The sequence below is a fragment of the Pinus tabuliformis genome, chromosome X (genome assembly GCF_031772625.1).
Source record: "Pinus tabuliformis cultivar Carrire ecotype Pingquan chromosome X, CPIR1, whole genome shotgun sequence".
Taxonomy (NCBI): Eukaryota; Viridiplantae; Streptophyta; class Pinopsida; order Pinales; family Pinaceae; genus Pinus; species Pinus tabuliformis.
The window spans coordinates 1579024743-1579096831 of NC_142308.1; the positions used below are offsets into that span (position 1 = coordinate 1579024743).

The 72089-nt window shown below is 38.5% G+C and overlaps 1 protein-coding gene across 1 annotated transcript; it reads left to right on the plus strand.

Annotated features, from left to right (window-relative positions):
* Nucleotides 1-9906: 9906 nt before the first annotated feature.
* Nucleotides 9907-51337, plus strand: LOC149146050 (26S proteasome regulatory subunit 4 homolog B). The gene is made up of 6 exons (XM_089449334.1): nucleotides 9907-10457; nucleotides 11602-11847; nucleotides 15518-15687; nucleotides 15776-15992; nucleotides 47644-47784; nucleotides 50905-51337. Exons 1-6 carry the CDS (start codon nucleotides 9978-9980, stop codon nucleotides 50986-50988), a joined length of 1338 nt encoding a protein of 445 aa, XP_089305460.1. The 5' UTR covers nucleotides 9907-9977; the 3' UTR covers nucleotides 50989-51337.
* Nucleotides 51338-72089: the final 20752 nt, after the last annotated feature.

Sequence of the window (72089 nt, forward strand, 5' to 3'; positions counted from 1 at the left end):
ACAATGCTTCCACATCCTCATCCTTTCTTGAGAGTGCATCTGCCACCACATTTTGCTTCCCTTTTTTGTAGATGATTTCAAAGTCATAACCCAACATCTTTGTGACCCACTTTTGTTGCTCTTCAGAGGATAATCTTTGTTCTAAAAAGTATTTAAGGCTATCATGATCCGTTTTTACCTTGAAGTGTCTTCCCATTAGGTAGGGTCGCCATTTCTTAAGTGCATGGAGTATTGCCAACATTTCCTTCTCATAAATAGCTTTGTGTAAAAACTTTCCCTTGATTGGACGACTTTCAAAAGCAATGGGTCTTTCATCTTGCATTAGAACAACACCAATTCCATTTCCTGAAGCATCACATTCCACAATAAAGGTTTTTGTGAAGTCCGGTGTAGCTAAGACCGGTGCTTGGCACATTGCCTCTTTAAGATGTTCAAAGGCCTTTGTTGCTTCCGGAGTCCATGAAAATGCATCTTTCTTCAATAATGTTGTTAGAGGTGCTGCTATTCTCCCATAATTCTTAACAAACTTGCGATAATACCCTGTCAACCCGAGAAATCCTCGCAGATGCTTTATGGATGTGGGGATTTTCCATTCCTTAATGGCTTTAATTTTGCTAGGGTCTACCTTAACTCCTTCATGAGATACAATATGACCCAAATATTCCACCTCTTGGACTCCAAAGAAACATTTGGATCTTTTTGCATATAATTGTTTCTCCTCCAATAGTTGTAGCACCCTGTCAACATGTTCAACATGATCCTTCCAAGACTTGCTGTAGATTAGTATATCATCAAAAAATACTAACACAAATTTTCTAAGGAATGGTTTGAAAATTGAATTCATCAAACCTTGAAATGTTGAAGGTGCATTGGTAAGGCCAAAAGGCATGACCAAAAATTCATAATGACCCTCATGAGTTCTAAATGCTTTTTTCGGAATGTCTTCAGTCTTCATTCTGATTTGATGATATCCTGAACGAAGATCCAACTTGGTGAAGTAAATTGATCCATGCAATTCATCCAGTAATTCATCAATGACAGGAATGGGAAACTTATCTTTAATAGTGAGCTTGTTGAGCTCCCTATAATTCGGACACATGCGCCATGATCCATCCTTCTTGTGCACCAATACTACTGGAGTAGAGAAAGAACTTTGACTCGGTTGAATTATACCAGCCTCTAGCATTTCTGCAACCATACGTTCAATTTCACTCTTTTGGGCATAGGGATATCTGTACGGCCTGATGTTTGGAGGAACACTTCCTGGAATCAGATGAATAGCATGATCATGATCACGCATAGGTGGGAGACCTTTGGGAGTCTCAAATACCTTGGAATGATTGTCCAGGACTTTTTGGAGATCTGGAGAAATAGATGATTCCGATGTGGAAACATCTAGCGAACATAATTGTGCAATTACACCTCTTTGTTCCTTTTTTAGAAGCTTTGTCATACCATTAGAGCTGATTATCTTTCCTGGTTTCCCTGCAATACCCCTTAATTCAACTTCCTTTCCTTCCGCAAAAAATTTGATGAAAAGTTCTTGAAAATTAAAAGCTATTGTACCCAAGGATTGTAGCCATTGGACTCCTAGTACAACATCAGCACCTCCCATTGGAATGGAAAGCATTGGGCTAGTCAATACATATTCTCCCATGGATAGCTTGATATTATGGCACTTTCCAGAGCAATTTATTGTTCCTCCATTTGCAATCATCACTTGACACTCTGGTGCTGGATATAGGAAGCAATTCAATTCTTTTGCTACCTTACAATGAATAAAATTGTGGGTGCTTCCTGAATCAATCAACACTATTACCTTTTTCTTCTTGATTTGTCCTTCTATCTTGATGGTTTGAGGAGTGGTAATTCCAACCAATGCATTACAAGATATGGTCGGATTCATTTCTTCTTTATCTAGGCTTTGTTCCTGGAGTATATCCTCTTCTTTTGACCTTTCTTGCTCCTTTTCTTCTTCCTCTTCACAATCTATGTAGAATAATTTCTTCTCAGCACACTTATGACCTTTAGTGTATTTGCTATCACAACTGTAACAAAGCCCTTTTGCTCTTTTTTCTTCCAATTGTTGTGGTGTCAACCTTATAGGTTGTGGAAGACTAGGGGCAACAACACTTCCATCTTTATAGTTGTGAGTGGTATGCTTCCTGGTTGCCATAATTTTGCTTTCCATTTTTCTTGCTAACCTGAATGCCTTCTCTAATGAATCAGGTTCCCAAAGGCGAACATCATGTTGGATATTATCCTTTAAAGACCCTATGAACACATCAATCCTATGCTCCTCTGGAATATCTTTTACCCTTATGTTCAATTTTTGGAACTCCTCAATGTGCTCCATTATTGAACCCTTTTGTTTGAGACTTATCAATTGGCTAAAAAAAGTGTTGCTTTTTGTATCCTCATAATGTGCTATCAATTCTTCCGTAAAAATTGCCCAAGTGATAAATTGTTTACGAGAGCAAAGCCATTGATACCATACAAACTGATTTGGTTCCAAATATAAAGTTGCAATACGTACCTTTTGTGTGTTTTGCACATTATTGAGATCGAAAAATTGCTCCATCTGTAATATCCATGTTGCAGGATCCTTGCCATCAAACTTCCTCATCAATTTTTGGAATATGGTGGGTCTTCGATCCCACATTAGAGTCTGTGATATCATGATTAACATTTCTTTTGTTCGCATCATGAGTTTCCTTTACTACCTTTTCACCATTAGTAAGTATTTCTTGTAGAAAATTTGTCAAATTTCTCTTCAAATCTGCCATGCCTGTCTTCAAATTTGTGTTCAAATCTATCTTCAAATTGTCCATCTTAGCTTCCATGCCATTCATCTTAGCTTCCACGCCATTTATCTTAGCTTCTGTTAACTTTTGTGAGCGTGACATTTGTTGCACTTGTTCTTGTAATTTTGATATATCATGTAGCATTTCTTCCTCTTCTTTATGAGTCATGCTTAGCTTTCAGGTTCCTTACTAGGTGTTTGCATTTTCTTTCCTCGGGGCATCAGTTACCGATAATAATGCTCTACTAGCCCTTTGAATTCCTTCAAAATAAATTTTCAAACCAATCTTAAGCAAAAATTTAAAAGCATCTACACACCTTTTTTTCACTTTGTAGGAGCTCGATATTGCCTCTGATGTATCTCTGTAATTTCAGAACATCCAGTTCTGAAATTGCGACCTATGGTAGCCCTCTGTGTCCTCTTTCCAATGCAACCAGTCTAATCCAAATTGGATTCTCGAAGGGATGGTTATGCGAAATCTCCCACAGTGACCTGATTATAGACTAGTTCAGTAGAGCGAACTTGTACGACGTGCCATGAGTCACTGTTTCAACCTTTAGCTCTGAAAAATATATAGAAGAAACTAAAGTCCGTCCTCTTTCTGCGCCTTCTTACGAAATTTTAATCCAATGCTCAGAGAAAAAGTTATGACGATTTTCCCCAGGTCACCTGTTTGGAATGTAATTCAGGAGTCTGCAAAAAGACCAACTTCCTCAGATCATATCTCCGCAAATATAGCGCAAAAAGCTCTGAAATTCGGACCCGAGATTTAGCGCGATGTCTTCTCAAATGGGTTTTTTTTCAACTTCTGAAACGTCGCAGAAAAAAAGTTATAGCGAAAATGCCACGATGACCTGTTTGGAGCAGCGAAACCCTAGAATCCAAAGCTCTGATACCAAATGTTATGAAACCAGCTCAAGAAAAGATAGAAAAGATAGATCAACGCCTTAGAATTCAGCCTCTTCGAGGGGGCAACCTCCTTTACATTACATAAATAAACAATTATTGGATGATTCAAATGACAAAACCTCCTTTCTATATATAGGAGTCTAAGGAGTCACAATATAACCCAGCCGACCTAACAATAATAATATAAAGCCACAAAAATAACAATAGAGGGATTCTATGGGGCACAGTAATAACAATATGGGGACAATAGGGGCACAACAATATTAATAAGGGGTATAACTACAATAGTAATGGGGTAATCACTAGTATTATAGGGACCCAACATTTTCACGTTATGGAGATCAAAATATTGCTCCATTTGTAGTATCCATGTTACGAGATCCTTGTCGTCAAACTTCCTCACATCGATCTTTGGAATATGGTGGGTCTTCAATCCAAAGTTGGAGTCTATGAAATCATGATTAACCTTTCTTTTGTTATGAGTTTCCTCTACTACCTTTTCTCCATTAGGAATCATTTTTGGTAGCAACTTTGCCAAACCTTCCATGTATTTCTTCAAATCCTCCATGTTGCTTTTCAATTTTGCTTATATACCTTAATCTTAGCATCCATGCCATTCTTAAAACCATTCATCTCAGCTTCAATTCCATTATTCAAACCATCCATATTAGCTTCAGTTACTTTTTGTGAGAGCGAAATTTGTTGCACTTGGTCTCGTAATTTTGATAAATCATGTTGCATTTCTTCTTCTTCTTCATGTGTCATAGTAGAGATTTTGGGTTGCTTATTAGGTGTTTCCATTTTCTTTCTTTGGGTCATTAATTAATTATAATTATGCTTCACAATTCCCTTTGAATCACTTCAAACTACTTTCTCAAACAAAACTTACGCAAATTTAAAAAAAGAAAAACTACACACTTTTTTTTTTCTCTTTGTAAGAGCTCAATATCGAATCTGATGTATCTCTGTAATTTCGGATCTCCAAGGTCTGAAATTGAGTCCCATGGTATCCCTCTGAGTCCTCTTTCCAACCCCATAAGTCTGATCGAGATTAGATTCTCCAAGAAAGAGTTATGCTCAATCTCACACGATGACATGATTATAGAATAGTTCAGTAGAGAAAACTTGTACAGAGTGCCATGTGTCACTGTTTCGACCTTCAGCCCTGAAAATGACACCCAATAAACTACAATTTCTCTTATTTCTGTCAATTTTTATGAAATTTGAATCCAATGATCAGAGAGAAAGTTATGGCAATTTTCCCAAGGTCACATGTTTGAGATCAAATTCTGGAGCCTGCAAGAACCATAACTTCCCTCGGATCATATCTCCAAAAATATAGTGAGACAAGATCTGAAATTCGTACACAAGGGTCACCAAGATTTTGGCTCAAATGGGTTTTAATTTCAGTTTCTGAATCTTCGTAAAAAAAATAAAATTATAACAAAATTTCCATGTGACCTGTTTGAAGCAACGAAACCCTAGAATCCAAAGCTCTAATACCAAATGTTATGCAACCAGCTCACAAAATAGAAGAAGAGATAATCAACAACTTCAAAATTAGCCTCTTCGAGGGGGAAACCTCCTTTACCTTACACAAATGAACAATTATTGGATGATACAAATGACAAGACCTCCTTTATATATATATGAGTCTTAGGGATCACAATATAATCAGAGGCTACATAACAATAATATTGTAAGGGCACAACAATAACAATAGTGAGCTTTTATGGGGCACAATAATAACAACACTACAATAAGGGGGTTGCACTAATAACAATAAGTGTCTGCACTAGTAGTATAGGGACCTAATAGTAACCCAACCCCTCTAGGTGTCCAACCTTTGTGACGACTCATCTTTTCCCTCACCTTAAGCCCTAGTCGCTCCCTTGCCAAGGCCTCCATGCCACTATGGTTCCCAGTTGCTCCCATAGGCCCGCATCAGTGCAACTGTGGCCTTTTTTTTGCTAGTGTTGTGCCAACGACTGTGAGAATTAAGGCTACTTTCCAGGGTTGGGGCTAAGCCTCTGCCCATAAATCCATGAAACTTCCAAAGCTCATAAAAGACATGAAGATAATGCTTGCAAACCAAAATTGGAACTGGGACTAACATTTTGTCAAACACTTGGTAGATATGCAACCTATATATGTCATGAATGCAAGTCTGAATATAAGGGACTAAAAACTTAACTGAGGTTTAATAAGAAGGGTCTCCACCTTCTGACATTAGCTGTCATATCATCAATTACGTCTTGCATTCATTATTTATTAAATTACGAGTAAAACCATGAATATAGTCATGACTGAGAACTGCCATATGACCTTGCTTATAACCAGGTAAATAACAATAAGGGAACAACCATTAAAGCCACGTAATAATCAATACATTTCCTTACCAAAAACAAAAGAAACTTAGCTTTATTAAGCATAGGCAATTTTTGACCGAGTTCGGGACTTCCATGTTCCACTCGACCATAGATTGCTTGAGCCAAGTCTCTCTTTAGCCAATCACCCCCGTGCCATATTCCAAGCATGAATGCAGGCTCTCATGGGATAAACGAATCCAAAGACAACCAAGGGAATCGAGAGGTTAAACCACCTCCACCCTCTCCATACTGTGATCACACCTAAACCGGTCGAGATCACAAAACTAATTGAGCTTGGATGCCTCAGAATTTCTTCACCATCCTCGAGGAATTTTCCTGCCTCCATCCTCAAGCTTTACCGTGTATCCTGCCATTATTAGTCAAGGGATTCGTAGGCCTTTGGGAATTTTCCTGAGACCACCTCACCTCGAATTCCAAAACCATCTGACAATCCAAAGCTTAAACCAAGAACAATCCCATCACACCATGGCTATCCAGAAATGGCAAGGCTAGGCTAAAATCCATTATCAATCCCGACAAAATCCATGCCAACGATAATAAAGAACCATATACCAACATGCACCTACCATGCATGTCAAAACCAACTAGGAAATCACACATGCAATCTGTTAGCTGCAATTATTCTTGTTTTCCTTTGCTTTCCTTGTCCTTCTTTGCTTTTCCTTTCCTTTCCTTTCCTTCCTTTTCTTTTCCTTTCATTGATTGCTTACTTTCTTTCTCCTCTTGGTGCTCTTCCCCTCTCTGAAGCTAATTCCAAAACTGAACTGACAAAATGTTAAAACTGATAAAAGCTACAAACTGATCCTCATAAGCCTTTTTATTGATGAGGCCTCCAATTTCTTCATTTTTTAATCATTTTCCTCCTCACTTGCAACCTGTGACCTTTCACCTTCCTTTTCTCCTAATTTCCATTATTTTTAGTAATAAAATGCCAATTAGTGCCATTTTGCCTTTCCAAAGCCTTAGCCATTGGCTTTGCCAATTTCCCTTAACCATAAAACACAACAAGTGATGCCCACTAGGATATTTTGCCCAACATTAAGCCTGGAATAAGTGTCCCTTGCTCGTGGTGTTATTTTACCTTTATTAACTTTTATTACATGAGCTTTTAACCCGGGGTTGTTACAAATTCTTGTGCCCACCGGAATGGATATTGTATCTGGAAGCTCCGCACCTAGGTTTACCCCAACCAAGGTTCTAGCCATTGCCATGCATCCAATTTTCTTGTATGATGTGTCAACTTCATAATAGAACCCTAAGATGTTCCCAATTCCTTTAAAGACTTCATTCGACCAGAATTGCAGATGGAGGCCGAGAGGCAAACCTAAATAAGGGTCATCGAAATCCGCTCTAAGTGGGCATCGAAATCGATTGACAATCACTTCAAAAACAAAGCCTGTGAGACTTAGTGCCAACAACGTTGAAGGATCTTTTCACCATCCTCCTTTGAATCCAGGAACCAACCCATCTAACCATTGGCTAGTATTAAATAATGGTGCGACTATCCCATAATAGGGCCATATCTTTTTATTATGCAGTTTCTAATAACGACTATCACCATCCGCTTGTTAGAAAAACAAGTAACTATTTCTATATCCTCTATTCTAGAAATATTGTTTAATTTAATCCCATCCCCCAAAACTAAATTGGGTTATTTAGCTTTGTGCTCTTCACACATTTTTTGTTGTGCTAAGTTAGCTCTTTCCTTGCCAACTGGAGAGATGACCCTTGGTTGGAAAATGTCCCTCCTCCATAATGCATCTCCCACGTCAGTTGATTGCTCAAGAATGCAGTAGGAGGAGAGGGGACGTAGGGGACAGTGATTGACACAAAACAAGGAAGTGTGACAAGGTCCACTAGAGTGAGAATGAAGGAGGATAAGTCGTCGACCAATTATACAATGGAAACTTCAACAATGGGGGAGCTGAGAGATGGACAAGTCTAAGTAGCAGAGAGAGAGGGGAGGAACACATAAAGAGGAGAAAATGAGGTCACTGCGGTGTCAGCTAGAGGCTCAAGGATGGGCCCTTCACGAGGGACAAGGACATGGAGGTTAGAGATGTAATCAAACTAGGAGTATGCGACAAAAATGTTAGATTCACCGAATGCTGAGCAGGAGAGAGGGGGGCTTTGAATTCCTCCACCTGAGCCCATATTTGTTTGCCTTTGTATGGGTATGCAGAGAAATATACCTGATCGATCACCATCCAGAGGCCAGACACCAACTAGGTGGAAATAAATAGAAGGGAAAGCTGAGGATCCCACTTATGCAGGCCCCCGATCTGGGACGAGAAGCACCAGGTCACATTGAATCACAGTTCTAAGATCTTCTATTTTTTTCATATATATATATATATTATATTGTTTATTTTTATTTTTATGTATAAATCATATAAAACAATTGCAAAAAATAAGTTTTTATGGTTAAAATGTTTGAAGCATTCTTACTATTTTACATTTTGGATCTTTTTTAGGTATATTGTTTTTGTCAATTTTCCATGTAATCCAACAAATATTTTTTGGACTTACAAGTTAAGTTATGTAGTTTATATAACATTCAAAGATACAATTTAAACAATGAAAAATTACACACACACATATAGAGATGCGGTTTTTTCTTTCTTTCAAAATTTGCACTCTAAAAGAGGTTTGCATCCGAAGAGATTTGAACCCTATTTATGAATGTTAGATCCATGCTTAAGATGGATCTATACTGGTATTAAATAATCTCATGACTCACACACACACATAAGTGTACCAAATCCCACCCCATGTCCTTTCAGATTTTTAATTCTAACTTTCATAGCTTGAATGGTTGGGTGAACTATTTGTTCTTCTCCCCACTTGGGTTTAGTTCCCATTAAGTGATTTATTAGCCCGTTGTGACAAAGGCTAATAGGGTAAACACCCAAGGGATAGAGACCCACTTAATGTGCTTAAAAAGATCTTAACCCTTGCTAAATTACAAGTAGATGTTATATCTAACTTGTAGTTGTTGAATTTATTTTTAACTTATAATAATAATTAATTGCGTTAATTTACTTTTGGGGTATTTTTTTCTTGTTAATTTTAACCAAAATTCAACAAAGATCTTTAAAAACTCCAGTTCTAGTCTCTTAAAAGTTTTTCAAAAAGTTGAATATATTTATGCATTAAATTTTTTTACAATCTTATTTGAAATTAAACTTGATTTTAATAAAAAATTTTATTTCATCTATAAATTAAACTATGCCATAATTAATGAATTTCAATTTTGAATGAGTAATAATTTACGATTTTCATTATTAGAAAAGCTCACACCAACCACTTTATCCTATAAAGATACTACCCTCACACCTTAAAAAAAGACCCACGAGTTTCCTTAATATGCCAGTCCAATGACCTGCTGTGGTGGCAGGTAGAGGGGTGGATTCCCCTTTCCCGTGAGCCTGAGCTTGCTAAAATCATAGGAACTTAGTATACCCGACTTGCAGGTGGTTGGTTATGCTCTTGGTGTTATAGTGGCAGCTATGAGGTTTGATCCTTGGTTTCCCATAGATTAGAATTGGCAGTTAGCGATTCACCATGTGATTGGGAAAAAATAATGCGAGTGCAATCTTGAAAAGAAAAAAAAAGAAAGAAAAAAAGAAAAAAAGGGGAAAAAAAAAAGGAAAAAAGAAAAAGGGGAAAAAAAAAGGAAAAAAGAAAAAAGGGGAAAAAAGAATAGTAACATTACAAGCAACTTTTCTACTTTCCATGTAGACGTCAAATCCTTTTAAACCGACTCCAGGAAAATAACTATAAATTTATAACATCAAATGCTCTCCTCTCATTTCATTTGTGTTTGTTCGTTTTAAGGGCCAGGCGAATCAAACGCGCACTCGAAGGGCAAAACCATGGGACAGGGTCATTCAGGAGGCTTCGGCAAGCCTGGTGGATCGCCGGGTGATCGTAAGCCGGGTGATCGGAAGGAAAAGAAATACGAGCCGGCTGCTCCGCCTGCTCGTGTAGGTAGAAAACAGCGTAAGCAGAAGGGTCCGGAGGCTGCTGCACGGCTTCCCACTGTCACTCCGCTCACAAAATGCAAGCTCAGGCTGTTGAAACTCGATCGAATCAAGGACTATTTGTTGATGGAAGAAGAATTTGTGAGCAATCAAGAACGGTTGAAACCCCAGGAGGACAAGAATGAGGAGGACAGGTCCAAGGTCGACGACCTCCGTGGTTCCCCGATGAGTGTCGGAAACCTCGAGGAATTGATAGATGAGAATCATGCCATCGTCTCGTCGTCAGTTGGGCCAGAGTATTATGTCGGCATTCTGTCCTTTGTCGACAAAGATCAGCTCGAGCCGGGGTGCGCCGTCCTTATGCACAATAAGGTTTTTACTTTTCCCTCTGTATTTATTTGTTGTTCTCAGGAACTGGATAAACAGGATCGCATGTCAAATGAAAAAATTGTACAAGTTAGATGAAATAAATTCTGGATAAATACAACAAATAAAGGGTTGAATTGAAGGAATGACAGGTTTTATGCAAAGGAAATGACATGTCAACCGAATAATTTTCCGTTTTCAAGCATTGAATGGAAAGAGCTGTTGGTTAAACGGAAACAAAATCGTAGGTTAAATAAGAATTCGGCGCCCTTAAAACTGGATCAAAGAGAATTATATGTCAAATGAAAAGGAATCCACCTAAAGTATAACAAATCATTGGGTGAATACAAAAATTCTCACAGGCTAAATGAAGAAATTGCAGTAGACATGAAACGAAATAGAGGTTAATTGAATATTAAAAAAATTGCAGGCTAAATGAAAATTCTGTGTTCTCAAGCGTCGAATCAAAAGACTGCAAGTTAAATGGAAATAGCTACAAGTTAAATGAAAATAATCACAGGTTAAATGCAACAAATCACAGTTAAAATACAAAAAATCACAGGTTAAATTTAAGAAATTATAATTTAACTGGAAATTTTGTGTTTTCTAGCACTGGATGGAAATAATTAGTGGTTAAATGGAAAAAAATGCGGGTTAATTTTTTCACCATAAGTTCAGTGTATACATGCCAGGTTTTTCCAAAACTAGCGTTTTGGTTGACCTTGAGAGCAGTGCTGCATAAAAAAATCTCTGCTTCGAGTGAGCTTTTCAGGTTACCATTTTTCCCAAATTTTTGTTTTGTTGAGTTTTCAGGTCCAAGTTTATGTGTACTAGTATTTTCCGACAATTCTGATAAGTTTCTGATATGCTTCCCGAAATGGTCTTTGCAACATTGCTATAGATCTTTAAAAACGAGCTTTAAGTCGTCAATATGTTGACTTCTTACGTTGAATTGGTGTTAGCTCAAACAACGCTAACAGTTGACACTGGGTATTTTGCAAGCTGACTTTCTTCGTGCATTTCAGTTGATCACAAAAGCAAAATTTAGTGGCCTTATATTCTCTTTCCAAAGTTTGTACAAACAAAAGGCATTTTTAAACCTTTAGCGAGGCCATTATGGTGATGCTGTGTTGGATATTTGTATGTGCAGGTTCTCTCTGTGGTTGGTCTTCTGCAAGATGAAGTGGACCCAATGGTATCAGTGATGAAGGTTGAGAAGGCACCATTGGAGTCATATGCTGACGTTGGAGGTTTAGATGCCCAAATTCAAGAGATTAAGGAAGCAGTTGAGCTTCCTTTGACCCATCCTGAATTATATGAAGATATTGGTATAAAGCCTCCCAAGGGAGTCATTCTTTATGGAGAACCTGGAACAGGAAAGACTCTTCTTGCAAAGGTATATATTGTCATTTACAGTTATATTTGAAACTTTTCTACAATGCTAGTTAAGATTTTGATTTTAGTAATGATGCCTACTATGAAATATGAACCGAAAAATATAGGGTCAGTTACTATATGCTCAATTAGTATTAGAAAGTTCTGGTGTGTAGTTTGCCCCAAAAGTTGGTGGGAATTGAAAGGAGCTTGTATTGATTCTTAAAAAATATATATTAAGGTAGTGGTTTCTCAAGGGTGGGTGGCGGTGGTCTATTTACTCTTTCGTTTTAAGGTTAAGTATGCAGGTGCATATTTTCAAATAACCATTTGCAAATATTGTGCACCTTTTTGATTTGTCTCATCATGTTAGTGGCTCGTTTTTAATAGTTTTAGGTGAAAGTACATCTTAGGTGGTATATCCACTATTTTCCTATACCTACTCGTCTTATCCCAAAAGTGCTATTATAATGGGATGCATGTATTCATTATTTTCATGAATTGAAATAGATGATTTTGCTTATGTGAAACTCTCTTCCATGAATTCTAACATGGTATATGAGAAGTTAAATCTGCTGTAGTTGTAGGATTATTGTAGGGAGATTGTAGTTTTTCCCAGCAGTTTGATGTATTGTTGCATGATGGTGCAGTCCTCGTACATGTGATTTGCACCCTCTTCTTGAGCCTGTTTGGAGCATCCAAGCTACCCTATATTGTCTAGGGCCTAATGCCCCCCTTTAAAATGCCCAACATTCCTCTAATGCCAGGGGTATTCCCCAAGTAAGCAACCCTCTCCATATGGCCAGCACATAGAATGTCACCAAGCTGTTTGAAGATCTTCGGCACCCTGCAGAAGATTGTCATTCAAACACCTAACTGAGATTAAGCAACTATTGAATAAACCATCTCCATTGTGCAAATCTATCTTGATCAAGGGGCTGATGGTACACCATGTATCCCAAATCCCATGAAGCACCCCCAATCAAGGTGTAAACAGTTTTGGAGTAAATCTTGAAAGCTGACACATTGCTATTAGTTTATGGATAGTTGCTCTACTTCCCCCAGGCACGAGATGTTTGGTGCTAACTTTTGAATGCCCTCGTGCATTGACAGTAGTACATGGTGATGGGTAAAATGTAACATTGTCATGGCTTTTTCACAAATTTGAACAAACAAAGCAAACCAATGTTGATAACCTTTCTCCACGAATGGCTGAGATTGGATCTCAATGGATGGCTGAGATCACTTTAATTTTTGACTATAGGAAAATTAAAAAATTTCATAAGTCAAAACAATGAGATAAAGTGTAAACTGCGCCATTTAGTGTACCAGTGGGCCCCCCTCTAAATTTAGTGTACCTCTCAATTTAGCTGAACCCTTTCCTCCTCTAACTCCATTTAACATGTTGTCTTTGATGGCATTTTTTGTGCATTTTCCTCTAACCAATTGGACATGTCCAAGTAGTGGATTCAAGCCACTTGTGCAAATATTTTTAGACTGTCACCTAATGATTGCATCCATGAACCCACACAACCTTTTTTTGTAGTGTCACGACACTTGCCACTTCGGAGTGTTTCTTGCTTGGGTTGTCAGCTCTTGTGTTTTCTTCATCTCAGATCTCGTGTCCTCCCTTTACCATCATACAAGCATCCATTGCCATCATTTAGATCACCCAATTCAACATTGTGGGGTGATGGTGTGCAATAGTTTCTTCGGTGATTCTTTATTTTGAGTTTAACGTTCCTACAATGTAAGCCTCATACCAAGCACTACTTCCTAGTTTGATTGGGTAGTTGTAACAGCCAACTACCCATGCACTTTGGAAAAATGGATTGGCATTCGTAGGTACAATCACAGGTCATGCATTTTGCTAACTATACATGAGTACTAGATTCGGCTAGCATGCCAAGACTCTTCTTTTGAATCATTCTCATGTTTTCCCCAAGTCAATCTTGTGGGGTGTTTCCATGAGCATTTTGTACATGTGCACCTAATACGGCCTTGTTGTTGGGACTTATGTCAGGAGTTTAGCTTTACTCTTACTCTCAATTTGCACTTAAGGTGGGTTGTTGCATACTTACGCCTTTGCATCAAGTCTATTTAGGTTATTATGCATGTGTATATTTTCAAATAACCATGTTCAATTCATATGCACTGCATGTGCACCTGCACCTTTTAGACTTATCTAATTAGATAAGTCATTAGGTTAGTGGCATGTTTTAATGCAATCAGGTGAAAGCACCCCTTAGATGGCATCTTATCTTTAGCCTATATTGATCCGTCCTATCCCAAAAATCTTATTAAAATGGGTTGTAATTATTCATTATTTTCATGAATTGAAATAGGCAATTTTGTTTATGTGAAGCTCTCTCCCAATGGCTACTTTTCCAGAAAGTAACATTATAGGTGGTAAGTTGGTAACATAAAAAAATATATTGTATTGACCAATATATGGTTGACAATGTATTCTATTGTATAGGAGGGAGGGAGTCACCTCTCTTTTTCCCTTACAAGTTACAATCCATCTTTTTATGTTATGTCCACCAGTGTTGCGAAAATTGTGATAACATAAAAAAATCGCGATTTTTTCATTTTCCCGATAATATTGCGCAATTAATTCAGTGAAAAAAAATCGGGATTAAATCCCGATTATTTCAAAAAATCCTGATTTTTTCGACAATTTTTTGGGAAAAAATCTTGATTTTTTTTTTTGGCCGATTTTTTGATGATGATGAGGAGGAGGAGCAACAGGAGAAGGAGGTGACACAACCTAACCAGGCTACCCCTGTCACCATTAGAGGACGTGGTCTACCTCCTGTAGCTCCTAGTTCTTCAACTTCTAGAGCACAACAGAGTACACTGCGAACTCCATCGACATCTACATATAGAAGGAAAGCTATTGCATTTTCTTGCAAGAGGGGCAGAGGAAATCAGTAGTATTAGTTATTTGGTTCATTTCATTGTATATGACATTATGACTTATGATATGAGATACATTATTATAATTTTTGTTGATATTTTGACGCTGAGTTGGGACTTAGGAGTCAGGACTGACTATTCAGGACATGATTCACTGTTATGTGTGATGTAGCACTAGAAATGATATTACACATCTTATATATTAGTTCTTTTATCATATTCATGTGTCAATGTATTTATTTTATGTTGTAGATGCTTTAGATATTAAAAAAATTGAAAAAAATGAATATTTTTGTATTTTACGATTTTTTCCCCTCGCCGATATTATCCCAATAACTATTTTTGCAACATTGGTGTCGACTACCTACATACACTACACTTTATGAAATGTTTGGAACTGGTTTATCTTGAAATTTTGAATTCACAGATGATTTTTTATTGTTCAAATTATTCCTTGAAGATGCAAGGAAAGGAAGAAGGAAAACTTTAAACTTGATACTTACAAAATCTGAGTAATTGTAAAAATTCTTAAAATCTGGAGTTCCTTTCTTTATGAAGGATTTAGTGTGGAAGGATTCTCCAACGGTGTGATATTGTTCTGTAGATTTTTCCCTAAGTAGAGATTATGTTTTTGATTTACTTAACTCACAAACTGAAGCTGGAAAGTAAAAACAAGGATTCTTGAAATGGAAATTTACACAGATTTTAAACATAAAGATTGATATCTTCTCTAAAATTCGACATATAACATAATGAGTGGTAAATTGGCGCAGGCTGTGGCTAACTCCACTTCAGCAACATTCTTGCGTGTTGTTGGAAGTGAGCTTATTCAAAAATATTTGGGGGATGGTCCTAAGTTAGTCAGAGAGCTGTTTCGGGTTGCTGATGACCTTTCTCCTTCAATTGTTTTCATTGATGAAATTGATGCAATTGGAACAAAAAGGTATCTGCCTACGTTACCTGCATCTCTATTACCTCAATTCAGCAATTTTTACCACATATTATCTTTTTCCTTGGGTTGTTATTTGCAGATATGATGCACATTCAGGTGGCGAGCGTGAAATTCAGCGAACCATGTTGGAATTGCTAAATCAGCTAGATGGGTTTGATGCAAGAGGAGATGTGAAAGTTATCCTTGCAACAAACCGTATTGAAAGTTTAGATCCTGCTTTGCTGCGGCCTGGAAGAATAGACCGTAAGATAGAATTTCCTCTACCTGACATAAAAACAAGGAGGCGTATATTTCAGGTGATGACTGTTTCAGACTTACAAATCAAGTCGTTAAGCTATTTATAATTTGAGATTTAAGATTTCTGCAGTAGGATACATTTCAGAGAAATACTTCGGGATTATCAAATTTTCAATATTGATGTTTCAAACCATATTTGGGTTCATCACCAGGATAGAATGCATTGAAAGAAAGATATTGTAATGACAATATTGTATGAATATATATATTAAGCTTTGAACCAAGCACTTAATGGAGTTGGCCTGCTTTAAAAATGTTAATATGCATAAGCAATGGATAAGCAAATTTGTATTTGTTATTTTGATTTTTCTTACAAAACTACTTCCCACATTTATTTTAATCCATAGCCTTAAATTCATCCAAATAATCTATATTCTTCTATTAAAATGTAATTTTTATTAATAACTTATAAATTGTACTTTTTCTTGGGTAAGCTAGCTAACTTCAGTATTGAGGGTAAGCTAGCTAACTTCAGTATTGAATAGTACTGAAAGGTGTACATTCAGCATCACCTATGGCCTGTCAATCAGATTAACATAGTTGATGTTGACAAAAAACTGAAATTACTGTCTTTCTATTCTATCATAAGTCAAGAAAAGCTGACCAAAAACCAGTGATGGAGGGGGGCTGCTGCCCTTTCCCAGCAGTAGTATTTCTGAGTTTGAAGAGGCTATGCCTGGGGATCATTTCCATGTTGTGGTTCTGCTTTCCCGCTGTTCTGCTGTACAGGATCTCTTCCAACAAAATGGGATTGGATGGAGAAGTTCGATACATATGGGTTGGATCAGAATGTTCCATGGGGGACACTGGGGGTCGACTGGAGAAACCTCAGAAAATTCCAGATTGAAGATTTATTTAGACATCATGTGAAACTTTTGTTCCAGGCAATGAAGCTTGTCCGAAATGGCAGAATGAGGTTACCATGTTCCTCAACTATTTGAGTAATGAAGGACTTGTTGAGTCAATAGAGTTTTGTATGTTTGGCAATTTTAGTGTCCCATGGTTTCTCTACTATTTGAGCAATGAAGGACTTGTTGAGCCAATAGAGATTTTGTAATTTGGTAATTTTAGTGTCCCCTGGTTCAAGAGAAACCAGGGACATAATTCCACTGTTTGAATTTGGCCTCCACTTGCTCCCTAGGAGAGCTGCTGTTGTTACTTTCTTTTCCATGTCCTCAATTTCCCTTTTAGTCTCTGCCCAGAGGAGGATAAATGGGGGCAACTGGGCAGCGATTGTGGGCGTTCCTGTGTCTGTATGCAGTGGCAAGGAAGTGTACCATACTTCATATGGGGTTGTGAGGGAGCCTAGAGAGAGCCACTCACAAGTGTGTCACTAGAAAACCACTATCCAAGAGATGAAACCAGGAAAATAAGACCACGGTCATATCTCGGAACCAGGATAGGGGGCAAGCTGTTTGAAATTGAGAAACCAGGCCGAGAGAGGAAAGGGGCTTGCAACTCCTAGTGCCTCAACTTTGAACCCTAGGGAGGAGAAGAGCACCACCTTTACTAGGGTAAAACCGAAGTCCTGGTAAAGCTAGGGGTGGCTAAAACCAGCAGCAGAGGAATTGAAATCCGTGAAAGCCAGGATGGTGGCAATAACGGTCTTCCAGTAAGGAAGTCAGTAGAGATAACCCCCAGGACAGGAAGGGGGCAGAGCTGATCCATTCAAATCTGTCTATTCCACCTGGGAAGCCCCTAACAAAAACCACCAATGACCATAAAAAAGTAAAATGAAATATATTACACCCAATTAGGAAAAATTGAAAATACACACATCACTGAGCAGAGTAAACTCACTGAAACCAGCTCAGCACTTGAGGGAATTGATGCTTGGGGAGGCAGAGTTCATGGCCAACTGAGGCTGCTGGTCTATCTCGACCTTCCTTAAAACCATTCTACTGCCAGCATTCTCATTATGAAAGAAATTGCAGTCCCTTCCTTTGCAATAATTGGCAGAGTCACCACGTGCAACCTCACTTTGAACCATGAATTCATCTGTACTGCCCCAGTACCAGCCTGGTAATGTAGTGTTAGGGCTGAGGGAACATGGTTCATGCATCTGCCTGCTACATGGTGGAGGTATTTGAGCTGCCTGATAGCACCCAATCTGAGGGAGTGTACTTTATTATAATTAAGCCTTCTTTTTTATTTTTTATATTGTGACTAGAGGAATCAGCAACTGGGCTGGTCTCATACTCACGTTACATGGGGTTGATTTCAACCGCTGCAACTATAACCTCTAGTTGCCTATGCATGCCCCTTCTGTAGACACGGGTAAGTCAGGGGGGTTTTGTTGATTTTTTTCTACAAGATACTTAGCAGAAACCAATCTTCTGATTCGGTAATTACTACCTAATGACGTTCAAATGGTTTAGCTAATGCTATTGTTATCATTGAGCAATTATACACACAACATTCCAAGAGTAAATACAACAGAAACAATAAAAATCATAAAGAGACAGCCATGCACAATAGAGCAACAAATTTTCTTTGGGAAACCCAAACTTCGGAGAAAACCCAACATCTCTTCTTCTAGGAGAAATTATTCTTCAACAAGGTCTACAATTCCAAATTGTCTAGAAATCTGTGCCAAAAAATCCAAGTCCAAAATTTAGTGAAATTCGTCCTCTATCCACTCCCATGTGTGGCTGTTATAGAAGAGAGACGATGATGAGTGAGTGATCAAATGAAGTGTCACATCATATATATATAAATACAAGTCGAAAGGGTGCATTTACCCCAAGGGACATGTCCCTTCATGAGCTGGGCTGACTTCTCCTTTCTGAGCCTACATGAAGTCCAAAAAAGTATGAATTTGAATTTTTTATTTTCATAAATCTTCTAGGCTGACTTAGGAGGCCTCTTGGCATGCAGGAATACCTCCCGACGCTACACAAAAATCAACACTCTTTCTTAGTGAGGGAGGGATTCTCCTTGGCTACAACAGATTTCCCCTTAGCTGAAATTTCTCCTCCATTATAAAAGTTCATCAGCTTGCTATGTTGATGTATGTCTATAGATAACTCTATCCTGGAGTGGGAAATGTGAGTATCTAGGGTTGTTTATTTATGGCCAAAATCCTTTATGGCTCCTTAGGCAAATGCATCAATCTCCTCCGGTCAAATTCCCATTATGACCAAACGAAGGCCTTTTGGCAGCCAATATTGAAAATTGGCAGTTCAGGGATGAATCTCTTTAAATAAAATCTCATTTCTAACAATTTTGGAGTGAGTTTCTAAGAACAGAAAGTCATGTCTAACATCTCATGTATGACTTTCCAAAATAGTAAATCACCTTACATCAATTGGTAACCAAGTATAGTTGTTGGAAAATCACTTAATTTATCATTAATCAATCTTAATAGTTCAATCTCGACTTAATCATCAATATTATTAATATTAATATTATTATTATTATCCTTTATGATATTATATTATTATTAAAAGGAATTACAAGTCACTTTACCTTCATCACCTCAATCACGTCGCACCTCTCTCCTTGATGTCTCACATAGCACTGTGTAACTCTCTCTCTCTCTCTCTCTCTCCCTCTCTTAATGATACATTACACTCTCTCTTAAGCACTCAATAAAGACATGGCATATTCCTCTTACACTCATTAAAGGCATGTCATAAAAGATTCCTCTCAAGCTCTCTTCAATGCATATGTTACACTCTCCTTAACTAAGACATGCGTACCTCTCTTAATGACATAAGTTACTAAGGTATGTGTACCTCTCCTTAATGGCATAATTACTGTTAAAATGGCAACTAGGGCCAAACTCCACATGGGTCATCAACTATGATAGCTAATATTTTTCTTGGATTCCTCTCTCCAAGAGGTGTAGGATTGATTTAAAGATCATTTGATTCCGACATTTAAAAATGAAGATATGAATTTATTTATATTATGGACAAATTGTCAAGGTCGGCCAACAAGCAAAACAAGCATTCAAACCCCCAACTCATCCTTAATGTTGCATATAAAAGGAGGAGACCTCAAGTCATTTTATCATCATCTCATCTCCTCACATCTCTCTCTCGTCACTTGATTGGGTACGCAAATCTAGCAACTATCTCTCACACGTGCGAAGGAAGGACATTTTCTGTTTGATTGCATTGACTAGTTTGACTGAATTGTAGAGGCCGTTTCATAGGTTGCGTTGACCAACGTTGACCTCCTCTTGATTGCGGATTTGGGTGAGGACCTTCTCCTTGGTAGGCCGCAGATATGGGCACTGAAATCGAGGTGATTTGACCTCCCATTTTACTAGCGTTGACTGCCCTAGCGCTGGCTGCAGTTTGACTTTCGTTGACCAGCCCTTGACTGGACTTTTTTAGATTGTTTTGGGCTGATTGGGCTTGCTATTGGAGGCCGAAGTTGACTGGGTTTGACCGAGTTGTTTAGAGGAAGAATTCTGCCCTGTTTGACCAACGTTGACTTTTCTGGTTAGGGCTTTTCTGCTGCTGTCATAAATGATCAGATTTGTAAATTTGTACTATCTCTCTCTCTGCTGAACTATTGAAGAATATAAGAAGAATTGATCAAGGGTTTCCCCACATTGGGGTTTGTCCCTGGCTGGTGCCACATCTTGTGTCCTCTTGTCTTGGCTTGTCTTCTACTGTTTATGTTTATGTTTTATCTGCATTTTCCTATCATGCTGATGTGATTGCTGAACTGGATATTGATATTGGGCTAATAAAGAAATTGAAGTAAATTTCTCTTAGCATAGAACATACCATTGTTACCTAAAATTAACAGTTACTTAGGCATGCATTTCTCTCTTTAATGGCATGAGTTACACTCCCCTAAATGGCATATGTTACTCTTCCTCAAGGCATACGTATTGATCCTCTTTTATGACATAATTCGTTGCTCCTCCTATATATGTGTCTCATGTCTTCTCTCTTGATCACTACCACTTGTGCACTGCGAAAGAAGAATTCGATCCTGAGAGGGAGTTGGAGAGACTTGAAGAAGATTGTGAGAGGGAGACTTAGAGAGTAAGAGCAGAACTTGGTGAGCCAAGGTTGATTCAGTGTTTGCATCTGTTGTTGCTGCTGGTGATTTTCATGCTACAACTTGTTTAGATTTGGGTGAACTTACTCATTCTCTTAATATCTCATTATACTCTGTATCTTCACTGAATAATTGATATCTAATAGAAGAAAAATCTGGTTGGGGTTTCCCCTTGTGGGTTTTGTCCTAGTCATTTGACCTAAATTCTCCGTGTCTTATTTTGTTCTTCGCTGTCTTCTATTGTGCATTTGGTTTATTTTCTATCTATAATTGCTTAACTAATATTTTTGTAGAAAGAACTTTTTGGAATAAGTAATTTTTGTAACATAAAACATTAAAATTTCAACAACCAAGCCTTCTAGCTTCTCAAGAGAGAATCTGCCCTTGGACCATTCACCTAGCCAAAGTCCTTTATGGTTTTTCAGGTCATTGTCCTTTATGACCTAGCCAAGTCCTTATGGCTTCTTAGGTGAATGTGTCCATCATGGTCACCATTGCTCTCCTCTGCTGCATCCTCCTCCTCTGTATCCAATGGAATCTCTGCATTTGTTGGTGTGGAGGATGACCCTTCAACAGTATCACCATCATCAAAAGTGACAGGCTCTAGCACTGGCTCATTAAGATCCAAGTTGGCCAATGCCAACTAAACATTGATGTCCAAACCCATATCATCAGGAAATACATCCCACATCTTTGTCTTTCCCTTCAACTACTCATCCCTTTGCCTGTAGATAAGGCGAAGGTTGGTGTGCACATACACCATTGTCTCTTCCCTGGACTGCTCAAGCCTACTCTTCTTGACACCATACAAATTCCCATATGTGCTTGAATTCCTCTCGCAACAAGAGGTTGAAGTCACTTGAGAGATGAGCCCCTGTCTCTAATCACATCATATCTTGCAAATCGATCAGTGCCATGTAGGAATTTACAGGGTAAGTTTCTCAGACAGAACACCAAAGGACACCGCTCACAAACAGATCACAGATCAATACACCAGTACTTTTGACGTGGTTAAAACCCTCAAAGAGGGAAACAGTCCACGGCCTGAGCCAACGCAGCCACTTCAGGCAATTTATTAATAAAAGAATGAAAATTTACATAAGCTTCTCTTATGGACGGTTAACCTACAAATGACCCTCCATGCTCTTTAAATAGAGATCATGGACCAATCGGGTGTTAATCCACGGATCAAGTGTCGGTAATACCGAGGAGAGAATGAACCGTCGGATCACTACATATCGTGACCGTCGGATTGTAAGTTACAAAATGTACATAGTAAAGAAACACACTTTACCTAACTCTATACTAGACCAAGTTATACTTAACTATTTCCTATGTGTCGGAATATCTTAACATCCCCCCTTAAGAACAACTTGGGATAGGATTGAAGGATTTACAAATATGACACAATAGGAGAAGGAAGGAGGCACTAGAGCCTATCCCCCCTTAGTGACAACTTTCTGAACTCGAACCATAAATCGAAGTTTAGTGAACTTCGCCTCTGTGAGAGCCTTTGTAAAGATGTCTGCAACTTGATCATCTGTTGAACAATATTGCACTTCAAGAACATGGTCGTGAATGAGCTTTCCGATGAAGTGCATGTGCAGTTCAATGTGTTTGCTGCGCTGATGTTGGACTGGATCTTTGCATAGTTGAATGGCACTTTGATTATCACACCAAAGTGTAGTCGGATGTTGCTGCTGAAAGCCAAACTCTGACAAGATCTGACGAAGCCACAAGGCTTCCTTACTAGCTTCTACTACACCACGATACTCTGCTTCTGCTGAAGAAAGAGAAATGGCACCTTGTTTCTTGCAAGCCCATGTAATAGGTCCTGAACCAAGAGTGAACACATAACCTGCAGTAGACTTCCGATCATCAGGTTCACCAGCCCAATCGGAATCAGTGAAAGCAACCAATAGAGGAGATGCTTCGGCACTGTAATGAATCCCAAACTGAACTATACCTCGAACATAACGAAGTATTCTTTTAGCTGCTTTCCAATGACTTTCACGTGGGTTTTGCATAAACCTAGCAACAAGGCCAACAACAAAGGAAAGGTTAGGACGAGTATGGGTTAGATACAAAAGTTTTCCTACAAGTTGACAGTATAAGGTAGCATCAACTTCAGGAGAAGTACAAGTGACTGAAAGTTTGACTCCAGACTGAAAGGGAGAAGGGGCTGGCTTACAATCTTCCATGTGAAAATGGCGTAGAATATCACAGGCATACTTGGACTGGGAAAGGGAAATACCTTCCTTGGATTGCAAGACTTGAATACCAAGAAAATAATGTAAGTGTCCTAAGTCTGTCATTTCAAACTTCCTTTTAAGGCTAGACTTCACATGGTTTATAAGGTTGGGATCACTACCAGTAAGGATAAGATCATCAACATAAAGAACAGGAATGATAAGAGTCTTTCCCACTTTCTTGGTGTAGACAGTATTGTCAGAACCATTTTCTAAAAGAAAGTTATCCATTTTGGCATACCAAGCTCGAGTAGCTTGCTTGAGACCATAAAGGGATTTCTTAAGCCGACATACAAGGCTGGAGCTTGTTTGTATAAAGCCAATAGGTTGTTCCGTATAGATTTTTTCATGCAAGTCCCCATGCAAGAAGGCGGATTTAACATCCATCTGATGGACTTCCCATTTGAAAGAGGCAGCAAGGCAAAGAACAAGGCGGATAGAGTTCATTTTGGCAACAGGGGAGAAGGTTTCAGTATAGTCAATGCCTTCAACTTGTGAAAAACCCTTAGCAACAAGACGAGCTTTATGTTTATCAACTTTCCCATCTAGTCCATACTTGGTTCTGTAAACCCATTTGCATCTAACAAGTTTTCGTCCCTTTGGTAGAGGAACAAGATCCCACGTATCATTTGCCAATAATGAATGATATTCTTCATTCATAGCTGCTTCCCAATCTGGATGGCCTGAAGCTTCTGCAAAGGTGTCAGGATCATAATTCACTGAAGCTTGAGCCAGTAAAGAAGAGGCTCTATCAAACTGAGAACGTGTACGTCGCTGATCTGTAGGATCACCGGCAAGATCACCTGCTGCATCCCGAGTAGCACGGACCCATTTTGGAAGCTGACGCGCTGAAGGAGGATCCTGAGAAGGTGGGGGAGGATTGTCATCCTTGCTTTCATCATCTGAAGAAGAAATATTTTCAAAAGTAGAAGAGATAGGAAGAGGTGGCACATCCGCCGAACTAGGCTCGTAGGTCGATATATTTTTAGCGAACTTTACATCTCTTCTAATGATAACATTTTTGGACTTAAGTGGAATAAGTCTATTCCTTTGACATCTTCAGAATATCCAACAAAAATACATTTTTCACTCTTAGGTTCTAAAGCTTTATGTTTCTCTTCTAGAATATGGGCCCATGCTTCACTTCCAAAAACACGAAAGTGACTTACATCTGGTTTAATTGAGCTCCATGCTTCTTCTGGAGTGATATTCTTTAAAACCTTAGTAGGAGTGCGATTTATTATGTAATTTGCACAGTTAATTGCTTCTGCCCAATAATTAAGACTAAGTCCTTTAGATTGAAGCATACAATTAGCCATTTCCTTTAAGGTGTGATTCTTCCTTTCAGCTACACCATTTTGTTGTGGAGTATATGGAACAGTATGTTGCATTTGAATTCCATTCTCAGTGAAAAAGTTGATGAATTTGTTGTTAACATATTCTCCGCCATTATCAGATCTTAGCTTAAGAATTTGATGTCCAGATTGTTTTTCAACAAAGGCCTTAAAGGCCAAGAACATGATAAATACTTCACTCTTGAGTTTTAAGAAGTATACCCAAGTGCGTCTGGAGAAATCATCAATGAAAATCAAGAAATACTTGTAGCCAAAGAATGAAACAACTGGAAGTGGACCACATAAATCATTATGCACGAGTTGTAAAGGGGCCGAGGCGTGCCAAGAGGCATGTTTTTCAAAACTGTCGCGATGATGTTTTACGAGTACACATCCGGAACAAACACCATCTCTGCAAGATACCATTGGAAGACCTGTCACCATATTTTCTTTACATCGATTCTGAAGAGAGCGATAGTTTAAGTGACCAAATCGCTCATGCCAAAGTTTGCTCACTTCATCATTATGAGCAACAAATCCTGAGGGAAGATTTGATGACCCAAAGTTGTGAAACTTATACAACCTTGTAGAATCATCAGCAATGCCAGTAGCTAAAATCTGTCTAGGATCTCTTAGGTCCTTAATTACAACATCGTGAGGTGAAAATTCAACGATTTTATCTTCACCTGAATGGGTTATCTGATATACAGATAGAAGGTTGCAGGATAAGGTTGGAACACATAATACATCATTAAACTGACCATTGTCTATATGAACAGTTCCAGTCCCTACAACACTAAGAGATCTATCATCACCAACATATATATTTTTGGTGTTACAATCATTTAAAGAAGAAAACATGGCTTTGTTTTTGGCCATGTGATAAGAAGCTCCAGAATCAATGAGCCACTCATGAGAATGAGAAGAAGAAGATACATTTAGTGCATAGCCAGACCGAGATGCTTGACAACCACATGCAGAAAGTGCCATTCCTGAAGATGAAGTTGAAGTTGAAGAGTGCTAGAAATGGATGTTATGCTTCTTCATTGCTGCTTCCAAGGCTTCCATCTTCTTAAAGCATTTGGATTCTAAGTGGCCATCTCGATTACAAAAGTTGCAATGTCTATCAGTTTTCTTCCCTTTGTTTTTATTTGTCTTATCATTTTGTTGAAATGATTTTTCATTTTGAGGCTGAGATTGCTTAGGACCCTTGTTTGGTTAGGACCATTCCTTTTAGGATACAACTTCTTAGGATTCTTTGGATTTGGTTGCCGTTGGGCGGCTAACGCTTTCTTAGAAGAGTTTCCAAGATTAAGAAGACCAAGGTGTAAGAGTTTTTCTTGTTCTCTTATTAAAGAATCACAAAAAGAATCAAAGGAAGGGGACTTGTAGTCTTGTCCTTGAGAAATGAAGGCTTCTCTTGTAGAATGGAAGGTGGAAACAAACACAGAGTAGGCTGGTCCCAACTTAGTAAGAATGGAATAGATAAGTTTACTATCTTCTTTCTTAACCTTAACACCTTCCAAGAGAAGTCTAAGGGTCTTGAACTTGGACAAAAAATCTTCAATGCAAGAAAAATTATTGGGGTCCAATGTAAGCAACTCATTTTCAAGTTGATGGGCTCTAAGTTCATTTTTTATTCCAAAAACATTAGTAATCTGTTTCAATGCTTCATCAGGAGTATCAAGTTCTGCAATATGGAATCTAAGATCTGGAGAAATGGACATCCCTATCAACCCACGTGCTTGATCTTGCCTATTTTCCCATTTAGCTGCCTTATCTTCATCTTTCGGTTTGGTTTCTTAGCCTGTGGCTATTCTGTAGAGACCTTTACTTCTAAGTAAATCCACAATGTAGGACCACCATTGGAAGTAGTTGGTGCTGTCAAGAATAACTTGGCATGGACTTCCTATTTTAACAGAAACTGAAGCTATAGACGTTGAAACTAAGTGTTCCAATGGAAAGATCTCGAAAAATTAGGCTGTTTAAAAAAAACGGTTTGAAAACGGCTTCCGGATGAAGAAGTTATGGCTTTTTGAAGAAAATTTGATGAAGTCGCCGATGAAGTGCGGGAATGTGCGGAAATGAAAAATCCGCCCCCACAAAAAGGAGAGTTGAACTCAAGACCTCTACTCTCATAAATTAGCGTTGGACCAAGTGAACTATACAAAAAGTTTGAGAGAGAGAGAGAGAAGGGGGTTGAAGCTTTGGGTTGCGTGCTTGCTTTGAGAAAGCTCTTTTTCCCTACAAAACAAAAAACACAAAACCCAACACGGACATACAAAAAAAACGAACCTTGCGGCTCGAAGTTAGCTTTAGCCGGAAACTAAATATTTTCCTCAATGTTTCTGATTTTCCGAAATCACACTAAGGCGCAGTGGAAAAGAGCATACGCATGAGAAAAATCCTTCCTTTCGGTTTTTGATTTGCCCAGATCGCACAGAGTTGCGGGGCAAAGAGCATACGCAGAAATGAAAGGTATAGATCCGGTAATAGAAAAAGCTAAATAAACCGAAACCGAAATAAACAGAGTGAAAATAATTGTAAACTGCAAATAAACACTGTATACCTCCAGATCTTAAAAATGACGCAGCTAGGGTTACCGGAAACCTTTTCGCGTGAAACGAAAGGGGTTCTTCACTGGAACAGATGCTCCCAACACAACAGAGTAGTCCTCTCGGCCCGAAAGCAGTCAGAAACAGTAGATCTAGGAAACAGTAGTCGGATGCAGTTCTACCGGCTTCAGATTTGGATCACCAACGGATGCAGCCCTCAAATAGCTATGATACCATGTAGGAATTTACAGGGTAAGTTCCTCAGACAGAACACCAAATGACACCGCTCACAAACAGATCACAGATCAATACACCAGTACTTTTGACGTGGTTAAAACCCTCAAAGAGGGAAACAATCCACAGCCTGAGCCAACGCGGCTACTTCAGGCAATTTATTAATAAAAGAATGGAAATTTACATAAGCTTCTCTCATGGACGGTTAACCTACAAATGACCCTCCATGCTCTTTAAATAGAGATCATGGACCAATCGGGTGTTAAGCCACGGATCAAGTGTCGGTAGTACTGAAGAGAGAATGAACCGTCAGATCACTACATATCGTGACCGTCGGATTGTAAGTTACAAAATGTACATAGTAAAGAAACACACTTTACCTAACTATATACTAGACCAAGTTATACTTAACTATTTCCTATGTGTCGGAATATCCTAACATGCCAGTGGAAAACTCTGCAAAGGCATCCTCCACCTCATCAAGGGACGCTCTATCCTGAAAATTCCGCCTCAATGCATCCTTCCTCCCATGTGAAATTTCACCATCCATGTGAGGATGGAATTTGCGGGAAGGTCCACCGTTCAACCACTCATGTTTGTAGTATTTTGGGTTCAATGAGTGAACCAAACAATGCAAAGGTGTGCAATTCTTGTCCCATTTGCTGACAAGAATATCTTGTATGGTGGTGAAGAAGGCCTCTGATGATGTCTCATACTCAGGGCACTCACTCTGTAAAATAATGGTCCTCACGGACTCAATCATGGAATCCCATCCCTCATAAACCTCTCCTAGGATGGGTTGGTCTGTATCTACAAATCGTAGCAAAGCAATGATAAGGTCCATGATCTTAATAGTGAGATCTACCGTCTCCGAACAAGCATCATCCAACACTGTGTCTTTGACTCTTTTTGAGGCAACTTGATCTATTTTTCTCTAAAAAGACCAAAACTCTGAAATAACCATGGCCCCAAGAGCGGTCTTGACCTCCCTCAACCTCTTCAACATGATGAATGAAGAGGCAAACCGTGTATCTGCAATCTTCAACAATGATAGATGGGTGTATTCCTTGTATATTGTGAGGGCTTTTGTACGATTTTGTACAATGTTGCAGCTATGTCGTGTATCCTCAATAACACTTCCAATCCAAGGCACATCAGAAGCAATAGATTTAAGTGCTAAATTCAAGGAATGGACAATGCAAGGTGTCCAAAATACTTGTGGATATTTAGCTTCCACAATCATGCCAACAACCTTGCAAACAGGTGCATTATCTGTAATGATTTGCACACAAGAATCAACACCTACATCTTCAATAACTTTAATGAACAACTCACCAATATATTGTGCATCCTTGTATTGTCCAAGTGCATCCACTGATTTCAAGAAAATCGGTCCATTCAAGGAAGACACCATGAAGTTGATGAGTGGGTGGCATGCTGGATTTGTCCATCCATCAGAAACAATACTAACCCCAAATGTTGGCCATGCTGATTTAATAGGCTCAAGCATTTTGTCCACCTCTTTCTTTGTTTTTGTCAATAATGTGGTTCTAAGCTTCTTTGACCCAGGAAGCACATACCTTGATGGAGCCCCTTGAGTTAGAGCTCGACACATCTCAAGAAATAAAGGTGAGCGTGCAACATTAAAGGATATGAAGTTCTGATAGAAAAAAATGCAATGGTGAGATCAAGCTCTTCTCGTTTCTCTTTCTGAAAAATCTTGTCCATTGGACCAAGTGCTACTGCCTTTCTTTTTGCTGCTTGACCCACACCCCCACCAAAACTCTCAAATGGAAATTTGTTGCTAATTTTCTTCAAGAATTGAAGGGGATCATCATTCTTGGTTTTTTTAGATGATGCAACCACCCTTGCCACACCAACATTGCACTCTTTTTTCATTTCTTTCCTCTTAGCTAAAGAAACCTATGTACATGCTCCAATCCCATAGCCTGGTAAAGCCAACAAATGACCTTTCACACGGTAATAAGTGCTTTTGAAATGATTGTTGCGTTTCCAAGCAACATCGCCTCCTCCCTTCAACTTTCTGCCTGGACCTTGATCTCTTGTGACATACTTCCACAATTGATATTAGTTTTCTTGAGCCTACTGTCTTTCTAAATTCATTCTGCCCTCAACATTTGAAGCTGTTGTTGCAACCCCACTTCCAATAGAGGGAACACTTGCAGACCCTGATGAAATTGGAATAGGAGGGGCATCACCAATGGGTACATTCTTCCCCTTCCTTTGCCCCTTCGCTGCTGCCCTTGATTGAGCCATGAATGCTGTAAAAAAATAAAGAAAAAATGCACAAACTTGTAAAAAAAATGCACAAACTTGTAAAAAAAATGCACATGCAAACTGCTGTAATAAAAATGCAAAAAAATAGAAGCAAAATGCACTTACCTGTTGCTTGAATCACCTCCAAAATGCTCCCAAACCCTTTGCTACAAGCTCCCACACACTCACAGCAGAAGACACACTCAAGAATGAGTGCCAAATGAGCCCAAATTGGGTTTTATGGGCCGCGTGACACACTTTTTTAGGGGACATGTGTCTCGAAATTGGGACATGCTCTCGGGATTCGCATGTCCCTCGAATCCCACCCTCCAGTACACGTTAGACATGCTGAAGGGACACGTGTCCCAACAAATTGTGTTTGACTCATGGGATTTGGGACACGCGGGGGGGGTTTGGACGAATCTGGTTTTTTAGGTGTATATGTATTGGAGCTTCGCTGCTCCTCTCTGCACCATATCTCAGATGAAGTGATTTTATCAAAGAGTCCTGCAAGAAGCTTCCGAAGTCACATTGCTTCATGACTTGCAACACAATTTGCGATATATTTTGATCTTGTTGTACTGAGTGTGATAGTAGTCTGCTTTTTGCTAAATCAAGATATCATAGTTGATCCCAATCTATAGCAACATCTTGATGTGCTCTTATTGTCCTTTGCACTTCTCGGCCCAATCTTAATCTGTATATCTTGCAACCTCACTTCACCACCTGAGACATATCTCAAACCATATCTACCCTCAACCATGCCTTGCTGCAACCTAATGTACATGCCTCGACTCAATCATAAACTGACTTAAGGTCATTGCAAAGCAAAATCAGGGCTCGTGTCCATTGTACATTAATGATCTAGAATCTAGATTCTTCTCCTCTTGTCTAGCCTTTGCCTCTACCTCGATTGTCTAGGGATATTAGTCAACATTGCCCAATTTTGATCAAACTACCTAATTCAAGACTTAAAATATGGTAGAAAAAGCTTAACATGTTTGATCGATGATTTTGACTTGATTGAAAGGTAATTTTTTGCTAAGGGTGTGCCGTGTGACAAAGGAGTTCAACAATTAACACCACCAACACCAGGGTACATATAGGGCTTGGTGCTCTTGATTAAATGCTAATCGCATACCTTCATACTTGATATAATCTAATGAAATGCCACAATCCCATTGATCTTGAATACCTGAAAACTGTTAAGTCTGCTGAATTTTGAATAGGATATGAAATTCTATTTTCTCCATATGAAGTCCAATGAGGCTGGAACCACTCTCAAACATCCTGAGTCATTTCATGGTAATGTTAAAAATTTAAGTAAAAGGATGAAAATGAAAAATAAAGGAGAATGTCACTTTTACTTTAAGAATTTAACATTACCATGAGGGAGCATCTGCTATATTTATATTTTTTTTGCCTTCATTCGTCACCCTAACCCAAGGTGGACCCACCCCCAACAAGCAAACTCACCTAAAATTTAAAAAAAATTTGAAAAAAAAAACGATTTTCTAAACGCTTTTCCGGAAGCTTTTCTGGAAGCGTACGGAAGCGTCTGGGAAGCGTACGCTTCCTCCTCCGAAGCGCCACGCTTCCGACGCCCGAAGCGCCGTACGAAGCGCGCTTCGGCGCTTCGGAAGCGGCGCTTCCGTACAACGCTTCCAAATTTCCAGGAAGCGGCTAAAAAAGCCGAAGCGGCGCTTCCGAATTCGGAAGCGCCGCTTCCGGCCAAGCTTCCTAGGCGCTTCCGTACGGGACGCGCTTCGGGGCTTGGAACCGGGGGGGGGGGGGGGCGCTTCGTGCAACACTGCTCGTGTTAACCAGGTACATCAAGGATCCAATCAACTTTTGTACATCGTGGGATCCACCAAATGTGTATCTGAAGCAGAATCACTTGGCTTCTTTAGATTGGAAACCACAGATGTAATCATGGACTTGTAGTCTATCATACGAATCTCCTCAAAATCCGAACAATAAAGATCTCATCTGATCTCAGCTACACTTCCAATCCCAAGAAATAGTGTATCTGGCCAGAGTCTTTCATTTCAATTTTCAATCTCTGAGGCCAACTCCATATAACATTGAAGCAGGTCTTCTTGTGTTAGTCCTGGTTGCTCCCTCTGTCACGGAAGCAAATCCCCTGCTGCCACTGCTGCTCCCTCTGTCGCGTAAATAAGTCCTTCTGTTGTTGTTGTACCATCTATCATGTAAGCAAATCCTTCTGCGATTTACAAGGTCTCCTCAAAGAAGGCCTACTACTAGAGACCTTTTGTGTCTGAGCATCTGGACAATCTCAACCCATGACATCCTCTAGGAAATTTGCTCCTTCAACTCTTCTTGATGGTCTGTTCCCTCAAAATTGGAAAGTCTTCGACTCTTCCTATCATCTGGCACGATCTTGGATGTCTTATCAATCTATACAATTTCTTCCTTTCAAACACTAATCACTTTGCTGAGTTTATGCTCGAGCCCTTAGGTCATACAAGAACCTATCCATTGGACATTGGAGCAAAAAATATCCTTGTACTCCCTCTTATTGGGAGAACCCCCTTGCCACAATCTTTTCTTCATTCTTTCTGATGCTGCAATCTGCTGCCAGAAGCATTGCCTTGGAAGCCTTCAGGATGTACCTGCAAACCTCATTTAAGAGGCCATGGAAGAAACAATTATAACCAAACGACAAATACAAAGACAAGAGGGTCACCAAGGAAAAATAACATTAATCAAAGAGAAATATATGAAGTATTTATCTCTTGATTAAGAAAGAAATTGCTTTGTTGTAGGGAATTGTCGACTCCTTGATCCTTTCCTCCTTAATGAAGTCGATATCCAATCTCATCAACCTTAGATTCCTTTGTTTCTTCATCCCGTGAATTAAACTTATCAAGCCATTCACCCTGCTATCTAGCCACACCAAAGGCTTAACAACAAGCTAGCATCAACACAAAGTCATTACACATACTATCAAGAAGATAAACCAAGTACCAACTCCTCTGGTTTTCAACACCCGAAGTCTTGCTCTAGGGTTTCATCCCACAAATCCTAGGACTCTCCAACTCTTGTACCAGGCAGTCTTTTTAACACAGAGATCGGCTCCTTTTGATCACTGTTAACTTGCTGCTCACAGGTAGGCTTCTCCTTTAGTCACCTGTACCATATCAATCACTGTTCTCTTGACTATATCAATCTTTGTTTTCCAACTGTCACAGTACTGCTCTCAATGCTATAGATAGCTCTCCTCAACACTGCCCCTTTTTACAAAATCACGTCAGTGCTAGCTTTTGCCCATACAATTCAATGTGCCACAGATCTGTCCTGTACCCAGCTTTAAGCTGTCTACACTGCTGCCTTAGGAAACACAAGATCATCACCCTCAGATCACTGCTCAGATGGCATATTTTATGCAATGTTAATGTGGTACATGAAGGTTGTAAGCTCTGTCCAAACCATCAGTATTCTGATCCTGCTATATTCCCTTGAACTTGTCATTGAAACTTATCACTGCTCACTTATCTTAGGTTTGCACTGGGTTTCAGTCTACAAGAGATGAAGGTCGCAATTGCACAGGCCATGATTTATACGCATGTCAAACTTTTCACAAGAGACTTGGTCTATAGGCAGAAGGGCAAGGTATAACACAAAAAATAAGGGCACACCCACAGAGTTACTTGGCCACAGTCCGTAGGGCTCACAAGGTCGCATCAGGATAGGTCTGTAATATATATTGACACTCAGAATATACCACATTGAAGCATTGATGATCACACAACAAATACAAAATGACAGTACCACAGCAAGTATACAAGACTGCCTCAGTGAATAACAAAATATGTCTTTGGTCTAAGATAAACACAGGATTAGTGCAGTGAATGTCAAAGATAGATATGCCTTTACTCTAGGACAACCAGATAGCCAGTATAGGGAATAATACCAAGCACACAGCCGGCGTACAATAGATGAATACCTTGGATCACACCCAGATTATACTTGGACTATTAACCAGAACAACTCTGAACTTAGCCTTGAAATAGTGCCAGACCTCCATCCTTGGAACAGGCTTTATTGGCCTCAGATCTCAGCCTTGTGACAGCGTTGAAGCTCGGCCTAGAACAGACTTCAAAACTTTGTCTTGTCTGGGCTTAGAGCTTGGCCTAGAACATGCCATAATCAGCAAAAAGTTGACCTCTGATATGCACTAGAATAGGCCCTCTTGGCCTCAAAATCTCGGCTCTAGATCAGGCCCTTGGCCTTCTCTCACTAGCCTTCGGCTGCCCTTGATCTGCTCTCTGTCCATGCTTGTGGCCTTCTGTGGCCTCTGGCCTTCTTCCTGCAGCCTAACTTGGGCCTCTTCCTGGCAGCCTCGGCCTCTCCTCGAATGATCTTGGCCTGTTCTGTGATGAATTTTCCTTAGGCCCTAGATCTGGTCTGAGGCTAATCACGCACATAAACACACTAGGAACCTTCAACTTACAAACACTTTGCACAGAGGAATTCTTCAGCAGTGAAATCAATTAAGTACACAGAGATTTGAACCCAAAGCTCGATTATTTTATTAGTCCATCAATGAAAGAATCATGGGGCTCTTGTACCAGGGACCATGGCCTTCGATCACTACTACAGCTAGTATGCATAGTATACAAAACTAGTGCTTGTGATTTGTTTCTTTATATCTGCAATCTGCCCAAAAAGACAAGAACAAATACACATGACATACTTGCTGAAGATGTCCTTTACCACCAGCCCTTTCAGTCTTCATTTTCCCCTCACACCTAGCTGTCCTTTGCCATCAACACATAGTGATTAGGGTCCTTTCTGATCATTGTCCCATCAGCTGCTCACAAGGTATTTAATCTTTGAAATACTTTGTATATATATCAGCTACAATCTGCTCAGCTACTCAGTGTTCCAGCCCTTCTAGATGACTGCATATCAGCCCTTAAAATATTAGCAACTCACAGGGATCTTAGTCCATTAAGATCACTGTATGATTAGCTCCAAACTGCTTCAGCACTCACAGTGAATTAACCTTTTAATTCATTGTATATTAGCATCCTGACCAGCTGTTCATCAATCCTTTGATGAACAGACTTCTGAGGATACACTCAACAATCTTCCAATCACAGAATAACAACATGCTTACTGGTCACCTGTCTGTACACAGCCTGAGTCTTTTTGGCCTTGTCCTAGGCTTCTGGCCTAGTCACAGAAAGCTCGGACATCCTCAGATTGCCTTCTTCAGCTCTCTGGTGGCCAGATTTGTGACTTGGTCGTCTCTGTTCAGCAATCTGAGTCTTAAGTGCCTCCTCCTAGGGTTTTGTCCTCCCTTCTCTTAAGCAGATCAGGCTCACAGTATTTGTCTGATCGTTGTTTATTTATGTTTTGTATCAGTGGGCAGCTGGGCAGTTAATAACTTGTGCACCAAGGGAAGTGGGGTTGTTTTACAGCCAAGGAGGGAGAGACGTGTCACATAAATTTTTAATGTTAATAAAATAGAATACAAATAAATTTGTAGTCCAAATAAAAAAAATTAGAAAATAAAGTGCTGTAAAATTAGAAAAGAAAGTGTTCTGATCCCATGTGCAGCAGCATCAGAGCAGATTGGGGAAATTAGAAAGGAGTTTTTAGAAAAATTTGAGAAGTTTGAGGAAGACAAAGCTAGGCAAAAAACAATAGACGCTGAAATAGGGAGGAAGAGAAGTCTAAAACGAATGATGGCAGCCAACCCCAATTTTGATTATGAGGACTCTCAATCTATCTCTTGTACTAATGCATCCAACCCCTTTCGCTTTGTTCCTCTCTCTTTGGAGTCTATTCAAAATAAGGGTAAAGGTAAAAAGAAGGGTGGTATCAAAAGTTATTTCTCACCCTCCTCTCCCTCTGATAGTGCACATGGTCCTCAAGCTCATCGAAGTCAAATCCAGCCTACTTTAGATGACCATTGGAAGAAGGAACACAGAGAAACTTCCTGTGAATACATAGCCAAATGGTGGTATGATGCTGATAGAGGATTCATGAATGTAGTGGTTGACCTCCCCCTGATATGAGCCACATATGGAATCAAGTTAATGAACTCACCACCAACCTCCATGTGTGAGAGACAACTTCTCTCACTACCGATTTCTAGTTAGCCTATGAGATTTCCTCCTATAGTGGCGTCAGTATATTCTCCCTGTATCTGCGCGCAGAAGTTTCAGGACATTGTTGGGCACGAGTGTGCCCCATTTCTCTATTGTATGTTGCTCCACGTCTAATCTTGGCCCACTATTTGGGCACTGTGATATTCAAGTCAAAGTCTGTGACAGAGGTAGCCTACAAGGTGAGGGTGCCAGAGTCAGGAAAGAGGGGGCGAGGCAATAGGATTGAGCTCGTTTTTGGTGGACAGCCTTGAGACCAACCCACCCCAGAACCCTTGTGAGGAAGGGGTACTTGTGAGTGGGAGGGGACACCAGAAGGATTTCGGAGATGAGGTTTCAAAGTAGCAGAGAAGGGATGGGAGGAAAACAATAGAGAATCAATTGAGGGAGGAAGAGAAGCAGAATGAATGGAAACAACAGGAAAACTAAGAGCTTAAAATACTCAAAGTGTAACTGTTGGATCTAGTGCATGCCTGTGACAGAGTTCAAGCTTTAATAGGAAAGCCCACCCTCTCCAACCATGAAAATTGCAAGTGGAGTCCAGAGGCCATGAGTGCCCTTGTAAGTTGGTTAATGCGAGGTATGTGCTCGCAATTGCCTCCTAGCTCAGGTAATGACTCGCCTGTGCACAGGATCTTCATGTCCTTGCATGTGTAGTGCAATTGCCTCGCTGTGCAATGAACCCCAATGGACCTGAAGCATGATGCTCCCCAACTCTCTCTTTCTCCGTCTGGCTCTGAGGTGATGGCCAGCCGACTGCACATTAACCCCCAAACCAATTCATAAAACTCCCCACACATAGATCTGAGTGTCATCATAATGATTGAAGTGGGTGGTATTAAGGGTAGGGGGTGTTGTGCCACACCTGCCAGCTGTAATTCTTGGTTGGGCAGTGGTCACGCGCCCCAAACCATCCCCTCCCTATCCCCCATTCGGGGTTGATCTATTTTGTCTTCACAATGGAATTCTTTAAAATGTTTACCATAGAACTATGCTTTTGGCTCATAATAATCAGTTATATTGTCATAAACCTGTTTTAGCTATCAGACCAATCTTAGGTTTCACACCTTGTCGAGAATTTGATTTCACTTGTTGCAGAATGACTATAAAGGATCGTGCAAGCTATAGTTTAGTAATAAAACTATCCATAATTAACATATGTTCAATTTACTTGATCATGGGTGCAATTCCAGGGTGATCCTGGCACCTTTGGATCTGCCCAATTTGCTATCTCCAAGTTGCATGATGAGGAAACGATTCCTATTCCTTGCGCAACTGGCCATGGTAAATGTAACTTCTTATGCAGTTGCAAGCTGGTACAGTCACAGAGGTATCTCTACAGATTACTGTAATGCGTTCAAAGTTCAGATATCATTAAATTGAAATTTTGAACTATTGAATTATATCAAAGCACATAGTGACCACCAAAGACAGTTAAGGTCCTAAGTCATGCATCAGGCTTTCATTATTGAAAAAAATATTAGTCTTCAAAAGTAGCACCCTAGGCTGAAAATACTTCATATCATATAAGTATTTGGAATTTTAGTAACTCTGAAAGTGTCCAGCAGAGTGATATTGATGGCAGAACTGAGTAGCTGGGTGCATGCAGAGAAGGAACTCAGCTCATCACAAGTTCCACATTTAGAACTAGTGTTTATGTTTGTTTTCAGTTAGACGCTATTTCTAGATCTAGTTCCAATTTCGAGTTTTAGCAGTTCAGTTCTAATTTTTGCATGCACATTCAGTTAAAAGAGCGCCAATCCAGTAGTGGTTGCATGAAGGTAGTTGGCATATGGGTTAATTGGAGTATGCGAAGTCAAAGATAATGAGCTAGTTTGGATTGCTTTGAATGGATTTAGTTCTTGGCACAAGCTTGTCTAGGATATTTGTGGTTGGGAGAAATTACTACCCAACTTCGAGTAGTTGGGGGATGCTTTCATTGGATAGGAGATGAGACTACAAGTGTCAATCAATTACAAGTAGGAGGATGATGATCAGACCTAGCACTCATTAGAAAGGTGAGGAGGAGGGGAGAATGGAGGACCAAGAAGGATCAGAATAGTGAGGAGGAAGAATTGATTTCTTCATGTAAGGGGAAGGAAGACTTGACTCATATCAAGTTCTTTAGGTATGGGAAGCATAGTCACCATGTCTCTCATGTCTCGAAAGGAAGAAGGGGAAGGGGAAGGGTAAAGTAGTAATTGGAGCTTTTAGGGGACTGAAGAAGCTTTTTGTGTGGATGATTTCATTGCCAAGCAAGATATGTGATAGGAATTCTAGTCCTTACCCTTATCATATGTATTTCTCCTCATTACTTTGGTAGGAGACTATTATTGTGGTTTGGGAGTGAGGAATCCTTTTTGTTTTGAATTATCAAGGAGTAGTTGAGTCAGTTTCCTATTCTTGTGATTAGTTGAGATCCCATCTCTAGGTAGATCTATTATTGTATTTTGGTTTGTGTTTCTTGGGATCTTGCCTCTTGGTTTCTTGAGCTAGTTTTTTTCATGTAAATCTATAAAAGCTTGTTTGGGTTGATTAGTCAAATATTTTATTTTGCACTCTTGTGTTCTACTCTGCTTGTGAGTGGTTAAATCCACACCAATATCCACTTTGCCATGGTGTCTAGTCTTTCCACATACACAAGAGTTTGTTGTGTGTGTAGATGCTTCCAATGAGGATGATTTGATTGCGAAGCTATATACCCACTTTACCATGGTGTCTAGTCTTTCCATGTACACAATTTCATGGTTTGGATGGTATGTGGACAATGGAGCTTTGAAACATATGAATTATGACAGGGTGATCATTAAGAAGTTTCAAGAGGAAGGCGGTGGAATGCTTGTGGGGCAATGATGCCAATTATCAAGTGAAGGGATTGGACTCCATATATTTACAGATGCCTTCAAGTGATCTTCTCGAGTTAGATTCTATATTGTATGTTCATGGCTTAATGAAGAGTCTACTTTTGGCTCAGATGTCATAATGGAGGGAACAATTGCAAAATTAATTGGTTCCTTGATTGCATCTGATGCGTCTATGAAAGAGTATTGGGAAAAGTTTGCTATAGAAGGATTTTCCCAGCAAGAGGGAGCTTACCTTTATGAGACTCTCATTCTAGTTGTTGGAGGATCCTCCTAGGAAGGTGGAGTTGTTGTAGATGCATTGATTCATGCACCATGCATTTTGGATTTCATTGTTAATGAGATTGTAATCATGTTGGGCTATTATGAGTCTAGTTCATATTTCAATTTTTTATTTGTTAGATTTGATACACTTGTCTTGACCCTATATACATGAGTTCATCATTATAAAAAATCCTAAATAGCGCATGTTGTGGTGTGGGAAGAGTTTGGCCAATGAAGTTGACATGAAGGACAAAGTAGGTTGGAAGGGGGCTGATGTAGTGTCCCATGTATAGAAAGTTTTCACCTTGTATATTTTGGAAAGAGTTCAGAGTATAGGATCTAGAGTATTGTTTCTTTAGGGTCGATGGTGGTCAACTATTTGACCGTACCTTTAGAAAAGGGGAGTTTCCAAATGCAGAGGGAGTATCATATGTTTGACAAAGAACAATTTTCTCATTAAGATGGAGCGTTGGAGTGTTGGTCAACCTTGGTTTAGAGAATTGGGTGCATGCATGTTAAACGTAGAGAATTTTTTTTGATGTTTTCTTATAAGGGAAAGATGATCACATTTCGAGACATGACAATGAAGTCAAAATCGATAATGTCCTCATTAGAAGACTTTAAAGATGTCACGAAATTAATACCTCGAAGGAATCAAAACTCAATATTGGAGAAGCAAAAAGAGCTTGACAAGGCCATATCCCAATAAAATGAAGAAAATTCTCGTTTAAAAGATCATATCCAGAAACTTCTTGCACAAGTCAAAAAGTGTAAAACTAAGAAACACAAGTTAGAACAAGAAAAAAAAGGTTTTGACAAGAAATTCAATGAGAGTCTATCAGAAAAAGAAGAGGAAAATTTATGCTTAAAGGACCTTAACAAAACATGATTAGAATAAATCAAGTGTTTAAAAGACGAGAAGCTTGAATGCCAAAATAAAGTTGACTCTGAAAATGAGGAATTCTTACGTCACAAAAATCATAACTAAAATATGCTCAAACAGATTAAAAAACTTAAGGATGATAAGAAATCATTGACGAATAGGTTCGAAGAAATTGTCGCAAGGGAAGCATCAAAATCACTAGATGTAGTAGTCCAAGTTGGATAAGAAGAAACAAACGTTGATTCCACTAATCTCACAGTTTAGGGAAATCCAAATCCTATTGAAGTGAAGACGCATGCAGAAGTTGCAGTTCAAATGATGGACATTCCAAATGATGATTCAGTCACCTACTCAACAACAACAACGCCTGAAGGAAATCAGGAAACAACCACTAACATGATAAGGGAAAGTCCAACCAGAAGAACCATTTATCGACATCCGAATCACAAGAACAAACATCTCAATCAATCTACGAACTCGTATCACTTAGAACATAAACAACAAACTTATGTTCCGAAGAATACTGAAGTGTTCATCACAAGTTTCCAGTAATCAAAAGATTTCACAAAAGATTAATTTAGGATGGTCAGAGGATCATATCAACTTGTATCGACAAAGATCACTGCCTCGAGACAAGAATACATTCGTAGTCGAAAAAAAAAGATCAAGTCCTTTCATCAAGAAGCTTTGAGGACAACATTTTGAAGAGGATGGCAATGTTATGAATATAATTATGTAAAAGTAATAAATATAGATAATAAATAATAAACATAATAATATGTAAATTTGTAATAGTTAGTTAAACAAAGAGGCAATCCTCTACAAACATGAATGTTTGTGAAAGGGTACTTACTTGGCTATATATATAGGACCCTCACTCTCAATTGTATCATCACTCTTATTCATACATTTTAATATATATTCTTTTATCTCAGTGGAGATCTACATATTCCAAGTCTTCTGGAGTATTTAACTTGAAGAACGAACTTTGTTCGTTCCATCCACCAAATATTTGGGATGTGTGGAAGTAGGAGTGGGGAAATAGAGGACATGTGGGAGCACTCATCAAAATTCTAGGGAACACCATAGTGCATATATGGGGTCTCGAACATAAAGGACCCCACCCAAAATACCAACTTAAAATTAAAATATATGAAAGCTGAAACATGTAACATAATAGATGATAAATGATGCATGTAATTATGTAGCATATCTATTGAGATTCTAGCTTGGAAGGAGATTTTTATATGAGGGAAAATAAATCAGTGATAGATTAAGTTGTAGCCGTTGATCTCAGTGAGTCAGGATATAGTCTCAAACATTGAGATTGGGGATTTTGCTTGAGATTAAGGCTTGATCTTTTTAATAGGAGGTTTGAGCCGAAGGAGATGCACATTCGATTCAGCACAAGTTGAGATTCAATGGAGCACAATATTTGACAACGAGAGGGAGGAAAGGCTAGATCGAGCTATAGCTAGAGCGAGATCAGGGCAAAAGCTAGATCAACGGAGAGGCCAAGCTTTCTCATTGGCCGAGAGGCCGAGTTTCTTTGTATGCAAAAGTCTTTTGCTAGGCTGTGCGTGTGGGTTGTATAAGAGCCGAGTGAGAGGGATATTGCTGTGATCTTTTACTAGGTATTTGCTGAAGCAAATTCTTGTGTAACTGTTGTAAGAAAATATTTATCCTGAAGGTGAATAAGAAGCCCAACGTTTGCTAGTTTTTCCCACACTGGGGTTTCTAGGGTATATCTGTGTTATTCTCTATTGCATGTGATTGGTTTTGAGTATTTTTGCTTTTGCTGTTTATTTGGTTGAAAACCTAGAATATTTATTGTTACAAATTAGATTAGAAAGCTTTGTTTATTTCAAATCTATGATTATTTGTTGAGACAATAAATTTGTAATTGGGTTTAAAGAAATTAACATGGTTTCAAAGCTCTAAACTCTGAATGTGAAGCCAAGGATATTTGACACAGGTTTCAAGATAAAAAATATTCAAATTTCAGTTTTCAATATCTTCAAGGTTTTTATTATTCTATAATGGCTACAATTGTTTGATATGAGGACAGGCTTGAGGGTTCTTCGAACTATTTGCAATGGAAGGTTCGAATCTTAATTGTTATCAAGGAGAACAAGTTGTGGAATTTTGTTATTATAATAGTGGTTTCACCAATGACTGATCCAATTGCTCTTGATCTGCATGAGGTCAAGGAGGCCAAGGCGCAAAGGATTATTATTGATGGCATCAAAGATCATCTCATACCCAATCTGCTAGAGAAGGATACTACGAAAAAGATCTGGGATGCGGTCATGAAGCTATATCGTAGCGATTATCAAAGTTTGAAAGATGATGCTCAAGGACAAGTTGAATGGCACAAGAATCTCTATGGGTGAGAGCGTGGCATCTTAATTGTCCAGGGTGACACAAGTTAGGGACATATTGACTATTTGTTAAAGAGACGATTGCTAAGTAGGAGCTAGTGCATATAGTCTTGAATGGCTTTTCGAAGGATTGAGAGGTCTTTGTCAGTGTGTTATGGGCTGGGATCACTTGTCGGATTATGCGAGACTTTGGGGTGATTTAGTCCAAGAGGAGATTCGAGAAAGTGGTCAGTGGGGAGATTAAAGGAAGAGGTTTGAAGAAGAGGAGATCCTTTCTCTAACAATCAAGGGTAAGCAGAAGGCCAAGAAAGGGCCAAGCGAGGGGTCCTCTTCGAAGGGTGATAATAAGAGGGATCCAAGCTAGGTTAATTGCTTTGCATGCCAACAGTTGCACTACGATAGCTAGTGCTCGAATAAGAAGAAGTACAAGCAAAAGAAGTAGCTTGCTGCTATTGCAGAGGGGGATGAGTTTGCATTAGGGTTTGAGAACGAGTTTTCACTCATTACATGTCTCGAGTTCAGTTGCCACCAACATGTACATTGACAGTGGGGCTTCTTGCCACATGACGAGAGTCAGAGTATTTCACTAGCTTGGTGACATTGCCAAGTACCATCCAACTGGTATTAACACAATCAAGTTTCAGAGGGAGTCTGGAAAGCCCTTTGCCTATGTTGGTGGAGATGTGTATATTTGGCCCAAGAACTCCAAGATAGTGAAAGTCATATGGGTTAGGAAGGGAAACTTGTTTCGTTTGTAGTTTGAGCCAACACATGCATTGGTAAGCTGTAACAAAGGGCTGGGAGAATTATGGCATAGGAGGATGGCTCATCTTCATCATGGAGCACTTAATGTGCTCAAGGAGATAGTGATAGGGCTGCCAGAACTGAAGGTAGAGCAACATGAGGTGTGCAAGGGTTGTGCACTGGGTAAACATGCTAAGTCCAACTTTCTGAGCAACAACACTAGGTCCAAAGGGATTTTGGATCTAGTACACTCATATGTGTGTGGGCCCATGTCATTAGTATCCTTGATTGGGTCCTAGTATTGTGTGACCTTCATTAATGACTTCTCCAGGAAGACTTGGATCTATTTCATGAAAAATAAGGACGAGGTCTTCAGTAGATTCAAGGAGTTCAAGGCTCTAGTTGAGAATCAGATAGGGAGGAAGATGAAGATCAAGACACTGAGATCAAATAATAGAGGCAAATACACCTCGAGTGCCTTCAAGGACTTCCGTGCTTAGGAAGGTATCAAGAAGGAGTTGACTATTTCGTACAACCCTTAATAGAATGGGGTTATAGAATGAAAAAACAAGGCTATAGTTGGAGCGGTCAAGGCTAGGCTCCATGATTAGTATCTGCCTTTTTTTTGTGGGTAGAGGCCTGCAACATTTCCGTATACTTGTAGAATAGAGGCCCACACAACGTGTTGGGCAAATTGACACTAGAGGAGGCATTTACAGGGAAGAAACCAAATTTGGGACACATTCACATCTTTGGGTGCTTTGTGTATTGCCATGTTCCTAAGGAGAAAAGGACCAAGTTGGAGGCTACTGCAAAGAAAGGTATCCTTGTGGGGTACAATGAGACATATTGACTAGGATGAATGGCATGGTGGAAGAATATTCTTCCATCATGAAGAACAACACATGGAAGTTTGTGCCATGGCTAGTGAGCAAGGCAGTGGTGGGCTCAAGATGGGTGTACAAGATCATGCACGCTGTGGATGGCAATGTGGAGAAGTTCAAAGCCTGTTTTGTGTCTAAGGGATTTTTGCAAAAGGAAGGGATTGATTATGACGATACATTCACTCTAGTATCCAGATAGTAAGATACTCATCCATCAGGGCTATCATTTCTACAACGCAAATGGGTTGGAGGATTCACCAGATGGATGTGAAGACTACCTTCCTCAATGATAATATTCAGGAAGAAATCTAAATAGAGCATCCAGAGGGTTTTGAGGTGCATGGGAGGGATCCTCGTTTGTGCATCTTGAAGAGAGCAATGTATGGGCTCAAGTAGGTTCCCTGGGCGTGGTATACATAGATTGATAGTTATTTGAAGAGTGTGGGCTTCACCAATAGTTAGGCAGACCTAAACTTGTACTACACTGAGGTGAGGGGTGAGCCTCTCATATTGGTGTGGCATGTTGATGACTTGTTTCTCACAGGGTCTGAGGAGATGATAGTGCACTGTAAGCGGGATCTTGTAGAAGAGTTCAAGATGAAGGATTTGGGGTTGATGCATACTTTCGGAGTTGGAGGTGTGGCAAAGAGAGGGAGAGATTTTCCTTGGACAAGGGAAATACATAGTTGGGATCTTGAAACGTTTCAGGATGGAGGACTGTAGACCCATGGCTACGCGACTTGTGACCTATTGGAAGAAGATTGATACTTTCAGAGCAGAGGCAGAGGGGGAGTTGCACCAATGAAATAGGTTTTAATTTTAGTCTGATAGGCACCATTGTGCACACTGCATATATTTAGAGTCAATGTACTTGCCATTTGCCTAGATTATACAGAATGTACAGAGTGGACCATTGAAAGTGTGTGACTTATTATTTGAGAGTGTAGTAGCTAACTGTTTTTCTTGTTCATGAATAAAAAGAGTTGAAGATTTTACTCAGATTTTCTGAGCTTGTTCACTGTGTTGCTGTTAGCAATTTCCAGAGTATGTGTAGTAGAATATGTATTTAAGTTGCAGCCATTTTGATTGAAGGTTAAGGCTTTAATTTCCTAGGATTTAATTGCATACCTGACTACCATGGTCTAGAAATCTAAGAGTTATAGACATACTGAAGGGGATAAATATGGAGGAGGTATATTCAATTATATAGGGAGTAATAAAATAAAATATTAATGAATCTGTAATTAGATTCAAGGTAATACTTGCTATGGTGCATGGGTACATTTGGTGCAGGTACGAGAACAGATATGAAACCTTTATGAACTATGGGTTGGAGGACGTATGCTGCTTTTTGTTGGAAAGGTGGCTGCCATTGATATGGATCACCAGTGCTATGGTGATTTTCTTTTGTAAAGGAGATTGTTAGGACATGGGTATGGGCAGACAGGCACCATTGTGCATATGTGTAGAGTCAATGTACTTGCCATTCGCCTAGATTATACAGAATGTACAGAGTGGACCACTGAAAGTGTGTGACTTATTATTTGAGAGTGTAGTAGTTAACTGTTTTTCTAGTTCATGAATAAAAAGAGTCGAAGATTTTACTCAGATTTTCTGAGCTTGTTCAGTGTTGTTGCTGAATGCAATTTCCAGAGTGTGTAGTAGAATATGAATTTAAGTTGAAGCCGTTTTGATTGAAGTTTAAGGCTTTAATTTCCTAGGATTTAAGTGCATACCTGACAACCATGGTCTAGAAATCTAACAGTTATAGACATACCGAAGGGGATAAATATGGAGGAGGATATTCAATAGGGAATCATAAAATAAAAATATTAATGAATCTGTAATTAGATACAAGGTAATACTTGCTATGGTGCATGGGTACATTTGGTGCAGGTATGAGAACAAATATGAAACCTTTCTGAACTATGGGTCGGAGGATGTATGATGGTTTTTGTTTCTAAAGGAGGCTGCCATTGATATTTATCATCAGTGGTATGGTGATTTTCGTTTGTGAAGGAGATTGTTCGGACATGGGTATGGCGGAACAGGCACCATTGTGCATATGTGTAGAGTCAATGTACTTGCCATTCGCCTAGATTATACAGAATGTACAGAGTGGAACATTGAAAGCGTGTGACTTATTATTTGAGAGTGTAGTAGCTAACTGTTTTTCTAGTTCATGAATAAAAAGAGTTGAAGATTTTACTCAGATTTTCTGAGCTTGTTCAGTGTTGCTGTTAGCAATTTCCAGAGTATGTGTAGTAGAATATGTATTTAAGTTGCAGCTGTTTTTATTGAAGTTTAAGGCTTTAATTTCCTAGGATTTAAGTGCATACCTGACTACCATGGTCTAGAAATCTAACAGTTATAGACATACTGAAGGGGATAAATATGGAGGAGGTATATTCAATAGGGAATCATAAAATAAAAATATTAATGAATCTGTAATTAGTTACAAGGCAATACTTGCTATATGGTGCATGGCTACATTTGGTGCAGGTATGAGAACAAATATGAAACCTTTCTGAACTAGGGGTCGGGGGATGTATGATGGTTTTTGTTTCTAAAGGAGGCTGCCATTGATATGGATCACCAGTGGTATGGTGATTTTCGTTTGTGATGGAGATTGTTAGGACATGGGTATGGGTGGAACAGGTATGGCTTGGGAAATCGAGGTACCCATGCAACTCTAATATCTACACGGGGAACAACATTTTTAGGAGAGACCTTAGTTCTGTGTAGGGTTTACCTTTGTTGCTTGGTCTGTGTTCCCCTTCAGCAGTCACACCAGCAGATCCATTGTCCTTGGTTCCTGTGCATAGCAGAGAGGACCGTTTGATGAGGGTTGAGCAACAGGTTGGCCCCTTTATAAGGATGTGGAGGCACAGCTATGGATAGAGGTAGAGGCATGCATGTGCCAGCCTTAGGTTATTTTCAGTTCAGAATTAGAAATTGCCTTTTCTATTTTCAGTTTTCTTTTCCACTTTTAGCTATAGTCTGCATGAGTTACGAAGTGATTCCATTCTTAGGCTAGAGCACAGATCCCAAGATTAATGTACTGTATGTAGCTTTGTTCAATTTTGTTGTTGGGTACAGTCATCTTAGAGTTCAGCGCATCCATTCATGCAAGCTGGGAACTTTGTCCTAGGTGCCTAGGGTTAGCGTGTTGCCTTGTAATCCTTAACTTTCTTATGCTGTAAAAGAAAGACAGGGTCTTCTCTGTTTTGATATACACAACTAGGGTTTTGGAGTGATTACTTTGTCCAGTTTTTCTTTTCCAGTTAATAGGGAAAGTAGATGTGACTGGGTGCTGCAGAATCCTAGTACTTGCTGTTCATATTTCTCAGTTATTGATCATGCTTTTAGCTCTAGCATTCTTACACGAAGTTTTAAGAGTTTTCAGTTTTTAAAGCTATCTAGGTTCTAGATGTGCAAGTCTGCTTACCATGAATTGAAAATTGAACAACTTCTAGTGAAGCACTTGGAAAATATAACATGGAAAAATACATACTATCCTTTCCTTTCTTTCTTAAATTTCATATGCATGCAATTTTTTAATTGTTTTTCATGTTATGAAAACTGAAAAATGCATCACCAGTGGTATGCTCCAAAGATGGGCATTCGTTAATCTCCACGTTTCCCCAAGTTAGTCATGTTTGACACTTCTGCAAGAATAAAATATTCATAATAGATGGCTTAAAAAGTGATTGTTTTTGTTAGAACATTGCATTGCAGTAGTTTTGGTAGAACTTTTTAAAAAGCTCATCTCTGTAAATTTTGTATAATTTTTTACCCACTCTGTTTTCTTTACTTTAATTGCAGATACATACCTCAAGGATGACTTTAGCAGATGACGTTAATCTAGAGGAATTTGTCATGACAAAGGATGAATTTTCTGGGGCAGATATAAAAGCCATATGCACTGAAGCTGGGCTACTTGCTTTGAGAGAACGGCGTATGAAGGTAAGTGTAAAGAATATTAGTGATCGTGTTAGCTTTTTGATATGTATGATGTACATATATTTTAAGGTGGATGCTTCATGTAGTGTTATACTTGATAATATTTTCTTGTTTTATTATGTCGAGGTTGTAGTGTTTATAATTTCTAGGGGAATTAGTGAAGCAGAGATTACTTTGAGAATTTTACCATTGTTTGGATGGTTGTATTTGTTCATTGGCACTGCTATCAAAATTCTATGCTATATAGCTTATAGTTAATCTTAATGAAATTGAATATTTTGCTTAAATATAGAAAACATGTTCAAAATTACTTGAAGCCTGCAGGTTAACTGGATCTTGCTGAATTTTAGCGAGGATATTACAAAGGACTTCCTTGGAAAGGAACAATATAATGTCCATAAATATTGAAATGGTAAAATAAATTCAATATGTGTGGCATATCAAACATGAATTATTTATTAAAGCTGTCAAAAGCAAATGGCCAATAAAGCATGTCTAAAGTAATGCAGACATAGCCCGATAAAAGGTCTATCAAGCTCCCCTAACTCTACAGAGGCTCCCAGGATTTGTTGAAACTTGAAACCTGAGGGATGTTATGGTATTGAAGCCCTGGGTCTCCTTTGAGGAGGCGGGGATGAAACATTAGAGATAGATTAGATAACAGTCAGGTAGTGTTCAGTCAGATCAGACCATTGGAAATTTAACTGTCAGAGGTTGTCACCAAGACTTGTGACTTTGCACATTTAAAAGGGAAAACACTAAAATTAAGTACCTAGAATGTTCAATGGAGGTATAAGAATGTCTTTGAAGATCAAGACTTGATGACAGATAAAAATCTAAAATAGATTTTGACATAAAGAATGAGAATGAACGTACACATTGTATGGATCCTGATCCTAAATTCTGACTGCAAGAACCTGCAAGAACTTCTGTTGCGTAATGATATTAGGGAATTTCTGGAACTATTTCAATCTGCTTTCCATGGCATACCTTGACCTGAACACTGGAAAGTGGAAGTTGAAGTTGAAGGAAAAGTGTGACTGAATTTTTATATGCTTACAATATGAATTGGATGAAAATACCATAATCATTTGTTGGATGGCAAATTTAGAGGATAATTATTTGGCAGAAACAATTGTCTGTCAGCCTTATGTAGCTTTATTGTCCAGAAGAACATGCAACAAACATTAGATGGCACTAATATAATCACCTAAATGAAAGAAGAATGTAAATTAGTATACTGCCTGCAATATGAATGAATTGACACGTTGGAAATCTAGGTATTTAACTTTCTTTGATTATGGTCCTTGCTTTTTAGAGTTACTCCTATAGATTGTTATCTCTTTTAAAAAATATATATTATGCATTTTCATTTATATTAATAAAATCTGGGTAATATTTGCTTCTGGCCAATTCATTTATCTGTGCGAGGGCAAATTTGAAAGTGTTCATGTTGCAGCTTCAATCTTAGTGGCTGTTTTTTAATCAACAAATTGTCATAAGTTAGGTTTCTAGTCCTTTTGATTAGAAAGTGGACTTCCATTGGGTATTTGCAATGTTGCAAAATTAAATTTTCTCTGTTATGAATTGTTTCTATGCTCCAAAAGGCTCGGTGGTATCCTTTTGTTGTGAGTCACATAGTTTTAAAAACCGGCCCAGTCTGAGCTCAGAACTGATCAAACTGTCTGGTTGGATAGGGCCGGGGGTCAATTTGGTCACCAACCTGGACTGGTGGACCGGTTTGTATCAGTTTGGTACCAAACTGGCCAGTCCTGTCCTGAACCAGTCATGCTGTTAAAACCAAACCCCTAACTCCTAAACCCTAAACAAAAAACCTAACTCCTAAACCCTAAAAATCATGGCAATAAAAAGGAAATATCTGTAACTTAAATTTTTAACATTACCATTAATTTTTTCAGGATGTTTGGGAGTGGTTTCAACCTTATCAGACTTCATATGGAGAAAGTAGAATTTTCTATCCCACTCAAAATTCAGCAGACTTGACAGTTTTCAGGATTTTTGAAGTGGTAGGATTGCAACATTTTCATTGGATTCTATCATATATGAGGGTATGGTATTGGCATTTAATCAGGAGCACCAAGCCCTTATGTACCTTGATGTTGGTGGGATTGATTGTTGAACTCCTCTGCGATGGCCTTAACAAAAATGCACCCTCCACTCAAACCAAAATCATTTAGTAGGCATGTTAGGCTTTTCCTACCATATTATAAGGTTGAGGAACCCGAAGAGTCTGAAGAGTTTGAGCCACATGGTGTTTATGTAGCTCGTGCTGATGATCCCATTTCTAATTTTCTAGTAGTGGTGATGAGTTTGATGAGTAATCATGTTGATCAGTGATTTGTAGTAAGCCAGTGGCCCAGTACTTTGTAGCATGGTTTTTGGACTCTAGAGGCCATTTAGAGCCACAGTGATCATGTATTTTGTAGCTAACTTGTATTTCACTTGGTGCCATTTTGATATATTCACCCTTACATGGTAAATTCATCCTTATATAGAGGAGAAACCTTTGCATATTTGTCTCTAATGGTTTGGAATCTTAAAAATAATTAATTTCATAAAAAATTTAATTATTTCATGTATTTTTTTTAAAACCTGTTCATGGAATCCAGTTTGAAATCATGTTTGGAATCTTAAAAATAATTAATTTCATAAAAAATTTAATTATTTCATGTATTTTTTTTAAAACCTGTTCATGGAATCCAGTTTGAAATCATGTTTGATAGGGTGATTGGTTTGAAGATTGGTTCTGAGCTTTTAAACTATGGTTGTGACATGTATTTGTAATACTTGCAAAGGCACTTGCACCTGACATGATGAAACATCTATAGGAAGTTTCATTTAATGGGTGTATATAATGATTCTGCCTGACCTGTCTTTTTCCCTGCATTTCTCCTTTAAACCCTGAATGTTATACTTTGTGTACTATATTTGAATGTCTGTAAGAGAGTTTTTACTTCTATGAGCTTTGAACGTTGTCCAACATTCCTGCTGGCCCATTATCTATTCTATCGGCAAGTCTGACACATGCATAGTGGGTTGATTTTGAAATATTGTATTGAAGCTGCAACTGACTTGTTGAATAATCTGAATTTGTTAATTCAGGTTACTCAAATCGATTTTAAGAAGGCTAAAGAGAAGGTTATGTTCAAGAAGAAGGAAGGAGTACCCGAGGGCCTTTACATGTGAAGCATCATCAATGTCATATTGATTTTTAGGGCAGCAGTTTCAGGCTGTGTAATGGCAATGGATATATTTCTTCATGTTTCATCATGTGATAATGTTCAGAGCAATGCTTGCAGATGGTTGTATTCACCAATGATTTTGCTACATACTCTTCGATTTATTAATCAATCGTTATTCAAAGATTCAAAGCATTTGATCCTTTGCCCATTGGATGAAATGATCTTATTTCAAGTAATCGGGCCCTTTCCATTAAAGCTGAATTAACAGGATCCCTGCTAATTTGGGAGTCCCCTGTTGAAGGGCTCTTGCTTAACAGATTTGGTTTAAATGCAATGTAGTTTGTTATTCTCTATTTCATGGAATATTATTAAATATCAAAAGTTTTCTGTCGCTCTGATGACATAATAATACCTATTTTCAATTAAAATGATCTTTTGTACGAGTGCCAATCAACGAAAGATAACCTTGCTTCTTCAGCAATCACAATTCTCTTTGATAATGATAAATCTTTAGCTAGGTGGCGGATAGGCTGTTGTCTAGCAGTGAATTAGTGGAGGTTTACTATAGGTAGCCTAGATTTTATTTCAGCTCACTTTTGTTTATATAGGTTCTACGTGAGAATTCCCAATGCAACACATTTCAAGAGTCTTGATCCCGCTCCTGCCAAAGAATGAGGGTTCCCAGGGAGAAAAAAGGAAAGCAGCCTATTAGCATTTTTTTTACTTGAACATTGGATTAAATCATGCAGAGACAAACCACCCGTAGAAGGTGATAGCGATTGAACGCATAATTTAGTAAGGTCCAATGAGGATATTAGTATTCTAGACAAGAGCCCGAGGTATAATTATCATTCTATTCTCAGTTATTTGACTATTTTTTGTGGCCTTTTCTTTAATAATTAGTTGAGAATGTTGGAAACTAGAGATTTGTAAAAAATGTTGATGGCAAATTTTGATGAAAAATGCAATGAACACAACTGGAGATGATGTGTAAGTGTGAACGTAGTTGGCCATAAATTCAATTTCATTTCAAATATCTTGATTCATGAGGTGGTTAGTCACTCTTATAATCAACAACACTCTTGGGATGTTACAATAATGTTACAGTAATTTGAAATTCAAAATTTATAGAGATGTAAATACTGAAAAATAAGAAATTTAAAGGCTTTGGATGTGCGTTTTGCATTTTATGTTTGGTTGTAGCACGGTCACTTTCTCATGGTTATTGTGAGACATTGTAACGAGAGCACTTTATAGGGTTTTCTGAGATGTTCTGGTGTAGGGCTTGTCCAAACCTAGTCTCTTCAAGAGCCTTTCTGTATTTGAATTTTGGTAGGGGAGTGACAATCATTGATTGTAATGAGATCACTTTATAGGGTTTTTTTTAGTTATGTTTTGGTGTAGGACTTGTCCAAACCTAGTGCTCTGGAAGAGCCTCTTTATATTTGAATTTTGGCAGGGGAGTGACAATCATTGATTCACACCTTGTCTTTTTGGAAACAACAATTTTTATATTCCAAAATAGTTATTAACTTTTTTTTTTCATAATTAATTTAATTTATGGTTGTGGGTAGTGCTTCTTTTCATGAGGGCAAATCTTGGGCTAGAGTCTGTAGACCTTTGTAAACTTTAGCAGTCAAATCACTGTGCAGAAGTGGACACCTTGTTTGACAAACAAGGTCTCATAAACCGATTTGGTGTCATGCTTATCCATGACCTTAACATTAGGTTATTATTATTATTTTAATAAAATATAAAAATATACAAACTGAAAATATTATATATATATATATATATATATATGAAGTTTATGTTGGCTTTGCTGGCTCTATAATTATTTTGTCTTATTCATTAAATGTCTTAACAATAAAATTGGGCAATAGCATCAACAAAAGATAAAATAAATAAAAAAAAACAATTTGACAATAAAATTGGATTACAACTGAAATTAATATTTTATTGGTAAAACTTGTCTAAATATTTTGGGTTTAAACATATTTTGATACCAGTTGATAGTCCAAAACATGTAGTGTTCTTTCCAATTTGTCCCATTCTTTCTTATTTAATTTCTTTGGTTTTTTGAAGTTTCTTACACAATTAAATTTATCATCTTGTGTAAACGGATGGAGTTAATAATTCAAGCTCTTGCCTCCAGTTATCTCATAAAATTGCATTTTTCCTTCTCCACAAGCTTTTGTTGTGAGAACAAACACGTTCCTTATTGACTTTGAATGCATAGGGTCTTGGACTTACAACTCTTGGCCTATCTACCTAGTTCTCTTCTTGTTTTCAACAACTGTGTGACCAAAGGCCACTTTAGGCTAATTGGGTCACTTGTCATCCCTTGCTAACAAGTTGAGGCCACATAGTACTTATCGTGGCTTTAATCCTATTTTTCTCCTCCATGAACCCATAAACTGTGTCTTTTTGCCATTACCTTTGGTGTTAACTTTACTCTTAGAACTAACTTGTCTATTGTATGTTATTTTTGTTAAGTCTCTTATTCTTAGCATTACCACTCGAAGACAACAAAATGGTATAAGTGTGATTTGCATTATTCAATAATATGATACAAATATATACAACATTTTTAGACCCTTGGTTTCATCTTCCAAGAGGTCTCTTGGACTCGTTGCAACTCTTCAACTTCACTAGTGGCTTTTCGCCTTCCACTCAAGTGAATATTTTATTTTTTACATAATCTTTAATGATTATGTTTCGAACATTTCGTCACTTAATGTGAAGGGTTGTATGTGAGTCCAAAAAGAGAAATGGAATATGAAAGTAAATAATAGACAATGGTTGAATGCCTTTGAATATGGTGGTTTAAGAAAGACCACAAACCAAATGGGTTAGTAGAAGTGGATGTCTTATATCGGTGAGGGTTTAAAGTTGACCACCAACTCTGGAACTTGGCTTGAAGCAGTTCTTGGAACAATTTCGATTTGGTTAGAAGGAGATGTCTTTTTCGAAATGGAAGTGCTCCTTGATGATGGTTTAAAGATAACCACTAATTGTTGAAATGGTGGTTTGAAGTTAACCACGAACCATTGTCTAGCGGAAGTAGTAAGTCTTCTACTTAGTGGTGGGTTAAGGAGGACCACAAACCAAATAGTGGTTTTGAATTAACCACATACCAACTCATGCTCATGTAACATGGGTTTGTTTCTAACTACAATTTTGATTGGCTCAAGTTGACTTTAGCTTTAGGTTGCTGGATTTGGTTCTCGTTGTGGCTCAGGGTTGCTTTGTGACTTTGAAACTACTAATTGAATATCAATTCCCCCTTGTCAAATACAAGCTAAGAAGAAGAAAAACTCTCCAATGCAAGTCTTGTCAATACTCGAGAGTGAACTTTGTGGTATGGTCGATATATCTTCTTGGTTGTTAGAAGGCCATTACCAAGAAGCGATCCAACCAAGGTGAAGCTTTGTGCTTGCAGGGGCCTTGTTTGAAATCTTTGTTTGGATGATGAGTATGTTTTCCACAATGCTCACAAGGGCGAAGATCAAAACATTGATATTTCATGTGGTGAACTCGATCACAAAGTTTGCATTTGATAATTTGATAATTTGAAGTGGATGTGGAACAAATGAACGTTAGTTATCTTGAAGAAACCTAGTGCTCTAAAACTTGATTGGTTTATAGTATGGAAGATGAAGGACACTTCCTTTTCGTATTTGAGACACGTATAAGGCTTCTTGTTGATGACTTCTTCCCAAGGTCTAATGACGGGCTTGGGAAGTGCAAGCGAAACTTCGTCTTCGTTTGAATATGCTCTTGATGTGTCATTGATATGATCAAGTGTTGGCTGTTGATGGCAATCAATCCCAAACAGAAACATGTTCTCAATAAGTACCAATTTAGAACGTTGATTCCTTTGGTATACACTTCGTTATAGCTATAACTCAAGCTAAAGAAACTTGATTTTGTCCTATGCATTTTGTAAACAAATCCGAACATCGACGAGAGTTATTTGTCCATTGTGACTATATTGTTGACAATAGAGTGTGTTACAATATTCAATAAGCTCTAATAATTCATCAATTCGAGCCATTTTCCAAATAATTCATGCCAAATAAATAAAGGGTGTTTTCAATACTTTGAGTACATTGCTGTTCAAAGTGTTGGACATTGTATGTCACTGCATGTGCCAATCTGTGTTTCTACTTCTCTACATTAGTTGCAATAAACAATCAGATAGAAAATAGATCAAAAGTCCTAGTGGAAGCTATAAAAAGGCCACACAAATGTAAGTTTTTGAAGCTTCGAAAAATGAAGAATCCCAGTGGTATGGAACGCTGTTATTGAATATACAATGTAGGCATAAATGTCTCTGCCATATGGGAACAAGTGAAATGCCACTTTATACTGATGAGACCTCCGATGGTGTCACCAGATCATAAGACACTGTTGTGTTTTAGCATATGAAGATAAGTGTAAACAACCAGAGTCTTGATTCACATATGATTTCTTCTAACATCGCATGAACAAAACACTTGCATCCATATTCAATCCTTGCCCATTAAATGCAGCGCTTCACCCATTGTGTTGAGGGAATTTTCAAAATGGCTTCTATCTCCATCCAAGAGCCCTACTATAGGGATTTGGTAGCGAAATCAAACCTAGTGAAATCCTTGCCAAATCCCTTTTTGTTAGATTCAGAAATACAGACACGGTTTCCAAGATATTGTTTCTAACTGCGTCTAAAAGATATACATTTCCTCCCTATTGTTCAAAACGTTGCTCGAATATTTGGTTGCAATATTCAATGAGGAACGTTCCACACATAAAAGCAGAAAGACAACCAAATGTTAATTTTTGGGGCATTCAATTTTTGGTAAAATTGAAAGTAGGAGATAGCATGCTACGACAAGAAGAAACGACTATCTGTCGTGATCCCAACAATAGTGATTGGAAAATCAAGCGAGATGGTTCATCTCCATTACATTATAGGTGAGATGGTTCATTGTGCTCCAGGTAGGGAACAGAAACTTGTTGGAAGGTTCAAGGGTGAACAAGAAGGCTTTTGGTCACTTTATTGGCATTTCTCCTCAGTCTGCTATTGTTTTATTCTTCGTAGTTTCAGATATCAAGCATATAGGAAAATGTACAAGAAGGGGCATCGAGCATATGAACGAGTGCATGAATAGAGAAACTTTATTTTAATGTTGGCAGGATGGCCAAAGTGGCAATAGGTGTTTCTGCAACTAAATAGAGAAGAGATGCACATAAAACAAAGACAGATGGTATGGATATTGCTCGACATTCTTTTCAAAGGTAGTGGCATTTATGAGGAGGAAGAACCTGCTCTGATACCACCGTTGGAAGCCACAAAAATGGACAGAGATAGATAAGTGCGAGTTGTATTATTAAATAATATAATACACAAATACATCTTGAGACCATTGGTTTCATCTTCCAAGATGTTTCTTAGCCTCCTTATGACTCTTCGACTTCACTTGTGGCTTCTTTCCTTCCACACAAGTGAATATTCCAAATTCACATAACCACTAACAATTATGTTTCCAACAATTACAATGATATTTTAGTCTATCTTTGGATATTTAGTTGGGTCCTATTCTTGGTGGTTGTTAATTTTATTTGGATAAAGCTTTGTTAGTAAAGAAGTAGCGTTTAGACAAATATTTTCCATTTCCATTGCGATATTTCTAAGGGTTGAGAATTTTATGGAGTTAGGTATATTTCCTATTATTTTTGACATTTGCTTTAGTATTTTTTGGGAAGACAAATGATGCATTTTTCATTAAAGGATAATTACAAATACATCCCATTTGGTGCATGATGCAAAATTATCGAAGTTGTGTTAAGGTAGATAAATATCATTGGGTTACTTATTGTTAACTAATCCTCCCATGTTCACATTAAAAATGTTTCAATAAAGTTGGCCTAGTAGGTGGGACCCTTGCCTAAAAGAATCCTCAAAGTTTTTGAAGACAATACATGTTTTGGGTCACCTAAAAGACACTGGTTATCAAAATATTCTACCAAAACTATATAAATGATTCATATGCTATCTAAGAAGTCGAAGACCTTTTAAGCTACAATAATTTGAGCCTTGTGAATGATATCTAATATATATATATATATATATATATATATATGTATGAAATGTAAAAAATGATGGCACATGGAAGGTTTTATATATAAGATTCTACATCTATAAACCTAAACAACAAATGTTTTATGCACAAAACAATGCCTTAGATATACCGGTTCATGATATATATATATATATATATATATTAAAACGAGGTCATCGAAATTATGAAAGAAATAAATCAAAGTGTTAAATATTGGTGGTTTTTCGTAGAACTCTTACAATGAAGAGTATGGTGTACATGTATATACATATTATGGTTGAGCTTGCTAGTTCATTGCAATAATATTTGGTACATTTAATCGATCGAATATTAATGTGACTTAAAGTTGGATCTGTTTCATTCAAAGGTTTTGGGTGACAATTGCAATAATATTTGGTACATTTAATCGATCGAATATTAATGTGACTTAAAGTTGGATCTGTTTCATTCAAAGGTTTTGGGTGACAATTATATGCATTGGTATTAAGGTATTGTATTCAATGTGTAAATATCAGTCGTAAGATTTGACACTCTGTTTTATATGGTCGTATCTTGGTTGATATGCTATGTTATTTAATGGTCATTAACTGAGTTCTGTGGAGAGACAACTTGGCGAGTTATGTTGGCTTCTCCTGACGGTTCTGTTGGCCCATGGAGTCTCCCTTATGCCTCTATAGTGATTTAGCCTCCACATTGGCTCTCACAATGTAACATTAATTTGCAACTAAATCTCTCCTCCATGCTTTGGCAACATTCCGTTTCAACAATCTCATTATATTTTTGAGTCATCATTGTTCTCGTGGCACATTGTTATTGGATCATATTTGAATGGCAGAACATTTGGAATGGGGGGTATTAGTTTGTTTTTTTGGCAACCCACGACTATGCCACCTTTTCTATTCTGCATTTTGATGTTGCATTTGTTGGAGATCAGATGCACAACAATTTAAATCAAATACACAACAGATAAATCAAGCACATAAAGACACAGGAATTAACGTGGTTCACCCAACCAATCTGGGCTACGTCCACACAACATAGCATCGGCAATCTTATTAATCAAACAGGAGATTACATAATTCAATCCTCACAAAATCTCACCCTCTTAGCAAATAATCCGAATGGTTGCCTGTTTTATAGCAAAGGGAATCTAACAACTTCATTAACTCACTTTCATCAAATATAGGAGGCATTAATCATCTCCCAACAACCTGGAGCTAATCTAGGAACTGATTCCTATTGTTGTCATCTACTGAGATTTTTCCTATCTTATGCAAAACAGAAAATCTCAACAATCTCCACCTTGACAACAATTAGCCTGATGCCCTATTATTATTATTTTATCTTTTCTGCAAGCCAAGAGAAGCCAAACACCAACGTAGCTTCTCTAACAAAACTGGTTTCGTGAACATGTCTGCACAATTTTCCTTTGTATGCACCTTTTCAAGAGAGACTCCCCTTTCAGTGATAACATGTCTTACAAAATGGTATTTAATTGGAATATGCTTTGATTTACTATGATAGGCCGGATTCTTAGCCAAATGTATTGCACTTTGACTATCACAAAGTAACCTGATGTTGTCCTGAAACCTACCAAACTTACCAAGCAAACCTTTCAACCAAATCGCCTCTTTGCAAGCATGCGAAGCAGCAATGTATTCTGCTTCAGTAGTGGATAAAGCGACAATGTTCTGTAGCTTTGACATCCAACTTATAGCTCCACCTGCAAGAGTAAAGACATACCCTGAAGTTGACCTTCTCTTATCCAAATCACCTGCAAAATCGGAATCAACAAATCCACAAACAAATTCACTACTCTTATTGTAAGTGATACAATAACTACTTGTGCCTCTCAAATACCGAAGCACCCATTTCACTGCTGGCCAGTGTTCTTTACCCGGATTTGCCATGTACCTGCTGACAACCCCAACTGCATGTGAAATATCTGGTCGCGTACACACCATCGCATACATTAAACACCCTACTACATTAGCATATGGAATTCGAGACATAAATTCCTTTTCTTCATCTGAATTAGGACATAAACTCGAAGAAAGCTTGAAATGGGAAGCGAGAGGGACTGACACAGGCTTCACGTTATTCATACCAAATCTCAAAAGTATTTTCTCAATATACTTTTGTTGTGATAGCCATAGCTTACCATTGCTTCTGTGTCTGAAAATCTCCATGCCCAAAATCTGTCTTGCTGCTCCTAGATCTTTCATATCAAATGTCCTTGCCATCTGAGCCTTCAACCTGTTGATTTCTTCTATGCTTTTGCTTGCTAAAAGCATATCGTCAACATACAATACTAAGATAATGAATATGCCATTTTTCAATTGTTTAAAATAAACACAATGATCATATTCACTTCTAACATATTTCTGACTCAACATGAAAGAATCAAACTTCTTATACCACTACCGAGGCGACTGCTTCAGGCCATATAATGACTTCTTGAGCCTGCAGACAAATTTCTCATTGCGATGCTGAACAAACCCTTCCGGTTGTTCCATATATATTTCCTCATCTAAGTCTCCATGTAGAAATGCAGTCTTAACATCTAATTGCTGCAACTCTAAATCAAGCAAAGCCACTAATGCTAACACAATTCTAATTGAAACAATTTTAACCACTGGTGAAAAAATCTCATGAAAGTCAATACCGGCTTTCTAAGAAAACCCTTTTGCAACCAGCCGCGCTTTGTACCTGTCTTCCGTATCATTCACACCCCGTTTCAGCTTGAACACCCATTTACACCCCACAGTTTTCCTGCCTTTCGGAAGCTCAACCAGATCCCATGTGCCGTTCTTACCCAAGGCCATCATTTCGTCCTTCATCGCTGCTTTCCACTTATCACTCTTCGAACCTTCTATTGCTTCCTGATAGCACAGAGGTTCATCGTCATTAGTAGTAAATGCAACATAAGTGACATAATCATCATACCTTCTCGGTGGCCGTTTGATTCTTGTCGACCTCCTTAAGGATGTTTCTGGCGCTTCCTCGATTGGCTGACTACCATCTGTAGGAACTTCTTGCCGATCAGTATCTGAGACCTGTTCATGATCTAAACCTGAACCATGTTCATGTTCTGAAACCTGTTCATGACTAGTATCTGAACTATGGTCATCATGACTATCATTAGAAATGCTATCAAACTGAATGTGCTGAAAGTCAGATACATCATCCTGTTTCAATCTACTATCTACATCTAACTGTACAAGAGAGGATTCATTAAACTTCACATCTCTGTTGATGATGATTTTGTGGGTAGTAGGATCCCACAATCTACATCCCTTTGTTCCAACACCATACCCAACAAAGATATACCTTTTAGACTTTGGATCTAATTTAGTTCGCTGATGTTTAGGCACTAGAGCATATGCACCACAACCAAACACTGAGTTTAGAATAATCACAAGGGTGTGCTTTCCATACCTCTTGCGGAATCTTGCAGCCTATCGCCGTTGATGGAGATCGATTTATCACATAACAAGCTGTTGCCACCGCTTCCGTCCACAACTCCTTTTGCAACCCGACGTTACTCAGCATACTCCTTGCTCTCTCTAGAAGAGTCCTGTTCATGCGTTCAGCAACTCCATTCTGCTGAGGAGTATAAACCGTGGTCTTATGTCCCTCGATCCCTGCATCCTTGCAATAGCTGTCGAACTCCTTGGAAGTAAACTCACCACCATTGTCAGTTCTTAAACATTTTATTGTTCTACCAGTGCTGTTTTCTACCAATGCTCTAAACTGCTTGAAAACTGAAAAAACATCAGACTTCCTTTTCAACATGTAGACCCACACTTTCCTAGAAAAGTCATCAATGAATGATACAAAATAAGACGAACCACCATATGAAGTTGTAGGAGCTGGACCCCACACATCTGAATGGATATAATCAAGTATGCCTTTACTAGTATGTTTGCCTGTTTTAAACTTTTGTTTACTTTGTTTTCCAAACAGACAATGCTTACAAAAATCTAACTTTCCATATTTTAGATTTGGAAGTAACTTTCGATCAGCCAAAATTTTCAACCCTCTTTCACCCATATGCCCCAATCTTTGATGCCATAAGTGAATGGAACTACTGTCATGTTTAGACACCATAGACACAAAATCTGACCCTGTACTTCTTTCTAACTGAAATAGATTTCCTACCTTCTTAGCTTTCATAACTAGTAAGATGCCTTTGTAAATTTTCATTACTCCACCTTGACTTACAGTTTTATATCCATTTGAATCAAGTGCTCCTAATGAAATCAAATTTTTCCTTAAATCTGGTACATGCCTTACATCAGTTAATATTTTTGTTGTCCCATCAAACATTTGCAGTTGTATGCTCCCAATGCCCACAATATTACATGTTACATCATTACCCATGTACACAACACCATCATCAATTGATTTATATGTCTTAAACCATTCTTTATGGATACACATGTGGTTTGATGCACCAGAATCTAACAACCAATGTTGACCATGATTCGACACATTAACTGATAATACTTCATCACTCATACCTGAACCAGATGCCGAACCTGTATCTGTCGTATTTGCCTCCTTCTCTGTCGAAGAATCTGCTTTTGAAGTTTGCTGTCGCTTCCAACAGTCCTTCTTTAAATGCCCTGATTTGCCACAAAACCAACACTTTAGCTTACTCTTCTTCCCTTTCGACTTTGAACGTGAGTCGCTCGGCCTCCTGGAGTGTCTTTCTTTCGAACGACCTCTAACCATCATAGCTTCTGATGTAGAGGTTTTGGAATGCGACCTTCTCCTTGTTTCTTCCGATAATAAGGATGCAACTACATCATCAAACTCAATAGTTTCTAATGAACTAAGACTTATAGAAGTAACAAAATGATCCCATGATTCGGGCAACGAGCATAATAAAGTAATAGATTTATCCTCGGATTGAATTTTTACTTCTATACTTTGTAATTGCACAAGAAGAGTATTAAAAGCATTTAAACGATCAGCAATCGATGTACCTTCCTTCATTCGCAAACTGTACAACTGTCGCTTCAGGAGAATCCTATTGGTTAAGGATTTGGTCATGTACAGTTTCTCCAGTGTCATCCACAAACCAGCAGCTGTTGTCTCTGACACGATATTAAACAAGACATCATCAGCTAGACACAGTCGAATAGCACTTATCGCTCTTTCATCCATCTCGGCCCACTCATTATCTGTGATGTTGTAAGGCTGTTTGGATTTTCCCAACAACACCTTTGCCACACCATGTTGGACAAGCAAATCGTACATTTTCACCTTCCAGATCTCGAAATTATTCTTGCCATTAAACTTCTCAATTTCAAACCGGGCACTTTGAGTTTTCGCCATTTTGTATCAGCAAAAAACACAATAACCTCCAAAACCCAACTTTTAAATACCAGCAATTAAAAAAAAACTGCCTATGCCTTAAGTGCCTTTGCTTTAAAAAAAACAAACAAATATCTGTCCGTTGTACCATACGTTCACATACTTCAGAAATTCATGGCACAGTTTTTATGATATCAATAACTGTCATCAGCTATTGAATTCATACACAAAAGAAAAAGATGTCAACGCAGAACATATATCAGCGCATGAACATATTTCAACGCAGTACATAACTCAACACAACACCTAACTGATCCTCATAAAGGACAGCATAAGGAACCCATCTGGAGTTTATTATGAGCCTCCTAAGCAGCACGTAGTTTGAATTGTCTGCGCTAATAAATTCAAAACTATACCAAAATTCAATAGCTGTCCCGTGCTGCTCCATTGGTTGTATTGTTTTTTAATATTTTATTTTTCAGCGCACAATGTTTCATACGCACACCGCACCAAAAAACATACCAATTCAAACTATACCAAAAATTCAATAACTGTCCTGTGCTGCTCCATTGGTAGTATTGTTTTTTAATATTTTATTTTTTCAGCGCACAATGTTTCATATGGTCACCGCACCAAAAAACATACACACCAAAAAAAAATATACCAACACGCGCAGTGTTTTTTTTGATGCAATCTATATTTCAAAACTGAAGTTACCTCCACCAGCAAACTCAGCATTCTCCATGCAGGCGGACAGGAGTTCTCCACGCAGTTTGAACAACAAGCTTCCACACGCAGGACTCCAGCATCAGGCAACGTTTACTTAAGAGAAGACTCCAGCATCAGCCAGTCTTTAATCCACCACGCACGCACGCAGAGAATCCTCTCAGCACCAGCACCTCCACGCCTTTGCGCTCCACCTCCAGCACAGGCTCCACCTCCAACTGCTCTGATACCACTTGCTGGAGATCAGATGCACAACAATTTAAATCAAATACACAGTAGATAAATCAAGCACATAAAGACACAGGAATTAATGTGGTTCACCCAACCAATCTGGGCTACGTCCACACAACATAGCATCGACAATCTTATTAATCAAACAGGAGATTACATAATTCAATCCTCACAAACTCTCACCCTCTTAGCAAACAATCCGAATGGTTGCCTGTTTTATAGCAAAGGGAATCTAACAACTTCATTAACTCACTTTCATCAAATATAGGAGGCATTAATCATCTCCCAACAACCTGGAGCTAATCTAAGAACTGATTCCTATTATTGTCATCTACTGAGATTTTGCCTATCTTATGCAAAACAGAAAATCTCAACAGCATTTACTTCCCATTACAACCACCACCTTGGCCTTTTCATTCCATCTGCAAACTTTTGGAAGTTTACCCTCCTTTCGTTTTTGTGTGTTCGGTCACTCTATAACAAGACTTGGGTGAAATTCTATTGTGGGTTGGAGAAGCGAAATAAAAAAGAAGTCTGAATCCTGCGGCTGAACAACTAAAAATTCCTCCGGGAGCATGTTATTTTCCAGGTATGCTTTAATGGTTTTCTTCATCAACAAATAGAACATTGACTGAGTTTTTCTTTTGCATGCACTCTGTTCCCGCTTTGGTTTTATTTTGCATTGGTATAGATGTGTTCAACCTAAAATGTGGTGGTTTATGTCATAGTCTGGTTGAATATATTTGAATATTTTTTCCTTACCTTATTCAATAACAAAGTCTCGTCACTCTCTAGAGTTCTCATTCGTAATCTCAAAAGGTAACAAAGGCTTGTTACTGTCTAGAGTTCTCACCCGTAATCTCAAAAGCAAGCTTTTTTTTCACTATACATTCAAATACTTGACCATGTTGATACAATTTTGTATACTCAGGTTTGAATTGTTCTCTTGCCTTATTAGGTTGTTCGATCCTTTGGCTATTTCATGCCTTTTTAAAATCATTTGCAATTGTTTTGAATATGTTTCACTATGTTCTATTCTCTGTTCACCAGTATAAATAAGCCTTATGTATCAACAGTCAAAGAAAATGCCAGTCCCATTCTTGTCTCTACAAATCATAATGTATGTATATATGAGGGGCTGGTCAACCCTGGACTTGCTTTGTCTCACTTTGTTTTTAAATATACGTTTCGAAATGAAATAGGATTTTATTGGCTTGTTTACAAGTTGACTACCATGGCTTGCCAGTGTCATCCCTTCCCCTTGTGAAAATTTCCACAAATACACCAACTAGATATTATTCTCCAAACTCATTAGCAGTTTATTTGTTTACGACAAATACCAATTAATTCACTGATGCATTCTTTACAAATAAAATATGTTACAAAAGTAAAATAAGGAATTGAGAAATAGATGCATACACATAAAAATTTGACACCAATATTTTGGACTAAAAGTCCCCAAAAAACTCTCGAAAGGAAAACCGGTGCAACAGATAAGGATTTATTTTATTGTTATGTAACGAATTTGAGAGTACAATAATCTAGATGCCCATCTAGCAATCCTTCGACAAATATACTGGTAAAATATCTATAGATCCCAGATTTCCTCTTCTAAACAACTTGGCCTCCTCTATCCTGCTCGAACCCCAAACTGGCTACTCACACTGCAGTTTGGAATTTACATTGCTTGCTTTGGATATATGCATTTCCTGGGGATTAGGAGAAAGTGAGATATATGCATTTCCTAGAGATTAGGTGAGGTATATGCATTGCCTGAAGATTAGGAGGAGATGCAAGTGGAAACTCTCCTATTAATCTCACCTAATCTCCTTCTGAAATAGAACTAGGAAATATCTCCTAGATGGAAACTCTCTCACAGAATCCCACTCTGCTGGAACTGCACCTCCTGCAACTGGACAAGTCACACTGCCTCCTTTAATCACACAAATTTCTTGCAACTAGAAACCCGATCTCTACAAATCTACTTTGTCCTTGCAACTAGCTCTGCAACTGTCCCTTGAGTCTCTAACTACAACTAGCTCTACTCTGTCTACTAAGCATTTGAGTACACCCAACTATTTCTACGCCTCTCTAGTATCCGACTGCAACTAGCTTTGCACTATCCCTCAAGATCTAACTGTGTTTGCTAACACTAATCTTCCTGATACTAAATACTGTGGGTCGTTGTAGCATAGGTGATGGTCCTACTGCAACAACTAGAACTGATCCAACCATTCTCCTTGCTACTTCTACACTGGACGTTGCCCATCCTGACACTCTTAAGTATCAATCTCCTCCTCCATCTGGATGTATAGCTGCTATTAATGAAAAATCCTCCAACCTGGAGGTAAACTCATCTATCTCTACTGAGGTTGTTGTCTGCAACCTGCCCCTTCTTTTCCTTCTTCCTTTTGGGACATTGTGTGACGTAGTGGAAAATTTCACCACATTTGAAGCATATGACCTTCGACATGTCCTTTTTCTTCTTCTCGCCTCCCTTTGAGTTCTATCCCTGACTAGGACCCTTCTTCTCCTTCCCTTTTCCTACAAGGGTTGTGTTTTCCTCTTCCTCCTCCTCAACTTTCGGTCCTTTGTTGTTGTTGTTGTTGCTGATAGTACCTTCTATAAGGCTGAGTCTTAGATCCTCCTTAGTGAAGTCACTCCATAGGCAATCCCATCCTGGAAGTGTGTCTCACCTAGAAATAACTTGGACGAGTTAATGCCTTTATTTGAAAAACCCATTTAGAGTTGTGCACATCATCTCATCATTAGATGGTTTCTCCCCAACCACTGCAATCTCATCTCATACATTTTTAAGTTTAGTGAGATAGGATGTAAGACTTTCACCCTTCTGCATCCTAGTGGTCCTCAACTTCTCCTTGAGAATCATTTTGTGATTCTTTGATAGATTCTCATGCAAATTTACGATGACATCCCAATATCCTTTGTTGTATTTTAATTTACAACATGTGGGACAACATGATCTCGAACAGCATCCAAGACCATTCTCTTAGCTTTGGCCATGTATTTCTTGAAGGTTTCCAATTGTTGTGGATCTGTTGGCTCTACTACGACATTTGTCATGAACTCCTTTAGGCCATGCTCATCCAAAAGGAATTGCATCTAGGCCTTCCAGACACCAAATTAGAGGCTCTTTTAAGTTTGTCTTGATACCTGGGTCCTGTTGTGGCCATGTTTGTGAAACTCAAATAAATTGGAGACTAGTGCTGGAAATATCCTTCACCTTCCTTCTCGACCTTCCTTCTACTACTAACACTCCCTTTGGAATGCGCAAATTGTCTCTCACCTGCCTCTGGAAACCCTTCTCCAACACTAACACTGTGTGCTATACTTCCACTAGGAAACTCTCTCTACCTTCTAAAAGTTCTTCTCTGGAATTTGGCACATGTATTGCTGCTCCTAAAATACAAATTGGCTGAAATAACAAGTGTACTATGGCGTACTGCATCTGGAAATCATGAATCTCCTTCCTGAAAATAAAAAACCCTATGGAAATCTCCTCTGTGTGCTATTCTTTTCCTTCCCTATGCACATTTGCCACTGCAACCCTTGTTGCAAATCTTCGATGCTTAGATATACTCTACAAATCACTTGATCTGCTCACTAGAACTGCTTCCCGACAACCACACTGCTTGCAAACTTTGCTTCTGAGGCAATTCACACTTTTCCTCTAACTGGATTTAGAAATCCAATTTCCTGCCTCTACAATTTTCACCCCTGGCTTGACATGTGCAGGTTTAAGCCTCATGCTTCAGATCTCCCTCTGAAACTACACAATCTCTTAATATTTCACCTCAGAGCCTCTGATTTGATCAACAATTCTCTGATATCATGTGAAAATTTCCATGAATGCACCAACTGAATATTATTCTCCTAATTGATTACCAATTTATTTGTTTATGACAAATACCAAATTATTCACTTATGCATTCTTCACAAATTAAAAACGCTATGGAAGTAAAATAAGGAACTTAGAAATATATGCACACACATAAAAATTTGACACCAACATTAGATTAATTTTTAGGTCTAAAATGGGCCCCTAAGGAAATTATAAAATAATAGTGGAAATAATAAAATAAGATTAGATTACATCATCAAATTTTAGAGGGAAAAAAGAAAAAAACTATTTTTTTTCAACTTCTCTCCCTATGTGTTTACTAAAATTTCGAGAGGGAACACTCATTGGATGCATAATTTGATTCGTAATCCAAAGAGTACCCATGTTGCATACTTTCGATGGACCTCGCTACACGAAAAAATGAGAAATACATGAAAAACCGTGATTGCAATTACATTTTTTCATTTATTTTTCATTTTTTGTGTAGTAGGGTCCATCGAAAGTATGCAACATGCATATTGCTTGAATGATGAATTAAATTTTGCATCCAATGAGTATTATCGCTTGAAATTTGAGTAAAACCTTAGGGAGATAAGTTGAAAATACGAGTTGAAAAAGTAGTTTTATTATTTTATTATTTTTACTTTTTTACTCCAAAAATGTTGAATCATCCCCCATGGTTGACATCATCATCTTGAATTCTAATGGTTCTTATAAAGTTTATTTTGCTTGTACATTTTTCTTAGGAGGCCCATTTTAGACCTCAAAATTTCTCCAATGTATTTTAGACTAAAAGTCCCTCGAAAAACCCCAAAGGGAAAACCGATGCAATAGATGAGGGTTTATTTTGTTATTATGCAACAAATTTGAGAGTATATGTTGCAATTATGAGACAAGTGTTGTCCTTGATGGCAAATCACAAAGATGACAGATCATAGTGCAGCAGGTCAGTAGCAAAGAGTTGATGATCAGACTACAAAGAATGAAGAAAATAAGGTATACGCAGGTTCCTCTTATCAAAGTCGCGTATACACGCGGGATCATCGATTAAAAGGTGCGTATGCGTATACACGCACTTTCATGCAAGGGAAGGCACGGATAGTGGGTTTGGTCCATGGTATTAAGTCCTTGGTATTTGGACCATGTATCTCGTCAGAAGTGTTGATCACAAGTATTGGGTCCACGGTATTGATTTGTTATGGTTTTGGAGCATGGTATTGAGTAAGGCCTAAGACTATAAAAGGAGAAGAATATCATTAGGCAAAGGCATGGAGAAAGTCTTGAATATTTGATGAAGTATGAGATCCAGTATGCAGGATATGGGTTATGATGCATTGCCTGATCTGAGCTAAGGAGGGATCTCACCGGTTGATGGAGAACAAGATCTAAGGATAGATCAGGATCAAATGGTTTGAAATGAACTATCTCTATATGGTTAATTATGCTTATTCTAGATTTGAATACTGACGCATGTAATGTTCTGAACTGGGTATAACTTAAGTTTGAAATAGCCGCAAGTCATGTAGATCTGTATGCGGGTTGGATTTGGTGAAAGCGCGTATGTACGCGGGTTGGATTTGGTGAAAGCGCGTATGTACGCGGGTTTTGTTCATCGTAGTAGCGTATACATTATGAAGTATGATATTTGAAGTTGCAGTTGGGTCTGATTGTTATTGCAGAGTTCTATTGTCTGCTCTGTGTTCTGGTGACTGTGTTGTTGACAGGGTTTCAGTGATTCAGAGATTGATGATGCTAGTATTGATTGATTTTGTGCTTCAATGATATTGATGGGTCCAGTATGAAAATTGGATGAAACATGGCCTTCAGATTATAGTGTTGTGCTTCAGGAGTATCCAGTCTGAAAATGTATGAAATGTGATCCCTGGAGGATGAAAGGAGATTGTAGGCCGGTGCCTACATACTAGTACATCAACTAGTACAAGAGCTAAGGGGGTTGTAGCTCCCATCCAGGAGAGTCTGGAAAACGAGAGAGGGTTGTAGCCCTCTGCAGGTTGTAGCCTGCGTACTGGTAAAGGACTGCACCAGTACAAAATCATTGTAAAAAAAAGTTTCTAATTGAAAGAAGATAGAGAGATATTGCAGCAGGTGGTTTTCACCCACATTGGGTTTCCACCTTATATCACGGTGTTCATGTGTGCTTCTTGTGTGTGATGATCTGTTCTATTTTACTGCACTTGCTTACTATTCATATGGATAATGAAGTTCTGATGCACTAACTAAAGATCAACATTTAATGGATTAACTGAATCATAAGTATTCTGGATATACGCTAGTTGCATTAGACACAGTTGCGTATACACGCGGGTTCCATTAACTGAAGTAGCGTATATGAATCTAAGTATGGAAATAAAAAAGTTTTATTGATTTGATAACACTGATTCACCCCCCCTCTTAGTATTATTTCCAACATACAATAATCTGGATTTCCAACTGTAAATCCTTCAACAAATATGCTAGAAAAATATTTGGAGATCCCATATCTCCTCTGCTAAATGACTTGACCTCCTTTGGCCTACTCGAACCCCACACTGGCTACTCACACTGCAACCTGGGATTCACATTGCTTGCTCTGAATAATACACACTGCCTGGAAGTTGGATCCAAGTGAGTTGTCCTGCGTACCTTTGTCACTAGAAACTACTCTCACCTCCTCTCAGAAATATATTTGGTCTCTAGCTACTGATATGTGGCTCATTCGACAACTCACACTGGGGTTTCTGTCTATTCACACTGGTTTCCGTGACCCTCTTTGAAGATAAATTAACCTCCTCTTTTGCCAATTTGACATTGGAGAAATGATCGAAAACTCTTCGGAATCCTACTCCAAAATTTTCTGCCACTCCCTCTCTCCGATGCTCTCCCTCTGGCTCGAATTGCACCCTCATTGAAGTTGTGAACTGGGTAGCTCAATCTGCCCTTGCTTACTTGCTCTCAGAACTATGTCCATCTCCTTCCCATCTACTTGCTATTATAATCACTTGCCAGAGCATCAACGAACAAGATCTAATCGTTATCACTAGCTTAAATCATCTTAGACTTCATCAAGTCACTTTCTGGAAGTCTCTAGAGCAAAATTCAATTTCCACAATTAATTCCAATTAATTAATCAATTTACCTAAGTTAGACTTAGGAAATTTTTAATTATTGTTGATTTAATTGAGAGGTTTCTAAGTGTTTCTCTCGAAACATTTTCTAGGTTTTGGAGATCTCATGTCCCTTAGTCTCTCTGACACATTAGAGAATAGAAAACCTGTCTGATGCTATAAAAAAAAATCCATAAAATAACACTCCCTCTTAGCGAGGAAGATGTTCTCTCCCCATCATCTCTCCTTTACATCCTGTATCTGGATAGATTCATGCTGCTGATGTTTGACATCTATTTCACCTCCTTTATTCACATCTTACATTGACCTAACTCCCTGTCACTGGAAATCACTACGAAGAAGTTAATCTAGAAAATATTGTGCATCAACATTGCGCACTCTGATCTACCTCACATTGTTGTTGCCACTACTAAAATAGCGAGTCTGACCTCACCTGATGTCCCTATGAAATAAAACTTGGAAATCTCTTTCAGATGGAAGCTCCATCACATAATATCACTGTGGATGGAACTACACATGTAACCTGCAATTGGGGAATTCACACTACCTCCTCTAATCACACGACTTTCCTACAACTACAACTAGAAACCCTATCTCTACAGATTTATTGTGTCCCTACATATGGATCTGCAACTCTCCTTTGAGTCTTTGACTACAACTAGCTCTGCTATGTCTACTTAGCATCTAACTGCGCCCAATTGTCTGTACATGTCTCTAGTATCTGACTGCAACTAGATCTACAATGTCCCTTAAGATTTGACTGTGCATGTTGACACTAATATTCCTACTATTGAATACTGTGGGTCCCTGTAGCATAGTTTATGGATCTGTTGAAACAACTGGAACTGATCCAACTGATCTTCTTACTACTTCCGCATTGCACCCTACTCATCCTGACACTCTTAAGTATTAGGCTCCTCCTCCATATGGAGGTATAACTAGTATTAGTGCAAACTCCTCCAACCTAGAGGTCAACTCATCTATCTCTACTGAGGCTGTTGTCTGCTCCTGCCCCTTCTTGTCCTTCTTCCTTTTGGGACACTGGGTGATGTAGTGGCCAAACTCACTACATATGAAGCATTTTACATCTGACAAGGCTGTTTTCTTCTTCTTGCCTCCCTTTGAGTTCTGTCCCTAACTAGGACCCTTCTTCACCTTCCCTTTTCCTACAAGGGCTACATTTGCCTCTTCCTCCTCAAATTTCGGTCCTTTATTTTTGTTGTTGCTGATAGTACCTTTTGAGAGGCCGACTATTTAGTTCCTCTTAAGTGAAGTCACTCCATAAGTGATCCCATCCCATCAATGTGTATCGTCCATAAATAACTTGGACGAATGTATGCCACTCCTTGGAAAACCCACTTAGAGTTGTGTGCACTAGCTCATCATTAGATGGTTTATCCCCAATGATTGCAAGCTCATCTTAGACATTCTAAAGTCTAGTGAGATAAGATGTAACACTTTTTCCCTTATGCATCCTAGTGGTCCTCAAATTCTCCTTGAGAATCATTTTGTGATTCTCTGATGGATTCTCATACAACTTTACGACGACATCCCACATATTCTTTGCTATATATTTATCTGCAACATGCAGGACAACATGATCTTGAACACCATCCAAGACTATTCTCTTAGCTTTGGACATCTCTTTCTTGAATGCTTCCAACTATTGTGGATCTGTTGGCTTTGCCATGGCATTTCTCACGAACACCTTTAGGCCATGTTCATCCAAAATGAA

What these genes read in the sequence shown, in the direction of transcription:
- LOC149146050 (XM_089449334.1), top strand. Translation starts at nt 9,978, where the DNA reads ATGGGACAGGGTCATTCAGGAGGCTTCGGCAAGCCTGGTGGATCGCCG. An exon ending in GATGCAATTGGAACAAAAAG is followed by an intron (nt 15,688 to 15,775) that starts GTATCTGCCTAC and finishes TGTTATTTGCAG; the next exon opens with ATATGATGCACATTCAGGTG. An exon ending in TGAGAGAACGGCGTATGAAG is followed by an intron (nt 47,785 to 50,904) that starts GTAAGTGTAAAG and finishes TTGTTAATTCAG; the next exon opens with GTTACTCAAATCGATTTTAA.